The sequence below is a fragment of the Mytilus trossulus genome, chromosome 9 (genome assembly GCF_036588685.1).
Source record: "Mytilus trossulus isolate FHL-02 chromosome 9, PNRI_Mtr1.1.1.hap1, whole genome shotgun sequence".
Lineage (NCBI taxonomy): Eukaryota > Metazoa > Mollusca > Bivalvia > Mytilida > Mytilidae > Mytilus > Mytilus trossulus.
In genome coordinates, this window is record NC_086381.1 from 33,786,732 (window position 1) to 33,858,820 (window position 72,089).

General features: G+C 33.5%; 6 protein-coding genes across 8 annotated transcripts; 3 read left to right on the plus strand and 3 right to left on the minus strand.

Moving 5' to 3' along the window:
- Positions 1-1,458: 1,458 nt before the first annotated feature.
- On the plus strand, positions 1,459-14,898 carry LOC134683834 (mitochondrial inner membrane protease subunit 1-like). Of its 3 annotated transcripts, none has more exons than XM_063543141.1 (6): positions 1,459-1,557; positions 2,486-2,621; positions 9,335-9,423; positions 11,253-11,364; positions 11,836-11,946; positions 13,432-14,898. In XM_063543141.1, the coding sequence occupies exons 2-6, from the start codon at positions 2,520-2,522 to the stop codon at positions 13,480-13,482; spliced, it is 465 nt and encodes a 154-aa protein (XP_063399211.1). In that variant the 5' UTR covers positions 1,459-1,557; positions 2,486-2,519; the 3' UTR covers positions 13,483-14,898. The 3 variants fall into 3 exon arrangements, with proteins under 3 accessions (XP_063399211.1, XP_063399213.1, XP_063399212.1); XM_063543143.1 differs by having other exon boundaries at positions 1,515-1,591; XM_063543142.1 differs by having other exon boundaries at positions 1,518-1,610.
- Positions 14,899-16,771: 1,873 nt separating this feature from the next.
- On the plus strand, positions 16,772-23,190 carry LOC134685611 (uncharacterized). Its single transcript, XM_063545519.1, has 4 exons — positions 16,772-16,904; positions 18,444-19,091; positions 21,934-22,096; positions 22,603-23,190. The coding sequence occupies exons 1-4, from the start codon at positions 16,865-16,867 to the stop codon at positions 22,892-22,894; spliced, it is 1,143 nt and encodes a 380-aa protein (XP_063401589.1). The 5' UTR covers positions 16,772-16,864; the 3' UTR covers positions 22,895-23,190.
- Positions 23,030-26,622, minus strand: LOC134685610 (uncharacterized). The gene has a single exon (XM_063545518.1). It carries the CDS (start codon positions 26,512-26,514, stop codon positions 24,343-24,345), a length of 2,172 nt encoding a protein of 723 aa, XP_063401588.1. The 5' UTR covers positions 26,515-26,622; the 3' UTR covers positions 23,030-24,342.
- Positions 26,623-30,880: 4,258 nt separating this feature from the next.
- Positions 30,881-38,325, plus strand: LOC134685612 (uncharacterized). The gene is made up of 3 exons (XM_063545520.1): positions 30,881-31,264; positions 34,844-34,978; positions 38,138-38,325. The coding sequence occupies exons 1-3, from the start codon at positions 31,141-31,143 to the stop codon at positions 38,197-38,199; spliced, it is 321 nt and encodes a 106-aa protein (XP_063401590.1). The 5' UTR covers positions 30,881-31,140; the 3' UTR covers positions 38,200-38,325.
- A 14,670-nt stretch (positions 38,326-52,995) lies between these two features.
- LOC134685614 (RNA-binding protein RO60-like) lies at positions 52,996-56,718 on the minus strand. Its single transcript, XM_063545521.1, has 2 exons — positions 56,371-56,718; positions 52,996-54,950 (listed from the first exon to the last, which is right to left on the minus strand). The coding sequence occupies exons 1-2, from the start codon at positions 56,619-56,621 to the stop codon at positions 53,516-53,518; spliced, it is 1,686 nt and encodes a 561-aa protein (XP_063401591.1). The 5' UTR covers positions 56,622-56,718; the 3' UTR covers positions 52,996-53,515.
- Positions 56,719-63,677: 6,959 nt separating this feature from the next.
- LOC134683835 (RNA-binding protein RO60-like) lies at positions 63,678-66,394 on the minus strand. The gene is made up of 2 exons (XM_063543144.1): positions 66,238-66,394; positions 63,678-65,360 (listed from the first exon to the last, which is right to left on the minus strand). Exons 1-2 carry the CDS (start codon positions 66,366-66,368, stop codon positions 63,860-63,862), a joined length of 1,632 nt encoding a protein of 543 aa, XP_063399214.1. The 5' UTR covers positions 66,369-66,394; the 3' UTR covers positions 63,678-63,859.
- Between the last annotated feature and the right edge of the window lie 5,695 nt (positions 66,395-72,089).

A 72,089-nucleotide genomic window follows, 5' to 3' on the forward strand; every position in this document is an offset into this window, starting at 1 on the left:
CTTTCTAACACTGCAAAAAAAAATCTACATTCACAGTTAACTGAAGTACTTTCATTTTACCATTCAGAAATGAATTTGAATATGTATCATGACCGTTTACTTTTTTTGCTCTTTTTAAAATCCTAAGGCCACTAGTACTTTTAGGTCTTTTATGGTGCAGTTAATGCAAAATTTAAAAAAATTCTCAAAAACTTCATTTTCATCTGTATGTAAAATTATTTTATATTTTTCTACACCTGATTCATCACTCAGTGTGGGAAAGTATGTTCAGTTGATACTGTATTTTTTGTCCAATCACACTGTTTAGATACATTTGCCTAAGGGTACACAAAAGAGCAACCTAAATTCTGGAAAGCAAATACTACCGTGCCACCTATAGCGTCATCATGCTCATATTTTAATTAGATTGCATTAGCAAAGCCATAGAATGTCATTCAAAAATTTATAAAAATATGAAAAGCGCACTTAGCTTTAATTATGTATACTATTGTGCTGAAAAGAGGAAAATATGACCATGAGTACAGAACATTGAAATTGGAAGATTCAACACTGTATCTCGTACTGAAAGACTAGACTAGTCTATCATGTTATGTTGCAATTTGAAAACTATTGAAAATAATTATCATTTTGTAATGATCTGTAGACATTTACGTCTAAGCCGATTTTTGCCGAAATATTTTTGTTCTTTGCCTAATATGTATCACTTATTCAAACATGTTTAAGAACTTTGGTTTAAAAACTTTGTTCTTTGATAAATGAAAACTATTTTTGTATTTGTACTTTTTTGCATTCTTTTTCTGTTTCTGTTTTCGTTTGTATTTATATTTGTACTATATTAAAGTTGTAGCATTTTTTTATATATATATATATGATGATTGCATTTACAATTATTACAATTACAATTTAGAACACTGTGATGGACTCAGTTTTATGCTTATAATCTTTTAGACTGAGAAGACACTTCTCATTTATAAAAACAAACAAAACTTGAGATGAACAGTGGTGGATCCAGAACTTATTATTAGGGGCCCACTGACTGACCTAACTGAGACACATGGGAAGGCACGAAAAGGGGGGACAACGCATGATTGACACTGACATGTATATATGTAAAGCAAAATTATATCCGGATGAAATTTGATCCGGTGGAAAAAATGTCACAGTAGCTGTTGTTAATTTTTTATTCGGAGGAAAATATTTCCCTGGGATTTTATTTTCCTTTGCCGTGAAATTCTATCTGGGCAAGGATTTGTATAGTTCTTACAGTATACTGTTCACGGATCTGGGTAGTCAAACTATTGATTGTTATTAAAATTAAAGGATTCTTACAAATACTATGAAATAATAATAGTGTATTTGAATTAAAGCTTAATTATTACCTCATTTTAAATGGGTGTGGGTATTTTGATTTTTAACAGGTGTGCATAGTCTTCAACACGATACCCTAGTGTGGTGCTCCACTATTAATGGAGGAAAATATATGAAACTGAACTGAAGTTTCTTTCCCCAACCCATTAAAAGCCCTTGATAGCTGACGAAATCTAAGAAAAGAACAGGGTATGGATTTAGGTTTGACGCAGAGATATTCAAAGTAAACCAAACTTTATGATGTATGGACATTTTTTTTTTATCATACCTCGTTGGAAATAAAAAATTCGGACAAATTATGAAAAAAATAAATAATCCATCACCAACCCTTATTTTCTTAGGACTATAAATGTTAATACCAATTGGTTAGATATTTGACAAAGAAACTTTGACTTTGTGTACTCCCCCTCCTTTCAGGTTACAATTCTGTCCGATGACACGATGACACCCTAGTACCTATTTCAAATTGCAAAACAGTCTCTGAAAAAACGAGTGTAGAAGGTCATGATGGCCCAGTCAATCTAGAATAACTAGCCTTTTATAGCTGACTATGCGGTATGGGCTTTGCTCACTGTTGAAGGCTGTACGGTGACCTATAGTTGTTAATGTCTGTGTCATTTTGGTCTTTTGTGGATAGTTGTCTCATTGGCAATCATATCACATCTTCTTTTTTATAGAGTTCATTTCAAGTTTTCTTATCCATGTACATGTAGTATTAACATTTTCATGTGCTGATATGCATGTTATCAATACAATAGGACATTTCCCATCAAGTTGCCAACATTGAGAGCCTTTGTTCGGCTCCTTGAGACTCAGATTTGTATAGAAATACAAATCCTTGTGAGGACAGAAAACAAAACTTGTGGTAAAAAGACACTTTACTATAATTGAATGATATTGAATTGTAAAACTATTTTTTATCATGTATGTAACGAAGCATGACATATGATAATACTCCAATGTTGTCTAATATGCCCTTTTATAAAAGATTAATTATACAAATAAATGCATGGTACAAATGTAAATGCTCTTATAAAGTCTTCATCTCTAAAATTTCATAAAAGTTTATAAGACTGGTCATTCATTGCGATTTAAATGAAAAATTTTCTGTTTACAGAAATGGAATGAGGACAATTTAAACAGAACCATGTATGATAATGTTTCTGCAGAAGATTGGTAGAGTTACTGTCAGACTGGTACAGTTTGGTTGTGCTGTACATTGTATAGACAGATATGTGGGTTCTTTTGTGATGGTAAGTACATGCTAAATGTCATTGGTGTAGTTAGGTACAATTCTGACAGTTGTGGTGTACATTGTATAGACAGATATGTGGGTTCTTTTGTGATGGTAAGTACATGCTAAATGTCATTGGTGTAGTTAGGTACAATTCTGACAGTTGTGGTGTACATTGTATAGACAGATATATGTGGGTTCTTTTGTGATGGTAAGTACATGCTAAATGTCATTGGTGTAGCTAGGTACAATTCAGTTGTGTTGTACATTGTATAGACAGATATGTGGGTTCTTTTGTGATGGTAAGTACATGCTAAATGTCATTGGTGTAGTTAGGTACAATTCTGACAGTTGTGGTGTACATTGTATAGACAGATATGTGGGTTCTTTTGTGATGGTAAGTACATGCTAAATGTCATTGGTGTAGTTAGGTACAATTCTGACAGTTGTGGTGTACATTGTATAGACAGATATGTGGGTTCTTTTGTGATGGTAAGTACATGCTAAATGTCATTGGTGTAGTTAGGTACAATTCTGACAGTTGTGGTGTACATTGTATAGACAGATATGTGGGTTCTTTTGTGATGGTAAGTACATGCTAACTGTCATTGGTGTAGTTAGGTACAATTCTGACAGTTGTGGTGTACATGAACATTGTATAGACAGATATGTGGGTTCTTTTGTGATAGTAAGTACATGCTAAATGTCATTGGTGTAGCTAGGTACAATTCAGTTGTGTTGTACATTGTATAGACAGATATGTGGGTTCTTTTGTGATGGTAAGTACATGCTAAATGTCATTGGTGTAGTTAGGTACAATTCTGACAGTTGTGGTGTACATTGTATAGACAGATATGTGGGTTCTTTTGTGATGGTAAGTACATGCTAAATGTCATTGGTGTAGTTAGGTACAATTCTGACAGTTGTGGTGTACATTGTATAGACAGATATGTGGGTTCTTTTGTGATGGTAAGTACATGCTAAATGTCATTGGTGTAGTTAGGTACAATTCTGACAGTTGTGGTGTACATTGTATAGACAGATATGTGGGTTCTTTTGTGATGGTAAGTACATGCTAAATGTCATTGGTGTAGTTAGGTACAATTCTGACAGTTGTGGTGTACATTGTATAGACAGATATGTGGGTTCTTTTGTGATGGTAAGTACATGCTAAATGTCATTGGTGTAGTTAGGTACAATTCTGACAGTTGTGGTGTACATTGTATAGACAGATATGTGGGTTCTTTTGTGATGGTAAGTACATGCTAAATGTCATTGGTGTAGTTAGGTACAATTCTGACAGTTGTGGTGTACATTGTATAGACAGATATATGTGGGTTCTTTTGTGATGGTAAGTACATGCTAAATGTCATTGGTGTAGCTTGGTACAATTCAGTTGTGTTGTACATTGTATAGACAGATATGTGGGTTCTTTTGTGATGGTAAGTACATGCTAAATGTCATTGGTGTAGTTAGGTACAATTCTGACAGTTGTGGTGTACATTGTATAGACAGATATGTGGGTTCTTTTGTGATGGTAAGTACATGCTAAATGTCATTGGTGTAGTTAGGTACAATTCAGACAGTTGTGGTGTACATTGTATAGACATATATGTGGGTTCTTTTGTGATGGTAAGTACATTCTTAATGTCATTGGTGTAGTTAGGTACAATTCTGACAGTTTTGATGTACATTGTATAGACAGATATGTGGGTTCTTTTGTGATGGTAAGTACATGCTAAATGTCATTGGTGTAGCTAGGTACAATTCAGTTGTGTTGTACATTGTATAGACAGATATGTGGGTTCTTTTGTGATGGTAAGTACATGCTAAATGTCATTGGTGTAGTTAGGTACAATTCTGACAGTTGTGGTGTACATTGTATAGACAGATATGTGGGTTCTTTTGTGATGGTAAGTACATGCTAAATGTCATTGGTGTAGTTAGGTACAATTCTGACAGTTGTGGTGTACATTGTATAGACAGATATGTGGGTTCTTTTGTGATGGTAAGTACATGCTAAATGTCATTGGTGTAGTTAGGTACAATTCTGACAGTTGTGGTGTACATGAACATTGTATAGACAGATATGTGGGTTCTTTTGTGATAGTAAGTACATGCTAAATGTCATTGGTGTAGCTAGGTACAATTCAGTTGTGGTGTACATTGTATAGACAGATATGTGGGTTCTTTTGTGATGGTAAGTACATGCTAAATGTCATTGGTGTAGTTAGGTACAATTCTGACAGTTGTGGTGTACATTGTATAGACAGATATGTGGGTTCTTTTGTGATGGTAAGTACATGCTAAATGTCATTGGTGTAGTTAGGTACAATTCTGACAGTTGTGGTGTACATTGTAAAGACAGATATGTGGGTTCTTTTGTGATGGTAAGTACATGCTAAATGTCATTGGTATAGCTAGGTACAATTCAGTTGTGTTGTACATTGTATAGACAGATATGTGGGTTCTTTTGTGATGGTAAGTACATGCTAAATGTCATTGGTGTAGTTAGGTACAATTCTGACAGTTGTGGTGTACATTGTATAGACAGATATGTGGGTTCTTTTGTGATGGTAAGTACATGCTAAATGTCATTGGTGTAGTTAGGTACAATTCTGACAGTTGTGGTGTACATTGTATAGACAGATATGTGGGTTCTTTTGTGATGGTAAGTACATGCTAAATGTCATTGGTGTAGTTAGGTACAATTCTGACAGTTGTGGTGTACATGAATGGTGTAGTTAGGTACAATTCTGACAGTTGTGGTGTACATTGTATAGACAGATATGTGGGTTCTTTTGTGATGGTAAGTACATGCTAAATGTCATTGGTGTAGTTAGGTACAATTCTGACAGTTGTGGTGTTCATTGTATAGACAGATATGTGGGTTCTTTTGTGATGGTAAGTACATGCTAAATGTCATTGGTGTAGTTAGGTACAATTCTGACAGTTGTGGTGTACATTGTATAGACAGATATGTGGGTTCTTTTTGATGGTAAGTACATGCTAAATGTCATTGGTGTAGTTAGGTACAATTCTGACAGTTGTGGTGTACATTGTATAGACAGATATGTGGGTTCTTTTGTGATGGTAAGTACATGCTAAATGTCATTGGTGTAGCTAGGTACAATTCAGTTGTGTTGTACATTGTATAGACAGATATGTGGGTTCTTTTGTGATGGTAAGTACATGCTAAATGTCATTGGTGTAGTTAGGTACAATTCTGACAGGTGTGGTGTACATTGTATAGACAGATATGTGGGTTCTTTTGTGATGGTAAGTACATGCTAAATGTCATTGGTGTAGTTAGGTACAATTCTGACAGTTGTGGTGTACATTGTATAGACAGATATGTGGGTTCTTTTGTGATGGTAAGTACATGCTAAATGTCATTGGTGTAGTTAGGTACAATTCTGACAGTTGTGGTGTACATGAACATTGTATAGACAGATATGTGGGTTCTTTTGTGATAGTAAGTACATGCTAAATGTCATTGGTGTAGCTAGGTACAATTCAGTTGTGTTGTACATTGTATAGACAGATATGTGGGTTCTTTTGTGATGGTAAGTACATGCTAAATGTCATTGGTGTAGTTAGGTACAATTCTGACAGTTGTGGTGTACATTGTATAGACAGATATGTGGGTTCTTTTGTGATGGTAAGTACATGCTAAATGTCATTGGTGTAGTTAGGTACAATTCTGACAGTTGTGGTGTACATTGTATAGACAGATATGTGGGTTCTTTTGTGATGGTAAGTACATGCTAAATGTCATTGGTGTAGTTAGGTACAATTCTGACAGTTGTGGTGTACATTGTATAGACATATATGTGGGTTCTTTTGTGATGGTAAGTACATTCTTAATGTCATTGGTGTAGTTAGGTACAATTCTGACAGTTTTGGTGTACATTGTATAGACAGATATGTGGGTTCTTTTGTGATGGTAAGTACATGCTAAATGTCATTGGTGTAGTTAGGTACAATTCTGACAGTTGTGGTGTACATTGTATAGACAGATATGTGGGTTCTTTTGTGATGGTAAGTACATGCTAAATGTCATTGGTGTAGTTAGGTACAATTCTGACAGTTGTGGTGTACATTGTATAGACAGATATGTGGGTTCTTTTGTGATGGTAAGTACATGCTAAATGTCATTGGTGTAGTTAGGTACAATTCTGACAGTTGTGGTGTACATTGTATAGACAGATATGTGGGTTCTTTTGTGATGGTAAGTACATGCTAAATGTCATTGGTGTAGTTAGGTACAATTCTGACAGTTGTGGTGTACATTGTATAGACAGATATATGTGGGTTCTTTTGTGATGGTAAGTACATGCTAAATGTCATTGGTGTAGCTTGGTACAATTCAGTTGTGTTGTACATTGTATAGACAGATATGTGGGTTCTTTTGTGATGGTAAGTACATGCTAAATGTCATTGGTGTAGTTAGGTACAATTCTGACAGTTGTGGTGTACATTGTATAGACAGATATGTGGGTTCTTTTGTGATGGTAAGTACATGCTAAATGTCATTGGTGTAGTTAGGTACAATTCAGACAGTTGTGGTGTACATTGTATTGACAGATATGTGGGTTCTTTTGTGATGGTAAGTATATATGCTAAATGGCATTGTTGTAGTTAGGAACAATTCTGACAGTTGTGGTGTACATGAACATTGTATTGGCAGATATGTGGGTTCTTTTGTGATGGTAAGTACATGCTAAATGGCATTGGTGAAGTTAGGTACAATTCTGACAGTTGTGGTGTACATGAACATTGTATTGACAGATATGTGGGTTCTTTTGTGATGGTAAGTACATGCTAAATGGCATTGGTGAAGTAAGGTACAATTCTGACAGTTGTGGTGTACATGAACATTGTATAGACAGATATGTGGGTTCTTTTGTGATGGTAAATACATGCTAAATGGCATTGGTGAAGTTAGGTACAATTCTGACAGTTGTGGTGTACATGAACATTGTATAGACAGATATGTGGGTTCTTTTGTGATGGTAAGTACATGCTAAATGGCATTGGTGTAGCTAGGTACAATTCAGTTGTGGTGTACATTGTATTGACAGATATGGGGGTTCTTTTGTGATGGTAAGTACATGCTAAATGGCATTGGTGTAGCTAGGTACAATTCAGTTGTGGTGTACATTGTATTGACAGATATGTGGGTTCTTTTGTAATGGTAAGTACAAAATGTACATGCTAAATGGCATTGGTGTATCCATACAGATCAGTTGTGGTGTACATTTGTAACATTGTATTTAGAGATTTGTGTCCTTTTGTGATGGCAAGTCCAGGTAGAATGACATTGGTGTAGTCATGGTACATTTAGATGTGTTGTACATTGAATAGAACGATATTTTAGTTCTTTATTGATGGTAAATCCTTGCAAATAACATTGGTTTAGCCTTGTACAGTATAGTTGTGTTGTACATTGAATAAACATATATCTTAGACTCTTACTTCTTTTGTGATGGTATAAAAAGGTAGGTTTATATTTATGGGCATTAGTGGAAATGGTTACAGTTTGGTTGTGTTATACATTGTATTGACAGATGTGTGGGTTATTTTCTAATGGTAAGTCTATATTTAATGGCATTGGTGTCGCCACATACAGTTAGGTTATGTGTGGGTTCTTTTGTGATTATAAATGAAAGTGTTACTGTAGTTAAATGCATGCTCCAAATCATAGAAAAGAAGGAGTTAAATTGTTACATTTTGTGATGAACTGTTCATTCTGTAAACAAGAATTTTAAAATTTAAACAACTGGCAAAAGGGAGATAACTTACGCTACTTAAAATATTTTTTACTAAAACGCAGTAGATTTGTCTCCCATTGGCAGCTGTTTTGCTAAACAAGTTAGCTTTAAATATTATATATTCAATATTTATTCAATATATATTCAACACTATAAGACTTCATTTTGTTTTTAAATCTTATCTCTACATTAAAGCTTTAAAATATTTTTGATTATGCAAACTATGACATACATGTACTTTAATGTATGTCAGGCCTCACATCATAAAACTTTCGAGCACGATTTTTGTACTCAGACTCGAAAATCAACCAATCAAATTGCTGGATTTCACGTTTCGAGCGTGATTTTTGTGCTCCAAGCACTGAGCAAAGTTTTATGCCTTCAAGGCCTGGTGTTGTGCTTTCTGGTAGTTTGTTGTTTGTCTTTCATTATAAGAAGGAAAAGAATAACAGTCTGATTCCTTTATTCTATAGCTCTAAAAAATTTATACAGACATGAGTCACTGTAAGCAGAGCAGGTTTTTATCGGTAATTTGTACATTTGTCCTTTGATGTTACCAGCTTATATTTTTTAGAATCCACAAGAATAATTTAATATTAGGCAATCATGCCATGTCTCAGTGCAGCCACATCAGATGTGCATGTCCATCTGCGTCTATTTATCAATGTCCACAACGTCATTTGAAAAATCAAACAACACTATAACAACGTTTTTCTACATGTATAATTTTGCTTACTATTTCATTTCAATTCTTAATCTCACACACACAAAAAACATATTAATGAGACATAATTGCTGATAAAAAGAAGAAATAATACTGACTTTATCAACCTGAACTCACTTGCTGTTCACAATGATAAAGTGAGTATTAAAAAAAAATGCCATTAATCTACGGGTATATGTATTTTTAGAAACATTCATTGTACATTTTTTCTAATCTACTGTCTTTTACTTACAGTGTTGTGGAGATTCCATGGTACCTACCTTATTTAACAATGATATTGTACTAGCAGAAAATATATCTGTGGCTTACAAAAAACTACAAAAGTAAGTTTTTTATGTTCTTTTGTGAAAATGGAAATAAGAATTAAGCTTACTTGGGTCATACAGCCACAGGTAGGTAGTTAATGAACTTAGCACTTATCTTTTGATAGGTTCTCCATCAAATAGTGTAGCTTTAATCTGTTGGAAAAAATGGACAAGGGTAAATCTGGATTAATAAATATCAACTTACAAATTTCTTTTCCCCTGAAACTACATAGCCTAGTCTTTAAACAATGAGCAAATCTCATACCATATAGTACGGTAAGATATAGAAGACCCTGTGGTGACAAAATTTGAAAATATTAACAGCCCACAGCAGACAAAGACATTAAATGGATAAGAACACACTACAACAACAAACTGTAAAGATTGGTTGGAAAGGGTTGTGAAAAAAATCAGATTTTCACCTTTACTCTGAAACTTTGGCAATATGTACTATGAGTCTTTGCTATTATATTTGAGTCTTTGTGATCTACTTTTTTGTGTTCTCACATTCTGCTAATGTTCTGTATTATTCTCTTAATTCTGTTCTTTAATATGATTCTGTTAAATATGATAAAAGGGAGATAATCAATGTTATAATGGAATATTGTTATATATTAGTAGGTTGCAGTCTTGTAATTGACTGTTCCATAGGCTTACATGCAAACATAGAAAACAAATTTCATGTTCATATCATGTATGTACTAATGTGAAATTGTAATTTAATCGGGAAAAAAAGGGGGTGTTGCCACGAAGAATAAAAAGTTACGCAATCCTGAAGTCAAAACATTTTTTTTCTACTTTCTGTTTGCTATTTTTACCAGGCCACACCACTTCCAGTAAACATGATATCCTTCCACTTTCCTGGATTGATATCCCCAAAAGATGCAAGATTAAGTCTATATATATGTTTTAATTCAGCATTAACCTATAATCAAACGGAAAAAATTCAGTTCAAAAAAAAATTCAGAAAAAAATGCATTATTTTGTTTCCCCCATGTTTTGACATGCACCGGAAACTGGAGTTGTAATACAAGACTGGTACCAGTACATGTTGATAAGGACTCGTTTAATATATGTCCTTGATGTAGCCCTAAAATTAAATGTAGCAAAAAAATAAAATTATTAAAGCAAATATATAAATTGTTGCAAATATATAAAACTTGGATTTTCTGTTATTTAACTAGATCAAGTAAATTTGAAATTGGTTGGTTTTACAGTACAAAGAAAATGTATTTTACGATATGCATTTATTAATCATGACATGCAGCAACTTTTGATAAAAGCTTTTAATAGTATTTTTAGATAGTTCAAAGAGGGTGGTAAAGGGTTATTTTCGTGCAACGTGATTGCTATTTTTTATTTCATGTTCAGTTGTGCAAGACAGGTGCCTTGTTCAACTTGTTCTGCTTATTTAATTTTACATGCATCGTGATTTTCAAAGTCATATTTTGCATGCTCAGTATTTTTCAAATAAAATTGAAACACTTGGCAGGGATCTTCAAGAAATACTTTTTTAAAAGCTGTAAACCAATTATATCATAAATTTGTATACTAAATCGGGAATATGAAGTAAAACAGAGTTATTATATACAAGAAGACAGCGACTCAGTCACAAAAGGTTCACATAAAAGTAACTATTTTTCGTGCAACGTTCATTACAGAAATTATTTCAAGTTCAACGTGAAATTATGTCTTATTTTACGTTATTTTCGTGCAAGCACCCCCCCCCCCCCCTTTACTACCCTCATAAAATCAAATGATCTTTACAGGGGTGATATTGTGATGTTAAAATTAAATGATCTTTACAGGGGTGATATTGTGATGTTAAAATTAAATGATCTTTACAGGGGTGATATTGTGATAGCCAGATCACCAGCTGATCCTTACCAGTTTATTTGTAAACGATTGGTTGCCATGGAAGGTGACAGTGTTATTGATGACAATTCAGAAAGACAATATGTAAATATTATACAATATTTTAATTTCAATTTACATGAATACAATCAGATGTTTTATTATGAAATATACTCTAAATAAAATTAAAATCAAAATTAACATGATTAAATCCATATTCTTCAAAAACTTTATTATTTTATTATGATTTTGATTTAAAATTTTAATTTGATATTTTATCAATTTAATTGAAAAAAATTATCTGATATTTTAGACTGATGTAGGTGGTACAATTTACTTGATTTGTAATCCAATATATTATTATGAGATAAACACTAAAGGAATGAAAAGCAAAATCAACATGCTTACACCATTATTTTTTAAAATTTAATAAATTTAATGAACATTACCGGTATATATTTTGATGTAGATTAATACTTTAGAGGGAAATAGTCTTTCATTGTGAAAAGATTGTAACTATTGGAAAAAATAGTTTTAAAAAAAAAAAAATCTTTGAAATGCTTGTTTGCATTGCAGGTTCCAAAAGGCCATGTGTGGTTAGAGGGAGATAATCATGGGAATTCCAATGATTCCCGCCATTATGGACCAGTGCCTGCTGGACTTCTTAATCGACGTGTGTTCTTTAGAGTAAGATATATAGTTTAATTTTTAATAAATTTGGTCAAAACTTTCAACAAATTTTTTCATCCATCTCCAAAAAGTCTCCTGTTTTAACCAATATTTTCTGTTCCCAAAATAAGTCTATCCTTGCATAAAAAACCTAAGTGTTCCGACACCCTGCTTAACATGACATTTTCCATGGTTCCCTAGTGTGTCAGTCTGTCAGATAACTCAGGTTACAATGTATTTCTTAAATAAATCATTTGGACTAACTTAGAATTATGTTGTTACATTTTAGTTTTGTTCAGAGTAAGTCAAATAAGTATCAATCATAAGTTTTCTGTTTATTTATTTTGTAAAATGTTACATAGAAGTCATTGTTTGAGTTTTTAAGCAACTAAGCACAATTAACTAATAATTAATAGATTCTAAGTTCTGCAGCTGACATTAATAGATTATAGTGTAAGATACATAAATAGAAGAATTCAAAGATAGAAAAAAAAAACCAATTAGTGACCAAACAACACATTAATTTCATGAAAGTAAGTAGTGCGTAGCTAATTATCAGTGTTTTCGGCCAAAAGTTCAAGTTTTTCAAGATTTGAATTCTTTGATTTATAGTTATTCTAATAATTACATTTATCATGGGCTTTTCAATAGAAATAAAGTATAATATGAGGACGGATATCTCTTTCTACCTCTCTGAATTCATTTTAATGCATTGTTGTTCACAATTTCTTGACAACATCCATTGTTGTTTCATGTAAGAGGTGTGAAATTATTGGATTATTTCACATGGGAAGTTCTTTCTTTTTATTTCACATTAAAATCATGGTCTTTCATTGCAACCAATTTAATAACTCACAATATATACAAGTATTAATATTTGGTTTAAAGATTTTTTCAGAATTGCTCATCCTAATATAAATGATAGTGTATCTATGTTTTGAGTTTGATGTGATAAGTTTGGGTCAAATTATTAAGAAAAGATAAATAAAATAAATAGGATAAAGTTTATAGGTCCAATGTAAATTGATATTTAATAGTTTTTCATATAATTTGTAGTAGACCTTTCCAAATATTTATATTTACATACAATTTTTTTTTATTTATTTTTTATTTGGTCGGGTTGTTGTCTCTTTGACACATTCCCCATTTCCATTCTCAATTTTAAACATATAACAGTGAACCATAGCCTGCTAAATCTTCATTTATTACAATAGAATCCTTAAAGTGGATATTTATATTGTTTTATTGAGTATAATAAAGGAAATAGTGTAAAAAAAAGAAGATATGTAAAAATAAAATAAAATAAAATAAACATGGACATAACATATTTCAGCCTTTATTTGCTTTGATGACAAACGTGAGACTGAAATTATTTTGGTTGTCTTTTTTTTTTTTTTTGCTTTGATAACTTGCCAATGAAGCTTGAATATGATTTATTTCAGGAAATAGGAAACAAAATATGTTTATAAATAATCAGTTCTTACCAAATTTCGTATTTTTTAGGTATGGCCATTTTCTTACATGGGATATTTGAAACACCCAGCGGAGAGATGACACGTATTGTAGTTAACTTCTCAGGGACGGTATGAACCATACTGATGTGTTGAACAATGATGACTGGCAATGAATGTTTTGTCTTTTATAAAACAGACTTTTAGAGATTTTATAGATCTATTTTTTACATAGGTTTTTGAAATAATGATTAAAATTTTATATGATGCTATTTTTTTGCTTACTATCAAACTCAAGATCACTGTGTATCATCAGTACACCGGATATAGGTACTAACCAAGCGGGCATGATCGATTTTGACCTTACACAGTAATGAAAATCTTTGTTTTGCTTTATCAATATTCAATGTAAATTTCTCAACATTTGAAATGCCTGCTCCCAAATAGTTTTCACATCGATTTTTTCCTATTCATAAAACAACTTTGATATTCGAATAAGAACAATTAACTTGTACATGCGCAAATAGTTGTGAATGTCAACACCAACTTTCAATTTCAATACAGTTGTTGAGACATTTACATGTTTTATCTGAAAGAAACCTAATACAGGGCAAAAGTAATAGTTACCAATCATAAATCTACCTGTGATTACTTATTCATTAAAATTTTTTGGGTGATAAATGAGTATGAAAATAAAGTTGTTGTGTACGGTGTACAACAACTTTACTATGCACCGTACATAGGGATTTATGTGGTCAGCTAAACACCGTACACAATGCTTCTTTAGGGACAAAATGTCGAAAAATAACATAGGTATAAATGATTTCAATGCTTATTATTGAAACAGCTATACTTATTACACACACACACATTGATCTTCTATCAGAAAAAGAGTTGCAATGAATATAGAATTATATCGGATGAGACGAGGGCCAACTTCTTTGGCAGGTATTTGCACATGCTTGTCGATGTTTTAGTAGTCCCTCTTGTTTTAGGAAATTAATAAGACATCTCTTATCATCAACCCACGACCAAATCATTTCTTAAAACAGCAATTATGTTTAGATTGAGTACACATTGATATTATGTGAACAATCAAAGATTTTTGTTACTGTGTAAGATCAAAATTGCTCACGTCTGCTTGGTTAGTACCTATATCCGCTGTACAATGATACACGGTGAAGATATCTCTAGATATATTTCCTAATATTATTAATTCGTATATTTTACCAAATTTGATTTGTTTAGAGATAGTCACATGTTAAACTATATTTTCGAAGGTAGAGAGAAAACCGCGGATAGCAAAAAGCATATTGACCGGCAAAAAGCATATCACACGGTTATTTATAGAATATTTAAAAACCAATATACTTTGTGACGTCATGTAATGAATTTCAAGATATTGTTTAACGTTTTATAACACATGATTTTTGTCATCGATTATTTGACAAAAAAATCTTTAAATACATAAGATGTAAAAAAAAAAAAAAAAAAAAGTAAATGAAATAACAACTAATATGTTGTTACTGTCAAGGAGACAATGTAATATCTATAAAATTCCAATAATCCTAAATGTTATGGTGGGCACTTTAATAAAAGCAAATTGGTGGGTGACAACATGTTTTATGGACACCAGACTTATACAGGCTAAGGATTTGTATTCTTACTATACAAATCATTTATATAGGCTATGGTGTTTACTTCCTTTCAGAGCATCTCTGGACTCCTCTACAGTGTAGGTCGAGCATGTTTTAGTTGAAAATTGATTCCAATCCCTGATGTTTTTTGGGGAGAATGACTGTCCTTAGGTGTCAGTTTTTGTTCTTTCTTTCTTGGTAAAAGGGGCCTTATACCTCTGGTCCGGCTGTTGTTGTGGATTAGATATTTTCTGTTTATATTTATCAGCCCATGCCAGATTTAAAATTGCAAACATGGTCTGTTAGTTTTTCTGCGATCTTTCAGACTTTCTTATTGTAGTTGTTTAACCATGTATGTTACACAGCTATATGTTCGGTCTGATGTCCGGTAGTTCATCAATAGTGTAACTGCGGAATCCATGCTGTGCATTAGTTAGGATGTTATGGGTGTCAAAATTTGGAAGCTTAATGTCTTTCTTGAAAAGAGGTACCACATTAGCATCTCTCCAATCTTGTGGGACTTCATCAGTGTTGAGTGATTTTTGGTACAGATCTGTAAGAAAAGGAGCGAATTTTCAGTATGAAGGATGGTATAAAATCTGGACCAGTAGCTTTGTGGATTAAGGCTTATTAATAGATCCTGTATTCCATTAGTTTTGATTTTGATGGATAATGCTGTGTAATCATTAAAAGAATATGCAATCAGGAGAATTATACAGGATGGCAAACCAGTCAGAAAAATAACAGCCTGTTATTAAACATTTTGACAGTTTCGAAAAGTTTGAAAGACAGATACCAGGGGCGGATCCAGCCATTTTAAAAAGGGGGGTTCCTAACCCAGGACAAAAGGGGTGTTCCAATTACATGTCCCTATTCAAATGCATTGATCGTAAAAAAAAATGGGACCCCCCTCTGGATCCGCGCCTGGATACGTGCATAACCATGTTTAAAGGAATAATTATCTTCTTTAAATATTAAGTTACTTTTCGAACTTTAATTTATTATTTCAGCTCCGGTCAGCTTACTCTTTAATAAATGTATGGTACTTCCATTTTACTCCCTTCTCCTTGTTTTAGGAGATGACAACTTAAGAGAAAAGCTTTGTAAACAATATGGTTTTTCTTCAGGTCAAAAGTTTTTAGAACTGTTTACCGTTTGACTAACGGTTGCCTGGTTTGCGTATTTGTTTTAAGTGCCATTTTATGTTTAACTACATGCTCAGCAGGGATGTCCTTAGTACGTGCGTAAATAGAAGAATATGATTGTATACCTTAATGAATTGATCAATGCAGCACACCTGTAATTAAACAGGTAAACACGGTTTCTGTTAATTGATTATTAGGTGCTTTCCAGTGCTATGAGTATTGACACCAAAACCATTTTTTCGTGTATAATTATTTTCAACTATTTAAGCGCAAGTGGAACTACTGACTCCCATTTATGAATATAAACTACGAAGATCACCAATATGATTATCGATTCGGATATAGCATAGTTATTTTCAATTAGAAACATATGAAGAATCTGTCAAACTTATTATATTATTTAGGAATATAGATTTCTTTTAGTTAAAGAGGGATATTCAAAAACTAAAGATGTGATTGTTAGATTACTATTTTCCTGAAGTTAATAAACATTTGGATAGAATCGGCTACATTAATTTTTATTCTATTATATTTCGAGTCACAGAATTTAGAAAAAAATCGGATAGCAAATCTAATAGAGAGGTTTGTTTTTATGTAATAATAAAACATGTCTACTTCAACAATAACAAACATCAGTCCGAGTATAGCCGAAGGCAAAGTAGCAACGCTATCTTCACGCCCGGCACCTACAACGCTGGAAATCATGTTACCATCCATGCTACTCATATTAGCTTGTGGAATTGGTAAGTTTTTCTTTTAAAGAGATTTAAAAAATATTTATCACTTTGGCACAAATGTTGATAAGAAACCTTTCGGAATGTATACAGAAAACTGAATATGGAAACGAGAATATGTCAAGGAGACACGGAACCCGACAAAAAGCAGAAAACACCCCATGACAACCAGTGGGTCTTCAACACGGCGAGGAATGTACAAGATGTATATAGTGTTTAATTTCTTTGGTTACATCTTCTGACATCAGACTCGGACCTCTCTTGAACTGAATTTTAATGTGCGTATTGTTATGCGTTTACTTTTCTACATTGGCTAGAGGTTTGAGATCTCATAAATATGTTCAACCCCGCCGCATTTTTGCGCCCGTCCCAAGTCAGGAGCCTCTGGCCTTTGTTAGTCTTGTATTATTTTAATTTTAGTTTCTTGTGTACAATTTGGAGTTAAGAATGGCGTTCATTATCACTAAACTAGTATACATTTGTTATTGGGCCAGCTAAAGGACGCCTCTGGTTGCGGGAATTTCTCGGTACATTGAAGACCTTTTCACGGGTGACCTGCTTTTGATTTTGTTCTATGGTCGGGTTGTTGTCTCTTTGACACATTCCCCATTTCCATTCTCAGTTTTATATGTTATCCTACAGATTATTTTTCTTTGTTGTTTATATCAATTTTAATTAATAAAAAAAAGATGTGGTGGGATTATCAATGACAACTCTCCACAAGGGACCACCTGAAACAGAAATTAACAACTATAGGTCACCATATGGCCTTCAACAATGAACAAAGCCCATACCGCACAGTCACCTTTAAAAGGACCCGAAATCAAAAATGTAAAACAATTCAAACGATAAAACGAACGGCCTAAGTTATGTACAATTACCGAAAAAAAATATGTAACACAGCAACAAACGACAACCACTGAATAACAGGCTACTGTTTTGGGACAGGCACAAACATACAGAAAATTGAGACTGGTGGGGTAAAACATGTAAGCAGTACCCCAACCTCCCCTTAAGTTAGAACAGTGGAGAAACAGTACAAAATAAGAACGCACTTTAAAAATTTGATGAAATAGAAATACAGAGTGGATGTGGCCGGGTACTTGTACATCCCAGCAACAAAAATACACTAAGTATATATATGAGAGTAGTCCATATGTGCATAGCACACAAGTTCCGGGAAGTGTGACTCTCTTACCCAGGAGTCTATTCCTGTATTCGGAAGAAGAGTAATCCAGTACCTGAAAGCGGGCTTCAGCTGGCCCCTTAACAAAAATGTGTACTAGTTCATTGAAAATGAACGTCATACTAAGCTACAAAACATATACATGAACCAAAATTAAAAAATGAAAACACACAAAACTAACAAAGACCAGAGGCTACTGACTTGGGATAGGCTAAAAAATGTGGAGGATTAAACATGTTTTGTCAGATCTTAACCAACCCCTTTATCTCTATGTAGAAAACACAAACACACAGCACTACGCACAGTTAAACCCAGCTTACATATAACTGAAGATTATGTTAATAATTATGTTTTCTGTTTAGGTATCATCCTTAAAACTCTACATGACCATTACAAGTGCCTAAGTAAGTTGCGTGCAAGGAGAAAAATTCAAATCGAGGACGAGCTTCAATGGATGAGTGATGGCCCTGATATCATGTTCTACCAAGGAATCATTCAGGTCAAAAAGAACAGAAATACCAAAAAGGCATTCCTATCGCCCTTTGATCAAGAGGTCATGGAATCTATGAAAACTTTCAAACACTCGACAACAGAGTTCATTCAAATAAGTATACCAGCCTTAGCTACGATGATAATTGGTCCTTTAATGATACTTATGTACCATTCAACGACAGAATTTTTCTGGTCTTTAACAGAATTTCCGACAATGCCAAATATCAACCAATGTGTCTCTTGCTTTTTGACTCCAGCAGGGCTTGTGTATGCTTTGTCTTTCGGTTTTGCATTCCAGCAAGCTCTTGCAAAGCAAAATGATGTATTAAACAAAATGACCACCGAAATAAGTTTTTTGGATCAAATAGCAACTCTGACTTGTAAGGTTAACTTTAAGACAAACGGAATACGTGCAAACATTTACCGGGCTTTAAAATCTGAAGCTATATACATGATGACATTGGTTCAAAACAGAAAAGTAACCAGCTTCAACAGTAAACCAGATTGTGATATATCAAGTGAGTAAAGAATGTATTATCTATTTAATTTTCATAAATTTTCCTGCGATGGGTTTTTAGATCGCGTACATCATTGCAAACTTGCAGTCTTTACTTTGAAATATAGTGATATCGTTGTTCAGATATATGACAAACAAGTGGAAGAAACGCAACAACACGAACCCATACCATGGTATAGTTCTAGCGGCTTTTATTATTTACACTCCTCTCATGTGATCACACAAAGCTATATGATAATTCTAATATCAATATAGAAGAGTAAAAAGACACGATTATTGTAAACGATATTTCGGTCAACCAAATATTCGACGGAAACCCATTAGATGAAACAAATAAATAACTAATATAGCAAAATTATATTAAGAGCCTGTTAATACCAAACTGGTAAGAATCCTGTTCAACTTTTTAAGGGTTGTGTAAATTTTAACCATGCGTCAAAATGTCTGTCCCTATCCTAAGTGTATCTCGTACCTAGTGTCATGGAAAATCCTTACTATCCTTCTGGTTTATTCATTTGTTTCCGAATCCATATAATTGATTAAATGTACAAATTTGTTTTCGACCTTTATAGGAGAATTTGCGTAACTTCATACTAAACAAATAGCAATTAAACAAATTTCTATGTGAATACCTTGTCTTGTTTAGTGTGATCAGTATCATATCAATTTATTGTAAAACAAAGCTAAGCATACTATAATGTCACTTCTGAAATAAGCAGTCTTTTTTTTAAATATTGACCAACATGTTTACACAGTCAATAACCTCGGTAAAATATTCTCCATAGCTGCCAAAAATAAAGTTTGTCATCGAATAATTATCACTTGATCTCTTAATTAACAGATTTTAAATGGTCTGAATGGAATTACTATTTTTCAAATGTACAGTGAGATATATGATTTATAGAAATCTGGATTATCTACATATTTTTTGCTTAACGTCCAGTGAATTATAAAAAAATCAATCTCATATGTAAAATAGATAAAATTCATTTTCTCCAATTATACACAACACCACTTTCAAAGTTTTTAAGTCAACACATTAATAGCCTGGCTTTGAATTTACACAGCATACTACTGTTCTTATTAAAATACGACATAGAATTATTTTTTAAACAGACTTTCGCACACTAACGATTTTTTAAAATAGTTTTACAACAAAAGATTCATGCATTTCTTTCTCATTGACTTTCGAATGATTATAAACTTCATGCACATATCTTTTAAGAGTAAAGTTATCAAACTTGACAGTTATTAATACCGGAAAGTCCCCAACAACCAGTCGAAATACTTTTACAGCAAATATTGCCTTGATCTAAATCACATGCAGATAAAACAAAAGATGTCACATTCTAGAGAACATTGAATTCTTTTTTATCTATTTAACTGTGAAAAAACAAACTCAAACCAAATATAGGCCATTTTACTGCATATTCGCCAACAAAAAAGCAATATCTTGTATTAAATTATCCCACTACAGCGGTCTGAAAAAGTTTCTAATTCCACTAATAGAAAATTCAATATTGATAACCTAAGTAACACTTTCAGGGCGGGATAGTATTCATAACAACAATTCAATATAAAAAAAAGAAGATGTGGTATGATTGCCAATGAGACATCTATCCACAAAAGACCAAAATGACACAAACATTAACAATTATAGGTCACCGTACGGCCTTCAACAATGAGCAAAGCCCATACCGCATATAGTCAGCTACAAAAGGCCCCGATAAGACAATGTAAAACAATTCAAGCGAGAAAACTAACGGCCTTATTTATGTAAAAAAAATGAACGAAAAACAGATACAGTGCACATTATATTTGAAAACATGCCAGCAAAAAAAAAAAACCGCTTGAAAGTCAAAACTTACAAAGGGTTGCCGCTATATAAAGACACTTATTTCTAAGAAGTAATAAGTATCGGATAAATAAAAAATAATATAAAATAATTTTACTGTTTTAATAATAAAATATAAAAACAGATTGATTGATTGGTTGTTGGTTGTAAACGTTCAATGGCAAATATTTCATGCATGTTCAGGACCATATAAAAACAGAAGAACCAGGTATAATTTTGTGTTGAAATATTCAATTCATTTATTTCCAAAACGGTCGCTACGGTGTATTTTGACACCACACATATAAACCAAACAGACTTATTGAAAATCTGCACAGTCTTTGTGAGTCCGGAGCGTTTGGCCGCATGATACTACCACTTGTCCTCGACATGAAGTGGCTGCGTATTCATCCATCCCGCACAGTTAAATGGACCTTTGACAAGCTTAATGACCACAATAAAAATTCCCTAGCAATGTCAGACGTGGCTGCAAACGAAAACTTCCTCAGCCAGTTCAGAAGCGCGGCTGCTTATTTCTCAATTCCACACAGTATAATGGACCGTTGGTCAGAGTTATTGCCTTTAAAAATTTAAAAAAAAAAGAGAGAGAAATATGGCCATCTTGGTTTTTTTCCGACCGGACATTTTAACCGTTGCAAGAGTAAACCGTCCGTCAGTTTAATTGTGCAGGATATAAAAATTCGCAGCCACGTCTGATCCGAATAGGCAAGTTTAGTCCGATGCCTCTTGTATAGAGAGTGCCACGTTCTCTGTTATATCACCTTACAAAACATAAATAGTTAAAAGTTTCTCGTCTTGAATATGCAGGAAAAAATTGCCACTGGACGTTTGTGCAAGCAGAAACCAATCAAAGTATTATAGAGCAAATGCTAATTATATAATACAACTTGGTCTTTTCATCATAAATGTCATTAGAACTTATAAAATTGATCTAATTTCTTTTTTAAATTTAATAAATACATGTTTTGTATGTCTTTAATATTTACAGTTGATATATGGAATTTGCTAGATCTACTGAGAGAGACCAATAGAACAACCGAACATTATGTCGATAGTATTATGGTTCGATACATCATCGATTATACATCGATTCTCAATAGTGTGTGTTCCGATCAGATCGGTATATTACACTCCAAAATTAATTGGTTATTGTAAGTAATTCTTATATGACGCAATGACAGAACGATTCTGAATAATGATAAAATAGAAAAAATTTAAGACAGGAAAAATAACCCATTTTTTTGTGATGTTAGTTTTGCGCTCAAAACGATTTCTATATTTGTTTTTTTTAAATTCATTGATAACATATGTTGCTTGAATTAGCTAGATACAATTGGGAAAAAAATCATTGTTTTGCCTTGGCAGCAAATGACGTTTCTCTTAGGTATTTTTCGTTTCAGTTCATCTATTTTCTATAAATTTTATTGCGGCGATATATAGTATACATTTGTACAGGGGATATTTTCCCAAACCAACAATAACCCATATATATGATTAGAATTACGATGGTTTTTTTTTTAAATCCGTGAACATTGTAGTGTATTGCATAAATAATCGCTAGGGAAATTTATTCTCTTAGAAGCTATCAATAACTTTTCAATGTTTAGAATTCCGATATTGTTATAAAATCTATTAATAAGAGTCGTTATTTTTTCAGATGGACTTTTCTTGTAACTCTTGGATTTTTCTCACTATATGGTGTCATAATGATACAAGCCTTCTCCTATAAGATGGAGCTCATGCTGTGTACGCTGACATTGTTTTCTATTGGCATGCTGTGTTATATTGTAGCGGACTTAGATTCTCCATTTACGGGTATATTTCGTATCGATTTGTCTATTCTGATAGATGTTATTCGACGCATTGAAATAATGTGCACATTAGAGGAATCAGGGCGAACAGATCTTGTTTATTATCCAGACAGTTCTTATTTTAACAACACTGAATAAACTGTTTAACACGACTGCTTAAGATTGGTGTAAAGAATGTCCTTTGAAATAAATCTTCATGAGCTAATGTCAAGAAGCAACACATTAAACGAACATGTATGATTGTTTTGATTTCATTTGATAACGTGTACATGTATGCCCAAAGTCGGGAAAATCGCCAGTGGTTGTCTTTTGTTAGATATCTTAATGTTTTGGTGGTTATTTGGAGAAGTCAGTAAGATAAGAAATCTTTCAGTATGATGACAGATCTTTGCTGGTTTTTGTTTAAAAAGTAAAATAATAAAAAAAAAAAGAAGCCCAAGGAAAATTTGAAAATGGAAATTCCTTTATCAAATGGAAAAATCAAAAACTCAAACGAATGGAAAGCAGCTGTTTAATTCTACAGTACAGGCATTTCATTATGTAGAAAATGGTGGATTAAACCTGGTTTTTATAATTAGCTAAATCTCTCATCTGTATGATAGTCGGATACAATTCCATTAAATAGACAATACATTTAATTTATTCACGAATGTTTTTGAATCTGCAAAATGTTGATTTCACATATATATTGTATATGCTTGTCTTTTGTTGCAGATTGCATTTTACTATATTTTACTAGTTTGTAACGTTGGGTTGCTGCCTCATTGACATATACCCAATGATTATTTTATTCATAATCATAAAAGTGATAAGTTCTTATGTTCATCAATCGGAACTTGAGAAAGATAATAAATACTAGTAACTATATATATATAGGATTTCGGATGTTAGCTTTGTTCCGTTCAAAAACGTGTCCATCTAATATTATTTAACTTTGTAAAAAAGAAATATCAGGCTTTAAATTGGTAATACAAAAAGTTAAAACAACATGGGAATTTAAACAATTGTATCACAACTTTATTTGCCCTTGTATGGTTATGGTACAGTATTTGTTTTCAGCACACAAGAAGCAACACGAAGAGCTGTGAACAAAAGTCATATATATGATATAATCAATGAAGACAGACAGCCATTCTTTAAAATAGATTGTTTTACCTGAAGAGCCTAGGGGCAAATCAAATTAATAAAGAATGCGTGTTTTCTATACCTTTCCCATATACAGTGTTCAATACTTTTAAACAGTTTGCAATACCCTTTCCATTCATTTTTCACCATACACTGAGTTTTATATACCCTTTTCGATATGTATATACGCAAATCTGTCATATTAATTAGCATAGGTACCAGGATTATAATTTTTTTTAAATACGCCAGACGTGCGTTTCGTCTACATAAGACTCAGCAGTGACGCTCAAATCAAAATAGTTAAAAAGCCAAACAAGTACAAAGTTATAGAGCATTGAGGACCCAAACTCCGTTCATTGATGTTTCTTCAACATGTTAATTTGACCTCTCGCTCGGTTATTTGCTACCTGCCGACACTGAGCCGTTAGTTCATGTCATAAAAGATATAGTATCTAATTTGGCTATGTACTATTTTTCTTTTGATATTCATCATTTTTTATTTTAGGAACCAGTTCATTTTGTATATATTTTCTAACACTCTCCATTGAGTTAATCTTTTCGTGTTTGACATCTTTTCTGAATCCAGTGTCAAGTTGACGAAATTTTTTGAATGTACCCATTTTTTTACCTTGAATTCCTTGTTTCCACAATTCGTGAGAATATTTTGAACAATCCGTTCTCCAAATTTGTGACATAAAATCTGATGAGACCGAATGAAACGTTTGAACTTTATCCGATTTAAACCAACAATCAAACTGAAATTTTGTATACGTGTTAAAAGTAGGAAGGTATGTCACTTTATATCCGAGATGATATAGACACATCCCGATATAAACATCTTCTAACTGGAAAAACGGCACATCTTGCGCTATTTGTACAATATCGTTGATGACATTTCGTCGCAATATGTAAGAAGGTCCTGCACAAAAAGCTGGGAAATTAGAATATGGATAAGTTTTGGGTGATATATAATATTTACTTGCTGGGTGTCGTATAGGTTGCCCGTTGAAATGACATTCTCCTCCGACATGCTGAAAGGGGACATTAGTTTGTAGTGATTTCAACAACTCCGGTGCATTAAGCCAGACATCGTCATCTATTTTTAGAACGTATTTTGCATTTCTGCACTTTTGAGATATCCAGTTAAAGCCATTTAAAGTCTTTAAAGTCAAATTCAGATATGTATCTGAAAAATTGAATTTTAAAATATCATGAAATTGTTTATTTTCCTCCTTCATCATAGTATTTTCTCTCATATCGTTGCTGTTCCCCATAACAAACAAAAAACGCAGATGGGGATTCTGACGTCTGAATGGTTTGAGATAAGTATTCCTTATAGTTAATCTTCTATTAATGTTTGAAGGTGAAGAAAATATTAGTACAAATAGGTGAAACTTTCCAAGTTCACAAACATTGTTACTGATGGTAACGACATGTTGGAAGTTGAAACATTTGTCACATTTCGGCCTTTTAGAAAAGTCTGCAAAATTTATGTTTATCAACTGGTACTGTTGTGATAGGTCTACAAGAGATATTTCAGTAAAGTTTTGTCGTCCGTTGCACTTGTTTCTCTGTATAATATCAAAGAAAGGCAGCGGTATTTGATGGTAAGTAAACACGTCATCAGATTTGTAGTAACATTCATGTCTGTACCCCTCATTTCTATGGAATTTTGGGTTATGTGTAACGGTATAATTCAATGTCTGCATACATATACCTATAAAAACGTCTTCTATGTGTAGAAAAGGTAGATAATCCGCCACAATACTAACGTCTTCTGTTGTTTGCATAGTCATTATATAAGATGGACCGTTACAATATGGCGGGAATTTTTCACCTTGGTATTCTTGCTCGGATACAAAATGTTTGTGTTGTGTTTCTCTCACCGGTTCAGCACCGTTGTAACAAAATCCTCCTATATAATTGATGAATGAAGATGATTCAGATGCGCGTAATAAAGCATCTGTATTTATCCAAACGTCATCGTCAACTTTCAGAACAAAACGCGCATGCTCACAATTCCATACTGCCCATTTGAATGCCATTACCGATTTGATCGTTAAGTTCTCGTAACTGTCGAAGAAATCAAATTTCACAATGTCATTATAAAAATCACTTTCTTGCTTAATATATGCTTCCATCCTTGGATTCTCCGTTTTACCAAGCACAAACACATGTTTTAAAGGTTTCTTGTTTAGATTAGTAAGATATGTATTCCGGATAGTATTACGCTGTATTACATTTGTAGGTGTACTCATAATCAGAATTAATATCTGAAGTTTGTTGTCTGGCATGTAAAGACATCTTCCCGTATTCAACAGTGTTTTGAAATCAAACTTCTTACAGCCCATACAATCGGTGATTCCTAAAGTATTCAACACTTCCGTTTTACGAGCATTCCTTTTTTCGTTGTGTTGTAAATATTCGTCAACAATGGAAATAATGGTGTCCTTATCGTCCACTACTCGTTCTTTATTGATGTTTTCCTTGTCAAATAAGACAATCAAATTTTGATTTTCTACAATTTCATTTGGCATCCTTGTTAAAAACATAGTCGGTAAGATGACACACAGCCATTGTAACACAAGAAAGCCTAAAATCAGCCATAATAAGTGTTTTTCAGTAATGGCCATTTCTATATTTAAACATTATTTGTTTTAAGTTTTACAAATAAAGGTCCTACTTTTTAAACCATTGTATATTTGGATATTTAAATACGGTACATACAGCGAGAAATTACATCAACCGGTGAACAAAACCATTCAACTATGTATATATACCGTATTATAATGGCTATTTGTTTGTCTGTAGTATGTACTACTGTGTTCTATGATCCGAAATATAGATTTAACTTTTCAATTGGAATATTTTTAACGTATCGAGTCATTCAGAGTTCATTCGAGGATTCATCGAAGGAGATCGAAATATAACGAATGGATTAGTTGGTTTATTGGTATATCATCTCAACAAAAGGTTCATTGTCAAAGGCCACACGGCGCATCAATAAATGCTTGCGCTGGACTAATTTGCAACCATACCACACATCTATATGTATACGTGCATTGTCGAAAAGATCAAGCTGATAGATATATGAACCTTACTCTTGTGTAACGATTACCTTTTATATCGTTGATTCTTTGGATGAACCCTACTCTATTGTAACGATTACCTTTTATATCGTTGGTTCTTTGAATAAACCTACTCTATTGTAACGTTTGCCTTTTATATCGTTGGTTCTTTGGATGAACCCTACTCTATTGTAACGATTACCTTTTATATCGTTGGCCTACTATATTGTAACGATTACCTTTAATATCGTTGGTTATTTGGATTAACCCTACTCTATTGTAACGATTACCTTTTATATCGTTGGTTCTTTGCATGAACCCTACTCTATTGCAACGATTACCTTTTATATCGTTGGTTCTTTGGATGAACCTACTCTATTGTAACGATTACCTTGAATAACATTGTTCTTTGGGTTAACCTACTCTATTGTAACGATTTCCTTTAATATCGTTGGTTCTTTGGATGAACCCTACTCTATTGTAACGATTACCTTTTATATCGTTGGTTCTTTGCATGAACCCTACTCTATTGCAACGATTACCTTTTATATCGTTGGTTCTTTGGATGAACCTACTCTATTGTAACGATTACCTTGAATAACATTGTTCTTTGGGTTAACCTACTCTATTGTAACGATTTCCTTTAATATCGTTGGTTCTTTGGATGAACCCTACTCTATTGTAACGATTACCTTTTATATCGTTTATTCTTTGGATGAACCCTACTCTACTGTAACGATTACCTTTTATATCGTTGGTTCTTTGGATGAACCCTACTATATTGTAACGATTACCTTTAATATCGTTGGTTATTTGGATTAACCCTACTCTATTGTAACGATTATCTTTAATATCATTGGTTCTTTGGATAAACCCTACTTTATTGTAACGATTACCTTTTATATCGTTGGTTCTTTGGATGAATGTGCAAGATAAATATGTCACGAATATTTTATGTGAAGTTTATTTTTCTTTCTATTTGCTAAATTATTTTTTTATATTATAATGTTTTTGTCTTAATTTGAAAAATGTAGCTGTTTGTTTGGAAAAGAAAAGTTTTTAAAAAAGTTACCAAACCTGCATTAAATATATTTTGTTGAACTCCTGTATTGGAGAGGTTTTTGGCAAGATTCTTCAAGACAATCTAAACTGAATATAACAGTATTGAAATGGCCGTAATTCGACTATGGCATCTACATAAATGGAAAAAGTAACTACTTTAGAGGACTTTAAACTAAAACTGTCGAAGTTTTATGACTTATATTTCCCTATAATTCACTAATTTTTAACTACTAATATACCATCATTTTTTCCACACATTCAAATATTGAAACCTGTTATGTCATTTTCTTTAGTTTTCAAAGTTAATAGCCGTTTTTTTGGGGGGTGGGACGGGGACAAGCAAAATTTCTACAGGTCAAATAAGAAACGATTTTCTTTTGTTTGCATTCGACAAGTAAAAACACCATCAAACGCTATGTTTTATATGAAATATCGAATCTTTCTAAAAGCCCTAAGTCCAGTGTTTTGTGTTGTCAATCAATAGGCATTACTCAATACGTATGCGTAGTTGAAACACTTCTATCTAAACAACATAAGATCAAGGCGTCTCGTATAACCTCCTTGATAAGATCAAATAAAATATGTGATACACATCTTTAAAATCTTTCTTCGTATAGTGTTCCTATCTTTAATCTGAGTATTTAAGAGAGTAGTTATAAAAAGGAAACGATTTACTGTAGAGTCCGCAAAACAAGATAAATATTAGAAGGTGCTCTCTTTTCAAGAAGGAAAGTGTTTATGGACAACTACGCCCACAAGAGATGACAAAGTTCCATCCGAATTAAATATTACACTTTCCGGTTAAATTAATCTGCAAAAAAGTGTAATCAAATCATTACTATTTCTAAAGGGAATAGTTTTTAATTTTTTATTGATGTAATATAAATTTGCAAGGCAATAGAACGGATTTTGATTTTGAATATTATAAGTCATGTTTTTCTTTCTTTTAAGGCGTTCTTGTAGATTTTCCAAACCATTTTCAAAATGACATATATTATAAAACAAATCTAGCATGAATTTGCAAACCTTCTTATAGTAATACTATTCAGACAGACACGAACTTCAATTTTTGTGCAAACTGTAAAATGTAACCATTTTCATCAACCTCAGGCGGTTTACACTAGCTAACTGAGATAATGCTGAAAACTGACTGATGATCGTTTACCTAATCTGACCCAGTCAATTGATAACATGAGAGCGCTAAGAAATGGTCTTGTCTACGCTGTTATGAAAATGATTCTAAGTAGAACGGCATATCATTGTTTCTTCTATAATTTTGAAAATCCAAAGTGTTCTTTAAAACAAATCTCTGTATTCTCTGAATAGAGATTTACAAATAAGTACACAGATTGATTATACATGTATATAGTCTCACAGCAAACATCTCGGCAATGACGAACACTTTTCTCAATATTTTGCAGCATCACAACAATTGTTATAAAAGCAGATGTACCATTTATAGGTGTATATTTATGATTTTGATATAAAAAGAATTTTAAATGAATATGTGAGAAACCTGATGCTTTATCAATAAAGGTAAAAACGACGTATGACAATTTTTTTTCTCTTCCTATTTAATCATTACATCAGGTTTGGCAAACATTTTTCCTTCTTTATATCAGTTTTCAAGCATATCAAATAACATTAACTTATAGTTATTTAATTCTCTGAATAATGAAATATCAGGCTTTTTGTTTGTTTTGGTTTTGTTCATCACGTATAGTTATCATTTGATATTTAAACAAAAGTATAACAAATTTTATTTGATATTGCGTGATTCGGAACATTTTTGTGGTAACTTCAATGTTTTCGTTTTCTTGTGTTCGCAAGACTGTTAAATTCTTGTAAACTAGAATTTATTGCTAGCCGAGGTCAATTTATTTACTAACAATACCATTTCTGTAGAAAACCAAGTCAGGTGTTAAAATGACATTCAAATTTAATCTGACAATCTTCAAATATTTAATGATGTAAGTCAGTCGGTAGTTTTCCATAGTCATTTTACGATATAGTAATAAGATAAATATTATAATAGGGTATTAGCGTGCTGAAATATTTGTTATAATCATGGTTTGTTTACAAACACGAACACTGACTTCACTCTTCAAGCCCTTTAAAAAAAAATTAAGCTCATTTTCATTTTCATTTTTTTTTAAATGCACTGTTTCATGATGAAATGCATCATACAAACATGTAGACATTAAAAAAAGAAATTGCGCGAAAGGACAAGGTGCGATAAGGCCTGTTTTTGCTCCCCCCACCTATTTTCTCAATTTTCAAATTCTGTTGTGGATAGCTTTTTGTGTTAAGATATTCCCTGAGGATCAATGTTTGATCGGATGGACTTCAAAGCCACTAATTTTATCAACTGGGTGAGGTGAGGGAATATTTTAACGTGATAAGTATATTTCCAAAATCAGGGGGGGGGGGGTCTTATCGTTATTGTCCTTTCTCTCAGTAAAAGGTTTATTTTTTTGTGTGTATTAATCCCCCTCTTTATGTTTTTTAACCATAGTTTATGATAGTTTACAAGTGACCTCTGAAATCTTAAAACAAGTGAAACACTGTTTTTTTTTTTAAATGCATAGCTGTTTTCAAAAATAAATAAAGTTTTAACGTATATTTCGTGAAAAGCTTTCTACATTTGTGAATATACTTTTTATTCATATGAATATTTCAATGTCACCATTGAAAGCTGATATGACCTTTTAAAAGGATTTCTTTATTAGAATAGTGTCTTTAAATTCTTCCTGTATACAGCGGAGCATTGTATGGCTCCGTACAAATATTTGCTTTAAAAGACCTATAAATGTGAAATATAGATATACTTATATCATTCATTTGCAAATTATAATTTATAATCACAAGAGAAGTGTACTTTATGATTTTTTGTCAATTCCATGTTTATTACACACCTGCTGTTAACAGATTTATCATTTTCATCTAAAATTTGAAAGTTTTTAAACTTATAGAAAACCAGTTTGAACCTCCGTGGGCGACATGGTAACACTATATATACTGATGTGGTAACAGTCGAGTACATTTAGCTACGCAGTTGAGTATACATTTAGCTACGGCGATCTGACAAAGAAGGTTGTAACTTGAAGGTCTTCGGTAAAAAAATAAATAATGAAGCTGGCTATTATTGTAGTGGTTCTTTTTCTCGGTACAGCGACAGGGTATTCATTGAATCATGTAAGAAATCAAGAGGAACCCATGGTACACCAAAAGGAAAATGTCGCTAAAAGGGCTGGTAAGTATACTATGATTATGGAGATATCAAACTTTTTTATGTGGAGTAATATTTTTTTTAAGTAATTTGAAACTTTATTAAAGTATTGATGATCGGAGCATTTTACAAACAATTTTCATTTAATTTTGATCTGGTTACAAAATTGAACCGATTGGTTTCAAGCAGCCGATGAAATTTTAGTGGCACATTGTTGAAATAAAAACCATATAGAACTTTTCAGAAATGCATGGCAAATTTTAATCAATTTTGGTAGTAATGATGTTGGGAAAGATTTTATTTTACAAACGATATATGTTTTTTCTTCTTATTCTATTCTGTTTGAACAAACAAAATGAAAACTACAAGCAACCATTGTTTTTTTTTTCATTCAAAGTACCAACCATCTTAGAATTAAAGAGAAATGTTTTGAAATTTAGAATGAATGGTGATTGAATGACACTCGACCAGATTGAGATTTTAATATTATTCAAAGCACACAAGTTCAGTTGAAATTTTATGGAAAGTCAACGTTTCAATTTCAGTCTGAAACTATGTTTTGTTAGCATGTGTAGACCCAGGGTTACGTTCAATACCGTAGCGACTATATAGGGCTACATTGGTATTGCCAATGCTAGCAGCTAGGCTAGCTACTCGTTGACAAAATTCTACGTAGCACTACGTATATCCGTTACGATATTGAACGCAACCCTGACAGATGTTGTTATATGCTCTCTTGTACGGAGACACATTAAGGATCACTCAAAAAGATAATTCGAATCGATATCTCGAATTAAAATCTTAATCACGAAATTATAGATTTGTTTTTACGAACTAAATTCACGAATGACTGTAATTTGATATCACTTTTTTTTTTGTAATTCGAGGTTACTGATTAAAATTGTAGAACAGATCAAATTTTTTTTATAATTCGTTAACGTACTAACGAATGTAAAAACCGTTATAACTAATACCAGAAATTCTTTATCACATATTTAATCTGTTAAGGCGAACTAATTCGTTATTTTTAATTAAAATTTGTGTATAAGGACTGGGAGGTCCTAAATTGTCTTCCGTACTCTGGCATCTCTAGTTTACTTTTATATTTTTTTTATCTGAAAGAATAACTATAGTTACCTTTAATTCATGTTTATTATCCCAAATATATTTTGGACAAATTAAAATAAAACCACTGGACAAGTCTAAATAACGAGTAAGTTTGACCTCCCCCGGCCTGAATCCTAAACTTACAATCTTGATACAGAGTATGCTAGTAGGAGGACAGAAATTCATTTAATTCACAAATGTATCAGTACAAGAGTGCACACGCTGAAATGTCTCGCCTTCTTTACTAATCATTGATATTATGTTGATTGTCCTAAATATAAAGCTTTATTACAACTGTCACTTAAACTCAACATTAACCAAAATAAACCCTAAACATTGGTCAATGAACCATAAAAATGAGATCAAGGTCAGATGAACCATGCCAGACAGACATGTACAGCTAACAATTCTTCCATACAACAAATACAGTTGACCTATTGTTTATAAATTAAGACAAGAGTGCACACACTGAAATGTCTCGCCTTCTTTGCTAATCCTTGATACTATCTTGATAGACCTAAATATAAAGCTTTATTACAACTGTCACATAAACTCAACATTAACCAAGAAAATGAAACATTGATCAATGAACCATGAAAATGAGGTCGAGGTCAGATGAACCATGCCAGGCAGACATGTACAGCTGACAATTCTTCAATACAACAAATATAGTTGACTTATTGCTTATAAATAAAGAAAAACAGACCAAAACACTTAAAACTTAGCAATGGACCGTGAAAATGAGGTCAAGGTCAAATAAAACCTGCGTAACTGACATATAGATCATAAAATATTTCCATACACCAAATATGGTTGACCTAATGCATACATATAAAGTATTAGAAAAATAGACCAAAACTAAAAAAAATAACTTTGACCACTGAACCATGAAAATGAGGTCAAGGTCAGATGACACCTGTCAGCTAGACATGTACACCTTACAATCATTCCATACACCAATTATAATAGACATATTGCATATAGTATAAGAAAAACAGACCAAAACACAAAAACTTAACTATAACCACTGAACCATGAAAATGAGGTCAAGGTCAGATGTCACTTGCCAGTTGGACATGTACACCTTACGGTCCTTCCATACATCAAATATACAAGACCTATTGCTTATAGTATCTGAGATATGGACTTGACCACGAAAACTTAACCTTGTTCACTGATCCATGAAATGAGGTTGAAGTCAAGTGAAAATGGTCTGACAAGCATGGGGACCTTGCAAGGTACGCACATACCAAATATAGTTATCCAATTACTTATAAAAAGAGAGAATTTAACATTACAAAAAATTTGAACTTTTTTTCAAGTAGTCACTGAACCATGAAAATGAGGTCAAGGACATTGAGCAGTTGACTGACGGAAAGTTCGTAACATGAGGCATCTATATACAAAGTATGAAGCATCTAGGTTTTCTACCTTTTAAAATATAAATCTTTTAAGAAGTGAGCTAACACCGCCGCCGCCGCCGCCGTAGCCGTAGCCGCCGCCGGATCACTATCCCTATGTCGAGCTTTCTGCAACAAAAGTTACAGACTCGACAAAAAACAGACCAAAACACAAATATTTAACACTGAACAATAAACCGTGAAAATGAGGTCAGGGTCAAATAAAACCTGTGCAACTGACATATAGATCATAGAATATTTCCAAACACTAAATATAGTTGACCTATTGCATATAAAATTCGAAAAAGTAGACCAAAACTCAAAAACTTAACTTTAACCACTGAACCATGAAAATGAGGTCAAGGTCAGATGACACCTGTCAGCTAGACTTGTACACATTACAATCATTCCATACACAAAATATAGTAGACCTATTGCATAAAGTAAGAAAAACTGACCAAAACACAAAAACTTAAGTTTAACCACTGAACCATGAAAATGAGGTCAAGGTCAGATGACACCTGCCAGTTGGACATGTACACCTTACAGTCATTCCATACACCGAATATACCTGACCTATTGCTTATAGTCTCTGAGATATGGAATTAACAACCAAAACTTAACCTTGTTCACTGATCCATGACATGAGATTGAGGTCAAGTGAAAACTGTCTGACGGGCATAAGGACCTTGCAAGATACGCACACACCCAATATAGTTATCCTATTACTTATAATAATAGAGAATTTAACATTACAAAATATCTGAAGTATTCACTGAATCATGAAAATGAGGTCAAGGACATTGGACATGTGACTGACAGAAAGTTCGTAACATGAGGCATCTATGTACAAAGTATGAAGCATCCAGGTGTTCAAACTTCTAAGATATTAAGCTTTTAAGAAGTTAGCTAACACCGCCGCCGGATCACTATCATTATATCGAGCTTTCTGCAACAAAAGTTGCAGGCTCGACAATACTATACCTCTATCCATATAGTGTTAAAGTGTTTCCAAATATTTAAACTTGCTTAAACAAGCTTCACAATTTGTCAATGTATTTTTAGGGCGCTCTTGGTTATTTTCTTTTCGTTGTAGATTCCTGTAAGGGTAATGATGTGATGCAGCCAGTTGCCTGCCATGGTATGGATTCAACCATGAATATTTGCACTAATCCAAATCCAGTCTATTCACAACTTCGTGACATGTGCTGCAATTTCTGTGCTGGAAAAGGTAAATGATTTGATAATAATATAACCAGAGGATATGGGGTATTCATACATGACAAAAAATCGGTATATGCATAGCAGAAAAAAAACCCACACACACACTTTCACAAAAAGCAAATGAACAGCGCTTTGATTGCTGTTCTTCATCAAAAAGAGACAGCGAGCCTTTAACACGGAGCAAAAAAATATCTCGCCTCACTGCAAGGAATATTTTATAGGGAAGAATTTCAAGTACCCGTCTTTGTAAAAATTACATGAGAGGGGATTCATGACATATCACAAAATTCTTTTATTTTTATTTTTTAAGTAAGAACATGCACGTTCTGTGTAAAAGCAAATCTTTTTTTCCTTTTTGGTATTACTTTGCTAATTTTTGGTAGATATGTCTTAGTAGCTCAGCTGAACATAAGACAATGAACAAGGTTATATATTGCACAAGCAAATTTACAGATCTAACATTGTTGGGTTGATGTTTAAACGAGTTGTATATCAATTTTATTTGGCAATCGCCAATGGCAGTCAGCAGGGTTAAAGAACATCTGTTGTTCGACCTGTTAGTCAAATGCGTTTTGTTTAAATATACTTTTTCACTTTTTTGGTCTTTTGGAATATGTTGTTTGTGCTGTATTTAGACCCTTCTACAACGAAAAACTACGTTCAAACCTATGATTGCGTTGGATAAAAACCGCAATTTTTATACGTGTGCATGTTAAACAAATTTCGTTGTAGAAGGGTCTAAAACAGCACAAACAACATTTTCCAAAAGACCAAAAAAGTGAAAAAGTATATTTAAACAAAACGCATTTGACTAACAGGTTGAACAACAGATTTTCTTTAACCCTGCTGACTGCCAATAAAATTGATCACAAGATGTAACAAAATGGATCTTAAAATAAATTTAATACTAAACAGAAAAACGTTTAAACTTGTGGCCGCGTTGTTATGCCACAAACATTCGGTGTCAATATATTTTAGTACACCAGATCCGGATTTCGACAATAAAGGTCTCTTCAGTGATGTTAGGGATCGAAACGGTATTTGGAAGGCTATATAAAGAGTATCCTCATTTTTAAAAAGTACCCACATTTTTAGATAAACTCTTGAATTTAAAGAGTCTATATAGGATGAACGGATCATATAAACCGGAAGGAAAATATGAAACAAAGCCCAAACAAAAAAATATAAACGAGTCTAAATTGAAAACTACGTTCAAACCTATGATTGCGTTGGATAAAAACCGCAATTTTTATACGTGTGCATGTTAAACAAATTTCGTTGTAGAAGGGTCTAAAAACAGCACAAACAACATTTTCTAAAAGACCAAAAAAGTGAAAAAGTATATTTAAACAAAACGCATTTGACTAACAGGTCGAACAAATATATATACACCTTAATATTTTATATTTTATATTAAGGTATGTAAAGAGGGGGTGGGGTCTGAGACAAGTGCCTGTGGAAAGGAGGCTGTAGGTACCTTGGAATACAAATAGTTATAACATAGTACAAGACGGACAGACAAGGTCATATCAAAAACGGAAGCAAGGATAAGGGATGCAGTACCGAAAAACAAGAATGTATTTCCATTACATATTCATAAATACACAAAAAATGACACGACTGTAGCATATAATTAAAAAAAACAGCTGCGCCATGAGCGCATGATACGCCCGACGTCTTGTGTGGAATTTTCATGCAATAATCATCAATACTTTCTGAGAAAGTTTTAAGCAATAACCATATATTGTTTTTGAGACACGGCAGGACATGTGAAACCCCCACCCTGTTTTTTTTTTTAACAAAAAACTAAATATCACTAAGATAAAATTTTGAAAAAAACCAAAAAGGATATTGGTCTTTAGATTAATATAACAAAGAAGTGTGTAAAGTTTTAAGCAATAATCATAAATTATTTTTGAGATACGGCGCGACATGAAAAAACCCCTTCTCTGTTTAACAAAATACTCAATAACTCAAAAATAAAATTTTGAATCATCACCAAAAAGTATACAGATCTTTAGATTAATATGACAAAGAAGTGTGTATAGTTTTAAGCAATAATCATAAATTGTTTTTGAGATACGACACAACATGTAAAAATACCCTCCCCTGTTTTACAAAATACTCAAAACTCATAAATGAAATTTTTAATCATCACCAAAAAGTATACAGATCTTTAGATTAATATAAATAGACATGTGGAAAGTTTTAAGCAATAATCATAAATCATTTTTGAGATATGGCGCGACATGTAAAAAAAACCTTCCCCTTTTTTACAAAATACTCAATAACTCAAAAATTGAACTTTGAATCATCACCAAAAAGTATACAGATCTTCAGATTAATATAACAAAGAAGTGTGTATAGTTTTAAGCAATAATCATAAATTGTTTTTGAGATACGGCACAACATGTTAAAAAAAACCTCCCCCTTTTTTACAAAATACTCAAAACTCATAAATGAAATTTTTAATCATCACCAAAAAGTATACAGATCTTTAGATTAATATAAAAAGACATGTGGAAAGTTTAAAGCAATAATCATAAATCGTTTTTGAGATATGGCGCGACATGTAAAAAAAACCTCCCCCTTTTTTACAAAATACTCAATAACTCAAAAATGAAATTTTAAACATCACCAAAAAGTATACATACATTAAGATTAATATAAATAAGAAATGCTTAAAGTTTTAAGCCATAATTAAGAATTGTTTTTGAGATACGGTGCGACATGTGAAAAAAACACCCCCTGTTTTAGTTACAAAGTGCCGTAACTCAAAAAGTTAAAATCTCATTTTCTCCAAAAAGAATACAGATCATTTGACCATCATAAGAAACAACTACATTTAGTTTCATGAAATTTGGAAAAATCGTTCTCAAGTTACGGTGCGACATTTTTACGCCGGACAGACAGACGGACGGACGGACGGACAGACGGACGGACACCGGACATTTGTATATCATAATACGTCCTGTCAAAATTTTGACGGGCGTATAAAAACTCAAAATAATTCAGCTGTTCCGAAAGAATAAACAAAGTTTCTGTGCATGCATTCATTGTGGTATATTCTATGGTGTATACAGAAACACATTGATTTAATACTGGGAAAGATAAGTGGCTGTTATGTCAGTATTTGTAAAATAATGATTTTTCTTCTGTTTTTCAGAAACAAGGGAGATTGTTTCCTTGTTGAAAAAGATGTTAGCTGAGGATGAGACAAAAGAATAAATAAACACAAACTTAGAAATACTGTAAAATCAACAAACTGTTCACATGTAACCTCTAGATTTACATGTAATTGTTTTCTATATTTGACATCACCTATTTGTTTTAATATTAAATACTTTTCATTTATTTTTGTCTTTATGCACTAAGGGGCAAGTTGTGGCATAATAAATACAGTATGCACGATTATACTATATTGTGTAAGAAATCCATTCATCTGTTTTTTTGGGAGGGATAGTGGAAAATTTATATATTTTATTTCATTTCCTTTCGGTCAAACTTTAATTCATTTTTGCAATCTTAAATGTAATCAGTTATGCTACATTATAAGTCAGGAAATTCCTTTGATTTGACTCCAACTTGAGACTCCTAAATGTAGTAAGCAAATCCATGTCTCATGATTTGATTTGTTCATAAGAAACATAGACGCAAAAATGATACATAGACTTACATCAAACCATGGAAGTATTATGTTTACTCAAACCAGAGATTGAGTTATCATGAGGAAAATATCTAAATTAAAAATGCTAGAAATCAAAACAGAAAACCATGGTTAAATACATTGAGTTCGTCTTTCTAACTTCGTTCGTTTGAGAAAACTACCAGAAAGTGTTTTTTTTATAAAGGCTGTAAGCTCTTCAGAATTTGAAACACATCTTGAGAGTTCGTGGCAGTTAATATCAGATAGTTTGATTACACTGACTTTATTATGATACATACAAGTGAGAGGTTTAGCTAGATATAAAACCAGGTTTTATCCATCATTTTCTATATATATGTGGATGGAGAGTTGTCTCATTGACACTCACACCACATCTACCTATATCTTCGTAAGGAAATGCTTGTTCAATGCCAGTAATATGACAGTTGTTTTCGGTATTAGTTTGCTATGTACAATATTTTGATCTGTATTCAATGAGGAAGTTCAGTATTTTTGTTGTATTACTTTTAAGAAGTTATCGTATTGAATGAAGGCAAAAAATGTCACGGTTTTGGTCAAATTGAATTATAAACAGACGACCATATCATATTCTACCGTGTTGTACACGAAATGCATATGGAAAATGAAAAAAATACTGATGTAAGAACGTCTTATAATTTTGAATTCTCTTGAAACTGAGGTTGTCGTATACACCAAATAAATACAACAGCAGTTTATAATTATGTTTTTAATTGTTTTGCGAAATTATACCTTACATACCAAAATGCGTCTTATTGGTTTATGACTGCACAAAGGACAATGACAATATATATTTTAAATTATATATGTCATGGTAATGATAGGGAGCTAGAACAGTTCATGAGAGAAAATGAATGGTATACAGCAAAGATAAACAAATTTAAAAGGCGATATTCAATGGTGTACATGAAATGTGATAGATCAAGAAATAATGTACTGACAATTCAAAGTTTTATTTTAACCTCGAATGTTTTGTTAGATTTTGAATTTAGAGAACACATTTGTATAACAGAGACAACCTATTAAAACAGTTTTCAGTATTGAAAGATCTTCACTTTGTATTAATTCTAAACCGAATAAACAAAGTTATAAAACACGAAGTCCCTATATTTTATTCTCTATAGATATATTTAAACGAGCCAATATACATTTAAACACATTTTATGTAAACTAGAACACACCCGCGAAATCGCGGGCATATATAGCCTGTGAACTGTTATGACGGCGTGCACAAAGTTGACGGCAACTGTAAAATGCACTTTTTTAATAGCTTAAAACAGATAATTTTATATGTATTTATAAATTTTTTTGAAGAAGAATATTGTATCATGATTAAATTATGAATGCATGCCATAAGAATCCACATTACTAGTAAGGTAAATTAATATTTAATCTATAAAGCATGAAACGGACATATAGAAAACGGCAAAAAATCGGTGTAACTTGTAACATTAAATTAGTATAAAATAGAGTTTTTGACCTAAAATTTATACAAATTTAAAATTCTATTCCAAATTTTCGTATAATAGAATTGTTCAGATTCGGACTCTGACATTATATGAAATTTACCGCAAAAAAATCAAAAACGACCATGGTAGATATGCTTGGAATGATCTTAGTTATGTGTAAGAAGTAGTATTTTGGAAGGACTAATAATCAAAATGGAAGAATCGGTAAGAAAAAATATGTAATTGCTATCTTTTTATTTTAAAATAACTTGGTATTCGAAATGTGCAAAACCATAGGTTTAATAAAATCTGCAACAGAAGAATGATTCGATAGTCCATACTGAACACCTGATTTTTTTAAATGTCCAGCTATTATGTTACATTCTAAAGAAATGGCGTTTTGACGCTGTTTTCTGAAAAGGATCCACGAGATCGTCGCTACTTATTTCCATTATACTGCTCGTAGCAAATATTTATTTATATTTTCAAAATGTGCATTTGCTGCACTTTTTGTTCGAAAAAAAAGAAATATGTTGGACGTGAATGTTTAGAATTATGTGGTAAACTAAGTGTCCAGTGTTTTTGTTACGCTGACGTTTTCTGAGGGAAAATACCGACGTCGTAAATGTTTTTTGTAATTTGAAGACGTTACATTTGTAGACTCAGCTTTGTGCACGCCGTCTGTAGGAAGATTTTTTGTAGAATATATTATGTATGGAGAATTTCATAAAAGGTATCAAAAGCTCTCTCCCTTTTTCCCAAGTCCGATATTTGTTTCCTTTTTGTTAAATTCAATTACTTTCGTGTGTCTGGCCTCAGACCACAATTATTCTTCTCCTTTGCTACAATGCTTCTTTTGGTAAAAGTCAAATCAAATAAATAATTGCACCGTTTCAAACATGAATTAAATATAACTGCTGATATATAGACCATTATTAGTGTAATAAAATATGCTTCTAGGACAATTCTATCAGTGCTTTTTCTTATGAGAGCCTTATTAACATGCCAATGGTAGGATATGAATTATGTATAAATCACTAAGACCGACTAAAGCTTATTTGAGGGGTGGTCTGAGGGGTTCTGATCCCGAAATCGAAAAATATTTTCCCGGATCCTGTAAGGATCAAACCCCAATCCCGAGCTTAAAAACCCGATCCCGACGCCTCGAAAAAGGTCCTACCTGCCTCTCATCTCTACCTTACTTTCATTTTTGCCAAATCACTATTTTCCCCTTTCAATAATAAATTTGTATGTTCTATTTGTGGGCATAATGTTTTCTAGTCTAAGATTCCGTGCGTTCGGTCGTCCGTCCGTCCGTCTATCCCGCTTCAGGTTAAAGTTTTTGGTCGAGGTAGTTTTAGATAAAGTTGAGCATTTTTTACTTATTTTAATTTATCTATGCAAGTGGTATGACCTCTTAAATAGTAAACATTCAACGAAACGGAAGAGAGAATACAGAGAGTCTCTATATACTAAAGTAGTATAATCGTAGTTTACATGTAGATAGACGCGAGAAGTAATTGTCCTCTCTAATGAGGTATAATAGTTGGGATTCTTGCGATTTAAACACCATGCTAACGCTCTAAATGGCTTTTATCCATCATACGATTGGTTGTACTTGTGTCACATGTTTTACTTATTTTAATATATATATGCAACTGGTATGACTTCTTAAATAATAAAAATTCAAAGAAAACAGAAGAGAGAATACAGAGAGTCTCTATATATTAAAGTAGTACAATCGTAGTTTACATGTAGATAGACGCGAACAATAATTGTCCTCTATAAGGAGGTATAATAGTTGGGGTTCTTGCGATCTAAACACCATGATATGGAGAACGCTCTGATTGGCTTATTTATTTTTTCATTTTTATTATCTATCATACGATTGGTTGTGTTTCAAACCGGAAGTCTTGACTATGACTAAAAGTCAGTTCGATGACGGAATCATATCCGGACTCCTTTTTTGTCGTTTTTCTCCCAAAATAACTCAATCTGAATAATCATAAGAATGGATGACAAATGCAGCAATGCATGTTACCCATATGACATAGAGACATGATGATTGATTTACTGTGGAAGAAAGAGAAGCGACACCCAAAATGAGGTCTTCTCGTTTAATAGTATAGATAAGAAAATAATATTGTTAGTCCAAATGATAACCCATGATCAAAATAAGTTTCTTTTGTTTGTTTACCCTCTAGCTATCGCATTACTGAAAGATGTTACTTTAAAAAAAAAATTAAAAAAAATCACAATTCCTTCGATATTCATTGACAGTGAAAACTTTTGTCTATAACTGCAGATATTAAGACAAGAACTTTTGCTCGTTTTTACTTATTATATGACTTATTTACTATTTTCGCTTTTATAACACCTGAAACACCCATCGTGTTCTTCCTTCTTTAAGAGTAGACTTATTCTATGCGGTATGGGCTTTGCTCATTGTTGAAGGCTGTACGGTGACCTATAATTGTTAACGTTTGTTTCATTTTGGTCTTTTGTGGATAGTTGTCTCATTGGCAATCATACCACATCTTCTTTTTTATATTATCAAGCAGATAACCAATCTGTCTGTCTGTTGGACTGGCCTACTTCGAAGGAGTGTAATATTATACCTGCCCTAATATTGACTTCACGGTTCAGCTAACAAACAAGGTAACCAAAGATATTACGTTTGGCTACACACTCAATGAGATCTTCTGTAATCAATTTTCTCATGTTGCATTACACATAGAGTGAAGAAAAAAGGCAGGAATTACCGGTATATAAAAACTCATAAATACTAGTAAACTGCAAACATGTCTCCAACATTTTAATGATAGCACACGCAATGACTGCTTTGTGAAATGTTGCTATATAGCCAACACGTCTTTATCGAATTCGGACTGCCAGGAGTTCTTCCATTTTCACATTCGCACTAAAATAGATGGATAGGTTAACATATATGGCACTAACAAGTTCCCTTTCATAAAGATTTGATCATCAAGGTTTTCGTAAGCTTTCCAAATGTATGTTATCTCAATATATATCTTTCTATATAATGCCTTATAATATTTTCCCTATATCAAAATTAAATTGAACTGTGACCATTATTTATCAGAAGAAAATCTTACAAATGAAATGCCGATATGAATGATGGCCATGTATTATATAAATGTGGCATGCCTGGAGTGCTATGTAATAATGTTTTTGTTTTCACATAATCATGAGAAGGTTTGGATCCATTAAAACGTTTAATCCCGCTGCAAATGTTTGCACCTGTCCTAAGTCAGGAATTTGATGCACAGTAGTTGTCGTTTGTTCTGCAAATGTTTGCACCTGTCCTTAGTCAGGAATCTGATGCACAGTAGTTGTCGTTTGTTTATGTAATTTATACGTAATCTTGTTTCTCGTTTTTTTATATAGATTAGACCGTTGGTTTTCCTGTTGAATGGTTTTACAATTGTAATTTTGGGGCCGTATATAGCTTGTTCGGTGTGAGCCAAGGCTCCGTACATTGACCTATAATGGTTTACTTTTTTTTAATTGTTTTTTGGATGGAGAGTTGTCTCATTGGGACTCACACCACATCTTCCTATATCTACTTATAAGATTCGAGACCAAGTTTTTCACTCATATTTTTCTTTTGTCTTCTGACAAGTATTACTTTGTATAACCATGAATTAATATATGTTAACATTAAGTATATTTACAGTTTGATTATATATATTTTTTTGTTACACCATATACCATCTACATAATTAACAGTTTGATATGCAAAATCAGACGCAAAAATTACAATTTTGATTGACTTTAAAACTAGATACAAAATACTCAGATAACCATATCCATAAGGACTATCGAGAAAGAGGCAGATAATACAAATTGGACATTTAGGGAGCAACCATTAACTTTTTTGACACTCTTAATCAAATTAATTTTTTTTCTTCAAAATTAAACACTATAAGGTATGGGGAAAATCTGGATTCAGAATTAAAAAAAATTGTCATCTGCTTGACCACAAAATTGGGGATCAGAATATTTAAAAAAAAAAAAACATAATCCCTCACCCCTTGAAGTTAAATGGTAGTTTCCATGAAACTCATAGGTTGGACAAAAACTTTTAACTTCATTGCACAACAACAAAACACGAAAAACAACAAAGTGAAAAACAACTCTTCAAAATCAATTCATTTAAAACTTAGACTGGGCAACATAAACACAGGCACTTGTCTCAGAAAACAAAAAAAAATGCTACATACCCTAATATAACCGTGTGTTATATTAAGGTAATGATGATTACAAAGGGAAAATAGAGTAAATACTGAAGGGTTAAGTTGTAATTTTGCAATGGACAATAAAAATGAAAGATTGCAAATGGGCGTCAAGTTGGTTACCTATTCCCTATTCCCTATTCGTTACCTATTCCCTATTCGTTACCTATTCCCTATTCGTTACCTATTCGTTACCTATTCCCTATTCCCTATTCGTTACCTATTCCCTATTCCCTATTCGTTACCTATTCCCTATTCGTTACCTATTCCCTATTCCCTATTCGTTACCTATTCGTTACTTATTTGATTTTTAATATCCTTCCCCCTTTTTAATTATGGCATGGAAAAGTTTAATATGGCTGCCGTTACCATGGAAACGGCACAATTGTAAAAAAATCAGTTTTTGGTTTTTGGTGAATTGTTTGGATATGCTTCAACTTAGAATCATCATATTTTATAAAACATTGTAGGTGCCCACTATATACAGGTGTTGAATGATTTTGGCGATCATTGGAACTTCTATGTTGCCATGGAAACTACACCAAAATTCTCAAAATGCTCAAAACTTCATGAAACTTCACAGTAATGATGAGCAACATTGGTAGATGTGGCATTTGGAGTTGGAATTTCCAAAATAGGTCTTGTTACATGGAAACAATGCAAAAAGGTAAAAAATTTCAAAAATAAGAATTTTGAGTAAACTGGATGAAACTTTACAGGAATAGTAACTGGCAAAGGCAGAGTTGGATTTTGAAGTTAGAATTTTCAAAATGGCCGCTGTAACCATGGAAACAGCAAAAATATCTAAAATTTTAAAATTTTCAATTGTGTCCGTGTCTCTGGTGGTAAAAATGTGTTCTTAGAGAGGAAAATACCCTAATAGCGCGCATGTACCCGTTCCAGCGCTCGGTTAATACCCTGTTACATATTCGTTACCTATTCGTTACTTATTCACTTATAAAACGTTTGTTGTACGTTGCACCTTTTAGAAAGGAATTTTCAATTGTGTCCGTGTCTCTGGTGGTAAAAATATGTTTTTAGAGATGAAAATACCCTATTAGCGCGCATGTACCCGTTCCAGCGCTCGGTTAATACCCTGTTACCTATTCGTTACCTATTCACTTATAATTCGTTTGTTGTACGTTGCACCTTTTAGAAAAGGATTTTCAATTGTGTCCGTGTCTCTGGTGGTAAAAATGTGTTCTTAGAGATGAAAATACCCTATTGGCGTGCATGTACTCGTCCCAGCGCTCGCTTAATACCCTGTTATCTATTCGTTACCTATTCGTTACTTATTCACTTAAATACGTTTGTTGTACGTTGCACCTTTTAGAAAATATTTTCAATTGTGTCCGTGTCTCTTGTGGCAACAATGTGTTCTTAGAGATGAAATGACCATATAAGCGCGCATGTACCCGTTCCAAAGCTTGGTAAATATTCTGTTACCTATTCGTTACATATTCGTTACCTATTCACTTTTCATATGTTTGTTGTACGTTGCACCTTTTAGAAAAGGATTTTCAATTGTGCCCATAGGTCTGGTGGTAACAATGTGTTCTTAGAGATGAAAAGACCCTATTAGCGCACATGTACCCGTGCCAGCGCACGGTAAATTACCTGTTACCTATTCGTTACCTATTCATTTATTATACGTTTGTTGTACGTTGCACCTTTAAGAAAATGATTAATAATTAAGTTCATATCTCTGGTGGTAATAATGTGTTTATAGATGAAATATCCCTATTAGAGCGTATGTACTCGTTCTAGCGCTCGGATAATACCCTGTTACTTATTTGTTCCTTATTCGCTTTCAATGCACAGGGGTATACGCTGCACATTAAAATAAATCGTTTATTAATTGTGTTCATGTCTCTGGTGGTAACAATGTGTTCTTAGAGATGAAATGACCCTATTAGCGCGCATGTACCCGTTCCAGCGCTCGGTTAATACCCTGTTACCTATTCGTTACCTATTCGTTACCTATTCGCTTATAATACCTTTGTTGTACGTTACACCTGTTAAAAAAGAATTTTCAATGGTGTCCATGTCTCTGGTGGTAATAATGTGTTCTTAGAGATGAAATACGACTATAAGCGCATGTACCCGTTCCAGCGCTCGGATAATACCATGTTACCTATTCGTTACCTATTCACTGATAATACGTTTTTTGTACGTTGCACCTTTTAGAAACGGATTTTTAACTGTGTCCATGTCTCTGGTGTTAACAATGTGTTCTAAGAGATGAAATTACCCTATTAGCGCGCATGTACCCGTTCCAGCGCTCGGTTAATACCTTGTTACCTATTCGTTACCTATTCACTTATAATACGTTTGTTGTACGTTGCACCTTTTAGAAAAGGATTTTCAATTGAATTCGTGTTTCTGGTGGTAACAATGTGTTCTTATAGATGAAATACCCCTATTAGCGCCTATGTACTCGTTCTAGCGCTCGGATAATACCCTGTTACTTATTCGTTCCTTATTCGCTTTCAATGCACAGGGGTATACGCTGCACCTTAAAATAAATCGTTTATTAATTGTGTTCATGTCTCTGGTGGTAACAATGTGTTCTTAGAGATGAAATGACCCTATTAGCGCGCATGTACCCGTTCCAGCGCTTGGTTAATACCCTGTTACCTATTCGTTACCTATTCCCTTATAATACCTTTGTTGTACGTTACACCTGTCAAAAAAGAATTTTCAATTGTGTCCATGTCTCTGGTGGTAATAATGTGTTCTTAGAGATGAAATACGACTATAAGCGCGCATGTACCCGTTCCAGCGCTCGGATAATACCATGTTACCTATTCGTTACCTATTCACTGATAATACGTTTGTTGTACGTTGCACCTTTTAGAACGGATTTTTACCTGTGTCCATGTCGCTGGTGTTAACAATGTGTTCTAAGAGATGAAAGTACCCTATTAGCGCGCATGTAGCCGTTTCAGCGCTCGGTTAATACCATGTTACCTATTCGTTACCTATTCGTTACCTATTGACTTATAATACGTTTGTTGTACGTTGCACCTTTTAGAAAAGGATTTTTAATTAAGTTCATATCTCTGGTGGTAATAATGTGTTCTTATAGATGAAATACTCCTATTAGCGCGTATGTAATCGCTCCAGCGCTCGGATAATACCCTGTTATTTATTCGTTCCTTATTCGCTTTTAATGCGCAGGGGTATACGCTGCACCTTAAAATAAATCGTGTTTACTTGTGTTCATGTCTCTGGTGGTAACAATGTGTTTTTAGAGATGAAATGACCCTATTAGCGCACATGTCCCAGTTCCAGCGCTCGGAAAATACCCTGTTACCTATTCTTTACCTATTCGTTACCTATTCGCTTATAATACCTTTGTTGTACGTTACACCTGTTAAAAAAGAATTTTCAATGGTGTCCATGTCTCTGGTGGTAATAATGTGTTCTTAGAGAATAAATACGACTATAAGCGCGCATGTACCCGTTCCAGCGCTCGGATAATACCATGTTACCTATTCGTTACCTATTCACTGATAATACGTTTGTTGTACGTTGCACCTTTTAGAAACGGATTTTTAACTGTCCATGTCTCTGGTGTTAACAATGTGTTCTAAGAGATGAAATTACTCTATTAGCGCGCATGTACCAGTTCCAGCGCTCGGTTAATACCTTGTTACCTATTCGTTACCTATTCGTTACCTATTCACTTATAATACGTTTGTTGTACGTTGCACCTTTTAGAAAAGGATTTTCAATTGAATTCGTGTTTCTGGTGGTAACAATGTGTTCTTATAGATGAAATACCCCTATTAGCGCGTATGTACTCGTTCTAGCGCTCGGATAATACCCTGTTACTTATTCGTTCCTTATTTGCTTTCAATGCACAGGGGTATACGCTGCACCTTAAAATAAATCGTTTATTAATTGTGTTCATGTCTCTGGTGGTAACAATGTGTTCTTAGAGATGAAATGACCCTATTAGCGCGCATGTACCCGTTCCAGCGCTTGGTTAATACCCTGTTACCTATTCGTTACCTATTCGTTACCTATTCCCTTATAATACCTTTGTTGTACGTTACACCTGTTAAAAAAGAATTTTCAATTGTGTCCATGTCTCTGGTGGTAATAATGTGTTCTTAGAGATGAAATACGACTATAAGCGCGCATGAACCCGTTCCAGCGCTCGGATAATACCATGTTACCTATTCGTTACCTATTCACTGATAATACGTTTGTTGTACGTTGCACCTTTTAGAACGGATTTTTACCTGTGTCCATGTCGCTGGTGTTAACAATGTGTTCTAAGAGATGAAAGTACCCTATTAGCGCGCATGTAGCCGTTTCAGCGCTCGGTTAATACCATGTTACCTATTCGTTACCTATTCGTTACCTATTCGTTACCTATTCACTTATAATACGTTTGTTGTACGTTGCACCTTTTAGAAAAGGATTTTTAATTAAGTTCATATCTCTGGTGGTAATAATGTGTTCTTATAGATGAAATACTCATATTAGCGCGTATGTAATCGTTCCAGCGCTCGGATAATACCCTGTTATTTATTCGTTCCTTATTCGCTTTTAATGCGCAGGGGTATACGCTGCACCTTAAAATAAATCGTGTTTACTTGTGTTCATGTCTCTAGTGGTAACAATGTGTTTTTAGAGATGAAATGACCCTATTAGCGCACATGTACCAGTTCCAGCGCTCGGAAAATACCCTGTTACCTATTCTTTACCTATTCGTTACCTATTCACTTATGATACGTTTGTTGTACGTTGCACCTTTTAGAAACGGATTTTTAATTAAGTTCATGTCTCTGGTGTAATAATGTGTTCTTAGAGATGAAGTACGACTATAAGCGTGCATGTACCCGTTCCAGCGCTCGGATAATACCCTGTTACCTATTCGTTACCCATACGTTACCTATTAACTTATAATACGTTTGTTATACGTTGCACCTTTTAGAAAAGGATTTTTGATAAAGTTCATATCTCTGGTGGTAATTATGTGTTCTTATAGATGAAATATCCCTATTAGCGCTGGAACGGGTACATACGCGGTAATAGGGTTATTTCATCTCTAAGAACACATTGTTACCACCAGAGACATGAACACAATTAAAAAACGATTTATTTCAAGGCGCAACGTATACCTCGTGCATTAAAAGCAAATAAGGAACGAATAAGTAGCAGGGTATTAACTGAGCGCTGGAACGAGTACATACGCGCTAATAGGGATATTTCATCTTTAAGAACACATTATTACCACCAGAGATATGAACTTAATTAATAATCATTTTCTTAAAGGTGCAACGTACAACAAACGTATAATAAGTGAATAGGTAACGAATAGGTTACAGGTAATTTACCGTGCGCTGGCACGGGTACATGCGCGCTAATAGGGTCTTTTCATCTCTAAGAACACATTGTTACCACCAGACCTATGGGCACAATTGAAAATCCTTTTCTAAAATGTGCAACGTACAACAAACATATGAAAAGTGAAAAGGTAACGAATATGTAACGAATAGGTAACAGGTTATTTACCAAGCTTTGGAACGGGTACATGCGCGCTTATATGGTCATTTCATCTCTAAGAACACATTGTTACCACAAGAGACACGGACCACAATTGAAAATCCTTTTCTAAAAGGTGCAACGTACAACAAACGTATATAAGTGAATAAGTAACGAATAGGTAACGAATAGATAACAGGGTACATGCGCGCCAATAGGGTATTTTCATCTCTAAGAACACATTTTTACCACCAGAGACACGGACACAATTGAAAATCCTTTTCTAAAAGGTGCAACGTACAACAAACGTATTATAAGTGAATAGGTAACGAATAGGTAACAGGGTATTAACCGAGCGCTGGAACGGGTACATGCGCGCTAATAGGGTATTTTCATCTCTAAAAACATATTTTTACCACCAGAGACACGGACACAATTGAAAATTCCTTTCTAAAAGGTGCAACGTACAACAAACGTTTTATAAGTGAATAAGTAACGAATAGGTAACGAATAGGTAACAGGGTATTAACCGAGCGCTGGAACGGGTACATGCGCGCTAATAGGGTATTTTCATCTCTAAAAACATATTTTTACCACCAGAGACACGGACACAATTGAAAATTCCTTTCTAAAAGGTGCAACGTACAACAAACGTTTTATAAGTGAATAAGTAACGAATAGGTAACGAATATGTAACAGGGTATTAACCGAGCGCTGGAACGGGTACATGCGCGCTATTAGGGTATTTTCCTCTCTAAGAACACATTTTTACCACCAGAGACACGGACACAATTGAAAATTTTAAAATTTTAGATATTTTTGCTGTTTCCATGATTACGGCGGCCATTTTGAAAATTCTAACTTCAAAATCCAACTCTGCCTTTGCCAGTTACTATTCCTGTAAAGTTTCATCCAGTTTACTCAAAATTCTTATTTTTGAAATTTTTTACCTTTTTGCATTGTTTCCATGTAACAAGACCTATTTTGGAAATTCCAACTCCAAATGCCACATCTTCCAATGTTGCTCATCATTACTGTGAAGTTTCATGAAGTTTTGAGCATTTTGAGAATTTTGAAAATTTTGGTGTAGTTTCCATGGCAACATAGAAGTTCCAATGATCGCCAAAATCATCCAACACCTGTATATAGTGGGCACCTACAATGTTTTAAAATATGATGATTCTAAGTTGAAGCATATCCAAACAATTCACCAAAAACCAAAAACTGATTTTTTTCACAATTGTGCCGTTTCCATGTAACGGCAGCCATATTAAACTTTTCCATGCCATAATTAAAAACGGGGAAGGATATTAAAAATCAAATAAGTAACGAATAGGTAACGAATAGGGAATAGGGAATAGGTAACGAATAGGTAACGAATAGGGAAAAGGGAATAGGTAACGAATAGGCAACGAAAAGGGAATAGGGAATAGGTAACGAATAGGTAACGAATAGGGAATAGGGAATAGGTAACGAATAGGTAACGAATAGGGAATAGGGAATAGGTAACGAATAGGCAACGAATAGGGAATAGGGAATAGGTAACGAATAGGTAACGAATAGGGAATAGGGAATAGGTAACGAATAGGGAATAGGGAATAGGTAACCAACTTGACGCCCATAGATTGCAATGTACAAAGCATTGAAAGTCGATTCTATGAATTGAGATATTTAATAAAGGGGGATAACTCAAATTTTAAATATTACTTGAACACATATTTCAAAACCAGAAACCATATTCATACACAATGCACAATTTGTGTAATTTTCCTCATGATAAGCATTAACTGTTATACTCATTAAATATCTGAATACATATTTCGTTTGATGTGTTTCCACTTTGAATTGTCCTCGAAGTTCGTTATTTTTGTAGATTTTACTTTTGTCATTAATGATAATTTCTTGAAATTTGCCTTTGTAGGATGCATACAATGCCGTGATCAATGTACTACATGTGATGTGTATATATATATATATAAAGGTCTATAAAAAGGACCAACCAGCAAATTTACTATGTACCGGATCGTCTAGAATAGGCGATACTATGCAGATAAGGAAAAAAATATATCAGTCTAAAGATTTGCACAACGGTACTGATATAAGGTGTTATTAAACGAAAATGTTGTTATTAAATCGTGTTGACAAATATTTCGGCTCAACAAATGGCCTTCTTCTTGTCTCACAAGTTTTAACAATACTTAACAAAAACTGGCCCTTAATTCCTAAACTTTTGCCCCATAACCCTTAAAATGAATCCAAAACCGTCAACTAATGGTTTTAAACATTGCAGTATAATTTCAGAGGAATTGAAATACATAAGTCATCCTGAAACTAGAAAAATGCTTGTTTTGGGGCCCTTTTAAGGCCCCTAATTACTAAATGGTTGGGACCATCATCCCAACCTTCCTTTTGTGGTATTGAACCTTCTTAAAAACGTTATAAAGATCTATTCGCTTAAACTAAAGTTATTATCCGGAAACCAATGTGTCTTCGGACGACGACAGCATACCATTATATAACCCCAAAAAATTATTGGGGTCGTATAAAAACTCAACTATAAACACTGAACCATGAAATAAGGTCAAGGACAGATGACACCAGCAAGACATGTACACCTTACGGTCCTTCCATACACCGAATTTACTAGACCTATTGCTTCTCGTATCGGAGATATGGACCTGACCACCAACACTTAACCTTGTTCACTGATCCATGATATGAGGTCGAGGTCAAGTGAAAACTCTCTGACGAGCATGAGGACCTTGCAAGGTACGCACATACCAAATATAGTTATCCTAGTACTTATAATAAGAGAGAATTTAACATTACAAAAATCTTATCTTTTTCTTCAAGTAGTCACGTGCACCGAACCATGAAAGTGAGGTCAATGACATTTTACATGTGACTGACGGAAACTTCGTAACACGAGGCATCCGCATACAAAGAATATAACTGCAGGTCTTTCACCTATTAATTAAAATATAAAGATTTTGAGAAGTAAGCTAAAGCCGCCGCCGTCAGATCGCTATCCCTATGCGAGTCAAGCTTTCAAAAAGACGCAGGCTCAACAAAATCCAAGAATGCTACCTACCTGCGTATCCTATTTTTACTTTTCTTTGTTTTGCATAACCATTACCGGTGAACAAAATCTTTTATTTTAATAACATTTTTATTGTAACAATTTAAATAATCATTGTACATACATTTGATAAACAAACAAAAAAAAACAGTACCGAAAGAAGATATATATTTACAATCATCCTCCTTTCTCTTCCGGGTAGTTTAAGAATACAGTCCTTATTGCGTACAAAGTAATGATTTTGACATACATGTACTTTAGAAGTATGCATTAATATTGGGTATATGTTGGTCGGATATTATTGTCAAATCTAGTAAAAGATCGTTAAATGTTATTGTCAATTTGTCATGAATAAAATTACTTGGATGGAGCTATTAAATGTTTGTTTTTCTATGCCATAATATGGCTCTTTATATTAATAAGCAAAATATGATGGAAAAAATTGTGATTCAAAGTCTTCAATGTTAAATAGTATGATGCATGATAAAACAAACACATAATATGATATCGATCAGAAAATGGCACGTCTATTAACAAACAAATATAGTCTGCCAATGGACCAGAAACTTTATAAAAGTTAAAATTTACCACTGACGAAATTGTTCATAGCCTTTGGAGCTTCTGTATCAAAGCCGATGACATCCATCATTAGCGGATCTTTGGGATCGGCAATGCTAAAACCATTGCTTACCATACCGACCACTATCAACCGCGCTTCCGGATTCTTGGTATGGTTCCTGTACTGTTGTAACGCAGTTGCTGGGTGAATATTTCCGTAGTACGTTTCAGAATCTGTGTACACGACGAATACATCAAACTTCTTCTTATGTTCCATGGCCCATTTCATTGGCAAGGCACAGTCGGTACTTGAGAATGGCAGATCAGAGCATTTCTGAATAGCCGTCTCCAAGGTGTCTTCTTTTCTTATATCCATTCTTGTCAGTTCATTTGAGAAAGCAACAACTTCATAATCTTTCTCCGTTTTAGCCGTTAATAACATCATTGCTGCTGATGCATCGCGTGCTTCAATGGACGACGCACCAATGACTGGTTGTCTCATGGAGCCACTCACGTCTACTGCTAGGCAGAATTTTTTACCAGTTGGCTGTACGAAACTAAAAGCTTCGTAGAAAGCTTTCTCAAGTGCTTTAACTATGTTATCATTAACCTGCCATGAAAGTTTCCCCTTGTCCCCTCGACCTGCTTTGTACTGGTTATATGCTATCAGAATGGTGAATGGATGAATTCGAGACCTTTTCAAGATACTGGTGTCTTTGAGCTTTTCGGTCACAAGTTTTTCACCAAAGGAATCAACTTCAAGCAACTCAAGGCTTGACATTTTCCCAAGGTTCCGTATCATTGCTGTCATAGGCATCAAGCGAAGCATCGTGTCCCAAACTTCTTTGGAATCCAGCAAATCGGTAGGTACATGCTCTCGGACTAATTGATGTTCAGCAATCAAAGCGCGCAATTTCTCAATGTCGGATCTGGTGCACTTTTTAGCCTGTTCAACTGCGTCAAGAAAAGCTTTAACCGGTGCAATCTCTGGGTTTCTATCATGCTGTGTCATAGATGTTGCATCTTCCATGTTCTTGATGATATATCTGATGACCAAACCAACCGGATTATTTCTTGGTTTCACATGCCCCAGTCTTATTACATCTTTATGGCTCCACCCATGTCTTGCCTTGTACTTTGTTGTTAGTAATGCAAGCTTTTTGGGATCTTTTTCAAACTGGTTATACCACTTACCGATGGCAGATCTATGAGCTCTTCCCCATCCCGAACCAGCACTTTCCTTCTCACATAAGTTAACAAATTCAAACAGATGGGTTGGTATTCTGCAAACATCGAGCAATATGCTATAGGCAGCTGCTTTAGTTTTTGGGTCGTTGGATCTTGCACATATGGCTAAAGCGTTTAAAGTTGGTGTTTGTTTGCAGGCTCTACCATTTACGCTCACGTCTCTTATCAGTTTTACTGCCTCTGGACCTTTCCCATTCATGATCAGTCTGCAATAAATGAATGGAATTTTTGTTAACCCTTAAATTAAAAGAAGTGACAGTTATTTATTGATTCCCTTGAGATCGATATCGTGTTTTAACTATACTAATCATCTTCAGAGATCGTACAAGGGCCATACAGCCAGTCAAGGTCGTTAAAAACTTCCATTTGTTGTTGAGACAAGGTTGGTTTTTTTCTGGAAACTGTGACGTCTTAACCAATTTTTTTTTTTTATCAAAACTTGAAAATGCCAAGAGTGCAAATAAAAATAAGCAATAGCTTTTTCAAAATGTTTTTTTTTAATTTCTATTACAAATTTCCATTTCCTTTGGACACGTTTGTGATATTTTTTTAAATAAGTGCCACTGTTAATATAATATAATCATGATTGCAAACGAATCCCCTTACATTTTGTATGATACATTTAAAATTAATGGGGAATGTGTCCATGGTACACAGATTATGCCCCCACTTGCATATAAAGTTATAAAGCAAAAAACACTCCCCAATATATAATTGGTTTTAGAATGTATGCGGACACAAGAATATACACGTGAAGCAAAAATGAAAACTGTATTGCGTTGAATTGGTTTCTTTAATCGTAAATAGTGATTGAGCCATATCTATCAGTATACCAACATCGTAGACAGTGGGGAACGAGGAGCCGACCAAGCACGTCCGATAAGTTGTAAAGACCGAGACGTAACCTGGATGGATGAATGATGATGAAGTTAATCAGAACTGTATCCATTATTTTTATATTTGGAATTCCTAACCTCCAGGATAACATCTAAATCAATTATAATTTAAGAACTATATAATGTATGCAGGTTTCATTTTGCTTATTTACCATGTTTATAAATGTTTGCAGATGTCAAAAGTGCGGACGGTTTTTCCCGGGTATTGAGGACTAAATGTAAAAATACCTTTTCTCAGTAGAAAGTTTAGAAATTTCTTATAATTCTTCGTTTTCATCATTATGAACTGAGTCTCATAATGTTCTGTTCTGTCCAGGTCACGTTTACCAGGATATCTATATTTTGAGACCTGATGTAAATATTTCAAAATGATGCATCGAAAAACAACAAAAGATCCGAAGACTATCGGAAAAAAAATATAAGGTCAATTCAAAATGGGTCTCGAAAAAACTGTTATATCCACAGGCACTCGTCTCAGAAAAAAAATCATCTACACTTTTATATAACACGTTATATCATGTCTAATTAATGAGTGGTCAGGAACGAAAAGACTGCATCAATAAATTTTCAACTCTGGAAAAAAAACCATTAGAAAACATCGCATATTGGCCAAATATTATGTCATTGATATGACTCGTTTGTCACGTGTGAATTTCCGATATTGTTTTGGCTTTTACCCAACATTAGCCATTTTGGTTTTTCTACTTTCGTTTTCACAACACATTCTTACCTATCAATACACTGTATGTTTTCTCTTTTTAAAACTGGACCAGTCACATAGTAAGACCCTCCCTCTGTTCCTAAACAAAGATATCTCAGTAAACGTGTCTCGTCGTTGACCTCATATGAATATCCACCAGCCGAGTTCGGAACCATATCATATGTCAACGGCTTGGTTTGAGGAATTAAATCCTCTCCCATTGGTTGACTCTGGAAAGTTATTGAGTCCTCGTCGTCAAATTCCATATCCATGCTAGACATTTTGATTATAAATCCGGACCCAGAGTATAAACTCCTAGTCAAAATGAACGGTGTTTATTGTTTGCCTTCTGTACTAAAACTGAATCAATGCTTTAAAACCAAACTATTTATTACATTATAGTAAACGCGTAATCAACGCGTAATCAACTCGGACTTATATTTCTATTTTTAGGTTAGGGAATTTACACTGGATCGGCAATGTATACAATGAAAATAAAAACGTACAGCTTTGACTGTCTTTTGTTTAGCTTTTTATTGTTTTGTTTTTTAGAAAAGAAGTAATTCAAACAAATTATACATACATTTATTGCAAAAGGATTAAAACAGCAGATTTCAAGAGTGTTCAAATTGGAAAATGAATGTTACTAAGGAAATGACATATTTCATTGATCTTCAATCAATCACATGCATGGCGACAATTTGTTTTTCAAGGGAACGAGTTCAATTCAACCACTATAAAGACCCCCTAGTTCGTTTAAACTTTAAAATCATTCAGTAATTGTGATATAAATGTAACGCTAAATGGGTCTTTGTTCTGTGTATTTTGGACAGTCATTATTTTGGATATATGTATCTGGGATAATCCTTCTTACCCGTTTACATAAGATATTAAATATTTCACCATATATATATATAGGCTCATTACCGTCTATATACCAGTAACGAAGTCTGTTTAATGTTCACATGTTTAATCATATATTAAAAAGTACATGTATATGATATATTTAAAAGGTACACAGCCCAGGTTCGCAGTAATAAATTCAAATACAAAACGTTACTTAGTTCCAACTCTATAAAACAACATGTTACTTCACTATAATCTATCTATATTGCAACTTAATTGTTACTTCAAGCTACTATACCAATATAATTGATCAATGCAAAAAGTTTCTTACAACATCGTGCTATGAACCGCTGTCCTTAAATTAGATTAAACCTTGCTTTGATAAACGTCCAAATGATATTACAATTCTACTGTGCAACTCATGTACCGTACAAACTGTCACATTTAATAATTAAGATGAAAGATCATTCAATAAATTAAGTATAATTGACCATCAAATCTTTGATGTAGTTGACCACGCCACATCAATGTTAAATTTATGAAGTGTAAAATATTTACTCGCATATATATAATTATGTATATAATATGTAGTTTCCATTTCTCGTTTCAGCATTTTTCAAACATTGGCTATACCTTTCATGTAACTATTTATGTGTTGCTTATGTATTTAATTGTAACACTTCTTAGTAACTGGATAGGTTAAACCAATGCCTTCCTAGAACAAATGACACCAATGAACAACACCAGTCTTTTTGCTGTTCCTGCTAATAATGTTTCACTAGAAAAGGCATCAATTCTTTGGCTTTCCGGGTTCTGTATCTGTATTTCCCACTTGTGTAATTAGGATGGGTACGTCACAGATTCCTTTCGGCTATTATGTGACGAATAGGGTTGAAAGATTTGTTTTTACAACTCCAGTGTATACATAATTGTTACCATAGTATATAGTTGGTTGACCGTTATGGAATAACCGATTCACAGATGATATCGGATATGTTTCTCACGTCATAACTACAATCCCCTTCCCTTTTCATGAATTTGACTTACTGTATAAAGCTAGTTATCGGGTTTGTAAAAAAATGAGCAACTCGACGGTGCCACTGTTGGACACCTGGAGCAGTATCTGCTCACCCTTCTGGAGCACCTGAGATCATCCCCATTTTTGGTTAGGGTTCGTGTTGCTCAGACTTTGTTTGTTTTCTATGCTGTTTCTTGTGTACTTTAATTTGTATATTTCATGTCATGGTGTTTATTTTCGATTTATGAGTTTGACTGTTCCTCTGGTACCTTTCGTCCCTCTTGAATAAAATTGAGAATGGAAATGGGGAATGTGTCAAAGAGACAACAACCCGACCACATAAAAAAACAACAGCAGAAGGTCACCAACAGGTCTTCAATGTAGCGAGAAATTCCCGCACCCGGAGTCTATAACTTAGAGAATGATGAAAAATGATAGTTTTGCGATTCAAAATATGAATACAATATAAGGCTGGTTAGAATGCAAACCATTCAGCTTGCTTAATATCTAATAAGTGTCATCAAATATGCAGACATTATAAAGACTGAGGGCAAACCATACACAATAACAAAAGCTTTATACTGAACACCTGCTTGGTTTGACAATACTAGAATGTTTGTAAAACTGCAATTCAATGAAACATAGATTGGTATACAAGCAATTAAAGCTTGTATGTATCCATGCAAGAAAAATAAGTTTTCACCGTACATCAGTGGTGTATGCAAGAATACCGTGAACTGAAAATGTCAAACAAATATGCAAACTTTTATGTTCCAAGTGATATAGGATTATATGTTGGTATGCCGACAATCAAACCCATGCATTCCATTGTTTTACAAGGGTTTATTGAAAAGCGGGTTGGTATACGGGAATAAACCCCTGAGTGTTGCAGTTAAGAATTAAGAGCTTTCTATCAAATTCAAATGAAGTTGAAGGCTATATATAAGTAATTCCTTACATCCATGTAATTCGACCTTTTCATTTCACAATCATACACATCTCCTTATTTTCTAAGGGAGGTTTGCAAACATAATTGAATAAGAAATGTTACTACTCAGTAAATACTTAGCATTCAGGCATACTGACTTGCCAATACAAACATGAATCCAGAATTAAATTTTAGAATCCATGCAGGCATACAAGTACCTAGCAGAAAAAAAGCCAAAATAAATTAAAAAAATCGGTTTACATATCCAAGGTGCGTATACAGGCATACAGACCTTAACTTTGTCAAAATAAATATATTAAAGGTTCTAAATACACCAGATTTGTATGCAGGAATACAGACCTGACAAATACTTATATACGCAGAAAGTGAGAGTTTTTACATACACCAGGTGGGTATGCTAGCATACATACCTGACAAATACTAGTATATATGCTCAGAGTGAGAGTTCAACATACACCAGGTCGGTATGCTAGCATACAGACCTGAAAAATGATAGTATATGCATAGAGTGAGAGTTTAGCATTAACCAGGTCGGTATGCTAGCATACAGACCTGAAATATACTTGTATATGCATAGAGTGATAGTTTAGCATTAAGCAGGTCGGTATGCTGGCATACAGACCTGACAAATTCTAGTATACATATACAGTGAGGTTTTAGCATACACCAGGGTGGTATGCAGGCATACAGACCTGACAAATACAAGTAAGAGAAAAAAGACTTGATTTAGCATTCTTTTCATTGAAACATCTGAAATAAAGATGGGTAAATGCTATGTTATGTACATATTTCAAAAATGACATAAAAGTATAACAAAAATGCAGAATGAGTATCTTTTTAAGGTTTATTTACTTGAACTATTTCCTTGGTGTTAAAATAGTTCATTCTAGCATCCTATGAACAAGGTTTATGATAAAATAATAGAAATTTTGGTTCGCATTTACAAAGAAAGGTCACAAATCTTGGCAAAAGATGACAAACAAATAGTGTTAATGCTATACAGTGAGTTTTTTACGCGAAATATATCAATAATCCCAAATGTTGTAGCCTTTTCACACAAAAATAACTTAAGTGGCATATGAGAATTTCTAATTTTAGATGAGAACGTGTTCCATTCAATACACTAGTACTGATAATAAAAACGTCATTTTTATTATTAAAAATACACATTAATTTTAGTGATTTAAATTCTTTATTAAGATAATATGAACTAATAGTAATAGTACTTAAGTTATAGTATTCCGAGTAGTATTCTCACAAATCATATGATAATTCCCAAAACAACGTTTCAAAGTTTTTTCGTGTTAATAGATAATATGAGGCAGGCATAACCTGTGAATGGGGACGAAGTCTGTATGTATTATGTTTTTAATTCAAAATGTTGATAAAAGAAAACGAAATACCGTGCGTAACGTTCCCGATTTTGGTTCTGTTTTTAGGGAATTAGCTGTGACGTTCTTTAAGTTATGACGTCATATTCGATGTAAACAAAAGAAACGCTTTCATCAGGAAACGTAACGGTCTTTTTTCATATCAAACAATTATTAAAATTGAATTTGTATTGAGATCCAATCTTATGTTTTACTAGACTGGTAAATATAAAAAATATTCAAACAAGACAGATTTCTGCGCAAATGCGGGAAAACCGGAACAGGAACTAGATCTGGAATTTTCTACCGTAATTGGGGACTTCGTCCCCATATAAACAATTCACCAAAATTTCAGGAAAACTGTTGAGTTATCCGAAAATGGGGAAATCACACCCTTTTTGTAATGAATAAACTTTGATCCCATAACTCGGAAACGTAAAATATCAAATTCATAAAAATCGAAATGTCAATATATTTAACTTGATAATTCACCAAAGTTTCTAGCTAATCAATGAAAGCGTTTTTGAGTTATTGTTCGAGAACTGGAAAATCCGCCTTTTTGTAATGAATACTGCCCCAAACTCGGTAAAAACGAAAATGAGCTCATGTCAATTCACGGATATATAAACTATTCACTAAAGTTTCATGTAAATTAGTTAAACCGTTTTTTTTAAATTTCCAACCGGACGGACGGACAACGGTATATACCATAATACGTCCCTTAAACGGGCGTATACAAATAATTATGCAAATCTTTCAAATTTAAATTATGACGGATTGAAAAAAATGTTTGCCTTATATGATCCAAATCTTTATTTTTCACAAGATATACAAAAAATGTACTCCATTTGAATGCAGAATTTCCCCCAAAAAGTTCTTTCTTGGAATTATGAGTTTATATTATATCTACCAATGCTATATTTAAACAATGAGCACCGATTATACGTAGTTTCATTTTACTTTTAATTTTATTAGTAAGATTTGTTCAAGTTGAAGATAGATTTGAGCTATAAGAAATTAGGAAACGTCAAAAAGTCTCCCAAGTCATGTTTTAGATCTTGAACATAGTTTATTTTTTAAATTTATTCATTCATATCTTGTCTAAAGACTTAAATTGGAAGAATCAGTTTGTCATATTTGACAGGTATAGATACTTGTCTATTGTTAAAAACTACTAACGAGGAAAATTTTGTGTATTTTAAGGTTATTTTTATTATAGGCCTTTTTGTTCAGAGGTCAATTTTCAATAGAGTACATATAAAAAAAAAGATGTGGTATGATTGCTAATAAGACAACTATCTACAAAAGACCAAAATGACACAGACATTAACAACTATAGGTCACCGTACGGCCTTCAACAATGAGCAAAGCCCATACCGCACAGTCAGCTATAAAAGGCCCCGATTAGACAATGTAAAACAATTCAAACGAGAAAACTAACGGCCTAATTTATGTTTAATTACCTGTTTTTGTTTTTAAATCTACACTCAAGAGTTATAAATATATCCCTATACTATAATTATTATATTGTCAGTGCTATACAGACGGCTGTTGAAGACGTTTTTGTATATTTCTCATGTTCTTTTTTTTCTAAGGACTCAGTTCACCAAAATGAATTCATTTTTTTTTATCAGGAACCTTTGTATGATATGCATCAAACAGATAAAAAAATAATATATTGAAGGTCTTCCATTAAAAAAAATCATCCCGATCAGGAACAAAAATCCTGGCTGATGGAAACCTTTCATCTCTTCAATTTTCATTTCGTCTCTTTGAAAAATACATAACCAAATGTCTTTTAATTTTTAGACTTTACAGATGTTTTGTTTGCAGGATAAACGCTCTCAGTTTAAAAACCTCACGTTCTACTGATCAGTTGTCGAACTTGGGCGGCAATGATGCCTCATCACTGAACCCTACGAGAAATAACATATTCACCTGTTTTCTCTATCCTAAATGGTTGATCTGTAAGAAACGTATTCATTGATTATGTATAATGTATGAAAGCTAGTTCTTCTCTGAAGAAACTATCAGACCAAGGGTCAAATGATATTTTGGGAGAACTCTTGTTAACATTTTCCATTTAGTGCATCAATATATATAATAACCTTTTGAACCTCATATATGTTTTAATGATGACAGAGTTTTGAGAAATTTCACAAAAAATAAAACAACCACAAACAGAATTTAACTGTAGACACAAAATTAGCTATTTTACAAAGGTTACTGGTCCACATATTTTGGGCCAACATGCTGAGCTGATGCATGTTGGCATGATACGGGGTTTGTTCTTCTCATATATTTTATGATGGTATGATACTAAACCCCTAACGGAAGGGATTGTGTTTGATTTTCATATGATTAGGACATAATCTTTCACTCAGTTTGATTGCGGTCCTGGATCTAGCATGTCAGTAACTGCTAGTAGTCCCTTGTTAATTCATGTATCATTATCATTGTCATTTTGAAGTTAGTTTCTTTTGTTACCTGTTGACATCGTACTCGGACCTCTTTAAAACTGATTTTTACTTTGCGTATTGTTGTGTATCTTTATTCTACATTAGCTAGAGATAAAGGGGAGGGTTTATACCTCACAAAACAAGTTTAACCCCGCCACACTTTTTTGCAACTTCCCTTAGTCTAGAGCCTATGGTCTCTGTTGATTTGTATGTTTGTTTTTTTTTAATTTAGGTGATTTTCACTGAACTTTATATAGAACACAACTTTATTTAGGGGCCAGTAGAGGCCCGCCTCCCGAGTGTCGTGTTGAAGACCTATTGGTGACCTTCGACTGTTTTCTGCTCGATGGTTGGTATGTGGACATATTCCCCATTTCCATTTTATCGTAATAAAACAAGAAATGTGTCCATAGTACACGGATTCCCTACTTGCACTATCGATTTTAGTTGTTCGGTAGACCGTGAAATTGGGCGTCAAAACTAATTTGACATTAATTAGAAAGATCATATTATAGGGAACATGTGTACTAAGTTTAAAATTAATTGAACTTCAACTGCATCAGAATCCACCTTGACCAAAAACTTTTTAACCTGAAGCTGGACGGATGAACGGACGCACGCGCACACGACCGAAAAACATAATGCCTCTAGATGAGTAGATGGGGCATAAAAATATATCACTATATTATCGCAATTAAAATTTTATCTCTGAACATACAAAATAATTCCATATATACATATTGATAATTGATTTATCCCACAATTTCTTAAAATACTTGAACGGAATGGACATCGACCACTTAAAACAATTTCCTGCCGATTCCGGAGATATTGGAAGAACTGAAGTAGTGGAAACCTACATGTAAAGTGGATAATTCTAATATACTTCTACTCCGTCCATTGAGACATTGTCGAAATTAAATCCATTGATGAAACTGTTTATGATTTGAGGTGTGGTTGGATCGAATCCTATCACGTTAAGTGTCTGGACATCGCATGGTTCCACAGCATCCACGTGATCATTTGGCTTACCGGTCATGGCGATAATAACCCGGGCATGGTTTGGTGCCCCAACTTCATGAGATTGACAGAAGTGGTCAAAGGGCTCCGCAACCCGACTGTCTCCCTCTCTTTTAAGAGTGTCGGTAAAAATTATAATCACGTCGAAGTCATTGTTGTCTCTTGCCCAAGTACTAAAGGTTACTTGATGTCCTCCTGAAGAGGAAAGTAGCTCTAGCTTTCTTTTGATTGAATTAAGGTTGTCATCTGGGTCAATCGTCGAAATATAAGGCCTTTCGAGATTGTTTTTGAAAAGTAAAGTTTTTACACAATCTTCTTGCTTTACGATTGTATGGACCATTGCACCAGCCGCTTCACTTGCTGTTAGTGGAGAGCCAACCAATTTCTTTTTCATTTCACCACTAGCAGATACAGCTAAGAGGTAGCGTTTGCCAGTTCTTGACTGAAGGCGCACGGAATCCTCAAAAGCTTTTTCCAAAATCGTTGTAATGGCATGGTTTGGGCGCCAATCTAGTCTACATTGATCTCCCTTACCTTCATTGTATTGTTTCAAGGCAAACAAAATCTTCATGGGATGAATTTTGGACTTCTGTAGCGCTTCACTTTTCATTTTTTGCCTTACAAGATTCACGTAAAAAGAAGCCTGTTCATCTTCAAATATTCCCAGCTTTGTCATTTTTCCCATGTTTCTTATCATTGCCGTAAGAGGCATTGTTCGGAGAAGAACACCCCACACCTCTTTATCAGACAAAAACCTATTTGGTACATGCTCTCGTGCTAGTTCTTGATCTGCTATTATGTCCATAATCTGCTCCTTGTCGTCACATTCTTTAGCGTCAATGACGGCTTTTAGAAATAATTTCACTTTTTTGTGATCTTTGTCAAGGGATTCATGCAGAGTCACCACGTCGTCCATTTCTTTGTTAACAATAAATTTTAATATTGTTCTGATTCTTTCATTCGTAGGTTTTACATGAGCAAGACGAACAATATCTCTATGGTTCCATTTACAGCGTTTCTTGTACTTGGTGACTAAGTATGCCAATTTTGGCGCTTTGTCTGCAAAATTGTTGTACCATTTACTAATGCTCATTCGATGTCTTCTTCCCCAACCTGATTTATTATTTTTCTGCATATTTAATTCTTCACAGTAGTTTTGGAACTGAAATAAATGAGTCGGAATTCGACAAATATTGCTCAACATTTTGTACCCATAGTTCTTCACAACATCATCGCCATGCACCATGCAAAAGGCATAAGCAAACATAGTAGGTTCTTGTCTGCATGCTTTATTATTAACGCTTACATCCTTGATACAATCCAGTACCTCTATGCCTCTAACGTTATCTGCTATCAGTCTGAAATTGACATAACACATTATTATTATTTATGAAGAACACTTGAAGATCTTTGTCCAGGCTTGTCTTTACTTTTTTAAATCTGCTTTTCGGCGTGTTTAGTTTTTAAATATTTGACCTCGATCCTCACTGAAGAGATTTGTTAAAATGAGCACTTGGTGCCACATGCACTTGTCTCAGAAAAAAATCTCCTGCATACCTTAATATTCAAAGTTGTGTTTAGTTCCATAGTTATGTTTCTATAATTCAGAATTTAAATGATTAAGCCCGAAATCAACACTTTAATATCTCAGTGACGTTTTGTTCTACTCGTAGATGTAATAGGATGGTTATTACATCTATGTTCTACTAAACCTGTCACCCTTCTGTTAAAAATACTTATATATGATTTTAAAAAACTTTCGCAGAGGCACAGGTGCTTACTGACCCAAGGAGGGGATTCCCAATATAATCAACGAAATCGTCCCCCCCCCCCCCGTCACGGTTTGGGTCCGCCTATGGTAGCAAAGAGCAACCCGGAGATTGATGTTGGCTATGGCTTTCTGCATGAGGAAATTTCAGTATCAAGTCAGGAATATGACAGACTCAGTTGTTTTAATACCATTCATTTAATGTGTTTCAGATTTTGGTTTGCCCGCATTAGTTATGGATTTTACGGTTGGAGTCCGGTATTTTTGTTATTTTATTTTTTACACTTAATAGTATCGGACAGTGAAGCATTTCGAGTTATCCTTATTATTTGCCTGTGTTTTGTACATGTATTGAATCATGCACATGCGATTCTGATTGTATCAGAACAATACCCATACTGGCATAGTTCAGAAAAAAAACTTCCTGTTTTATTTGTAATATTTTTTATATCATATGATGTGCTTACCTTTCGATAAACGGTACATCATTGCGCGAAAATTTAGAATGTTGAGCATTTGATCTATAAACATTGTCTTTACTACCTAAACATAGAAACCGTCGCACAAAATACTCGTCTTTGTTAATATTTTGATCCATTTCGATTCTATACTTTCGTTTTGTTCACAAACTTAAACATGTTAAACCTAAAACATGGATCTATCCCGTTCCGGTTTCAATCTATGGTGAACAGAATTTCATCGCGAAAAAGGTTAACTTGTTATTATAAATCAGAAATCATGCGTGATTAATTCAACGCGGAATCACCAAGTCCATAGAATAAGATAATTTAATATGTGTGTGTGTGTTTTTTTCTCTCTTTACTAAGTCACATGTTAATTTATGATGACACCAATACAGATTATCAATAATATAACAACGGCTTGTCTAACCTATTATCGACGAAGCAGTGATTTTAGTACTAGTATTTGATTATTTTCGGTATTAGTTGAGAAAACAGGGTATCTGCGATTTCTGAGACGCTTAAATAATTGAGGTCTGAAGCTGGCATGTCAGTAACTGCTAGTAGTCTGTTATTCAAGTATTATTGTTATTTTGTTTATTTTCTTTTGTTTCATATTCTGACATCGGACTGGGAGGTATAGGGAGAGGGTTGAGATTTCGAAAAACAAGTTTAATCCCGCCGATATTTTGCGCCTGTCCCAAGTCAGGACGGCCTCTGGCCTTTGTTAGTCTTGTATGATTTTTATTTTAGTTTTTTTGTGTATAATTCGGAGTTTAGTTTGACGTCCATTATCACTGAACTAGTAAACATATTTGTTTAGGAGCCAGCTGACGGATGCAGGAGTTTCTCGTTACATTGAAGACTCAGTGGTGGCCTTCGGCGGTTGTCTGCTCTATGGTCGGGTTGTTGTCGCTTTGACACATATTGTGTTGAAGATGAAATCCATTTTTTAACTAACTGTGAAAATTTTAAATCAGATAGAGATGCTCTCTTTGACTTTGTTTGCCAAAGAATATCAATTTTTTCTATACTTGATAATCAGCATAACTTTTATTTATTAATTAAACTGTGAAGACAATCAGGTCCTTACTGTTGTTGGTAAATTTATTAAAGTGAATATGAGTTAGTAATTGTATTGTAACTGACTGTATGTAAAAAATTGTTTGTATCTATGTATCTATGCAAATCAAAATTCTTTTTCCTTATTCATGTATGCTCTGTATGCCCCTTGTGGGACCTTAATTGGAAATAAAATATGTTCTGTTCTATTCTGTTCATTCACATTTTTTTTCTTTCATTTTTTCAATTTTACAAATGTTCCACAAAGTAACAAATAACGAAATTGCAATACCATCTCAGGATATTCTCATAAATTACAACCTGAAATTGCAAACAAAACTTCTACAGACAACTTTAAGGATGCACTTACCCATGTAGTTATACTTAAAACATTCAAATGTGCCTATTATTTTTATCTAAATAAAAAAATATAATAAAAAAAATGTAAAAAATTAAAAGTTCAATAAAAACTGTAAATTGCGTAATTTCTAGTGCCTGAAATTTTTAATAATTCCGAGTTTATTCTTTTTATTATAATGTTGAACACTTCCATACAATGTATTTTGTAAAGACAGTGTTGTGCACGTGCCACAGCACAGCACATGTTATTGAAAATGCGATATCTTCTTTGTAAAATATATCGAAAGTGTGATGTCTTCTTTGTAAAATAAAGTGGTGTGCGCGGCACTGAACATTAAAATATGGCAATTATGCTTTCAGTCTGGTCTGTGGTTCCGTTCGTTCGTCCGTCTGGTCGTCCTGCGTCAGGTTAACGTTTATGGTCGAGGTTGTTTTTGATGAAGTTAAGTCGAATCAACTTGAAACTTAGTGCACATGTTCCTTATGATATGATCTTTCTAATTTTAAAGCCAAATCAGAGTTTCTCCCCCATTTCACGGTCCATTGAACATAGAAAATGATAGTGCGGATGGGGCATCTGTGTACTATGAACACATTCTTGTTATATCTCTGCGTCAAAGTATGCCAAAAATAGTTTGTAAAAATGTGCTTTGTTTAAATAAGAGCTACCACTTTCAGGGGCCAAATGATGATTTCTTCCATGTTGACTTATTGGTAGAGCTTACTGTTATGGAAATATTTGCTGTTTAAAATTTATTATCTTTGTTTTCAGGATAATGACCGTATTATACTTTGGCAAAATTGAAATTTCAGGGGCAATAAATACCTTATCTTTTCTGTTAATTTTTCCTAAACTGTTTAAATTTTTGAGATACAATTAAACAACTTCGATTTTTTTCTAAAAAATGAACATTTATGAGACAATAATTTGATAAAAACAATTTGGTCTGAAAGGGTCTGATTTTTCTGGATTTCTTATAGGAGGTTGGTAAGTTTTCTCTAACTGTTCAAGTTTTTGTGAATTCATTTGTTTTGAAACATCGAATTTTTTGACAGTATTCCTTTGTTCAATGACAGGAAGAAATGAAGATGATTGACAGCAGGACAACCATTGGTTTCAAATATATTTATCCATCCGCTATTATTTACTAAAAATGTCCAGGCTCATTTGTTTAAAACGCTTAATAATAAAGTATTGTAAATTAATAATTCAGATTAAACTATAATAAGAGATTTTCACTGTAAATAACATTTCACTCAACTTAAGAACGGACATGATGGCTAATAGCTAGCTTTTAAAAATCTGTTTGAGCTTATTTTTACATGTATTTGTTTCAGATCTAGCAATGAACATTATCTACAGATGATTGAGTTGTTTTAGCAATATAGCAATTTCTCAATTTGTAAAGGGGCATTACTATAGAACAGCTCAAGATTCACCATCAAAATTTTATCTTGATCTGTATTTCATAGACAACATTCTGTATAAGTTTCATAACATTTGATTGAGGCTGGCTTAAGTTAGAGATAAGAACAGCATTTTTCCCCATTTGTATAAGGTCGTAACTCTGGGACAGAGAGTTGTCTCATTGGCAATTATACCACATCTATTTTGGCATGTTTTATTATATATAATTTTAAAACACAATTTAAACAAATTTTTTTTTTTATTTATTTAATTAGTTTTTGTAAAATATGTAAACAAGTTTCGGGAGTCCATTTTTTTTTAACTCTTTGTGTTGCACAATGGAAAAAATAATTGAAATATTATGAAGAACTTTCTGATTGCATAAAATTTATACAATTGAAACTTATATTAAATCCAGCATAAAAGAAGCAACTTTCCTACTGACTCATGTTTTATTGTGGATTTGTCTTTTAAAATCATAACAAGAGAGCACACGCTGAAATGTCTCGCCTTCTTTACTAATCATTGATATCATCTTGATAAACCTTAATATAAAGCTTTATTACAACTGTCACATAAACTCAACATTAACCAAGAAAACGAAACATTGATCAATGAACCATGAAAATGAGGTCAAGGTCAGATGAATCATGCCAGGCAGACATGTACAGCTAACAATTCTTCAATACAACAAATATAGTTGCCTTAATTATTGCTTATAAATTAAGAAAAACAGACCAAAACACAAACACTTAACACTTAGCAATGGATGGTGAAAATGAGGTCAAGGTAAAATAAAACCTGCATAACCGACATATAGATCATAAAATATTTCCATACACCACATATAGTTGACTTAATACATAAAGTATAAGAAAAATAGACCAAAGCTCAAAAACTTAAATTTTACCACTGAACCATGAAAATGAGGTCAAGGTAAGATGACACCTGTCAGCTAGACTTGTACACCTTACAATCATTTCATACACCAAATATAATAGACCTATTGCATATAGTTTAAGAAAAACAAACCAAAACACAAAAACTTAACTATAACCACTGAGCCATGAAAATGAGGTCAAGGTCAGATGACACCTGCCAGTTGGACATGTACACCTTACAGTCCTTCCTTACACCGAATATACGAGACCTATTGCTTATAGTATCTGAGATATGGACTTAACCACCAAAACTTAACCTTGTTCATTGATCCACGAAATGAGGTCGTGGTCAGTTGAAAACTGTCTGAGGGGCATGAGGACCTTGCAAGGTACACACATACCAAATATAGTTATCCAATTACTTATAATAAGAGAGAATTTAAAATTACAAATTTATTTTTTTCAAGTGGTCACTGAACCAGGAAAATGAGGTCAAGGACATTGGACATGTGACTGACCGATAGTTCGTAACATGAGACATCTATATACAAAGTATAAAGCATTCAGGTTTTCTACCTTCTAAAATATAAAGCTTTTAAGAAGTTAGCTAACGCCGCCACCGCCGGATCACTATCCCTATGTCGAGCTTTCTGCAACAAAAGTTGCAGGCTCAACAAAAATGGTCACTTTTATTAAAAATAATAATTTTAGAGCAACAATTCCCTAATCAAATGTTGTTTAAACTGCTATAAAACACAGAGATTTAATTTGTTTATTTAATATTTTAATCTAAATTTACATTTCGCCTTAATGCAATCCCATCTGACATTAGAATATTTTTTACTTTTTTTACCTGGAATTCAAATCTAAGGCGAAATGAGAACACACCACAGACAACAGGAAAATTCGAACTTGATCTGTATTTTGTGGTAATACACATTTATTTAAAGTTTCATACCATTTGGTTGAGGTGAACTTCAGTTAGAGAACAGAAACTAAAAATCACCATTTTTTCCATTTTTAAAGGGGCATAACTCTACAACAGTAAAAGTGATGCCACCAAAATACAAATTTGTTAGTCTTGTATGATTTTTAATTTTAGTTTCTTGTGTATAATTCGAAGTTTAGTATGATGCCCATTATCACTGTACTAGTATACATATTTTTTAAGGGGCCGGCTGAAGGACACCTCCGGGTGCGGGAGTTTCTCACTACATTGAAGACCCATTGGTGGCCTTCTGATGTGTCTGCTCTATGGTCGGGTTGTTGTCGCTGTGACACATTCCCCATTTCCATTCTCAATTTTATTGATCTGTGTTTTGTGGTAATAAGCATTGTGTTTAAGTTTCATAACATTTAGTTGAGGCAAACTAGTTAGAGATGGAAACCAATTTTGGGATGTATAGAGGTACAAGGGTAAAACTAAATGCCCCTCCTTTACGAGGAGGACATACAAATTTGAAACAGCTACTTTTCCACTAAGCACTTAACATTCAAGAGTAAGAGATCACAAGAGTAAGAGGGGACTTGGCATCTATGAGTAAGAACTAGACATCATGGAGATGGGAACAATCTCTGTGGGCCCTGCTGTAATTAACCTGTGGTAAAAAAATGTATGGATAAGCCTAGGTGAAACACTTTTTTAAGTTATTACATAGTCTCATTATGTGCTCAGAGTGATTTAATTCTATGTTTTTTTAAGTGTTACATTTGGCATAGGAAGTTGTTCTAATATTATAACACTCTTTCTAGTGTTGGTTAAAAGACATGTCAAGTATAAACTTGGAAATCATAATGGTTCTCAAGATATAGAACAGACAAGATCTGAACCATAGGACATGGGGATGCCAACTGAAACCAAAGTTTTTGACCTTGATCTTTGACCTAGGAAGTTGTATATACATAATGCACACCCTCTGGTGTTGGTTAATATACATGTCAAGTAAAGAATTTGAAATCATAAGGGTACCCAAGGTAAAGGGCTAACACAATCTTTATCATAGAACATGGGCTTGTCAACTGAAACATTTTTTTTTTACCTTGAACTTTTACCTAGGAAGTAAATATACATGTCAAGTATAAAGTATGAAATTATAACGGTTCTCTAGATATAGAGAGGACACAATTTGTAAGGGAGGGACGAACAG

Excerpts from the sequence above, each read along its gene's own strand:
- LOC134683834 (XM_063543141.1), top strand. The coding sequence starts at position 2,520 with ATGATAATGTTTCTGCAGAAGATTGGTAGAGTTACTGTCAGACTGGTA. Across the intron at positions 9,424-11,252 it reads GCTTACAAAAAACTACAAAA|GGGTGATATTGTGATAGCCA; the intron begins GTAAGTTTTTTA and ends TGATCTTTACAG. Across the intron at positions 11,365-11,835 it reads ACAATTCAGAAAGACAATAT|GTTCCAAAAGGCCATGTGTG; the intron begins GTAAATATTATA and ends TTTGCATTGCAG.
- LOC134685611 (XM_063545519.1), top strand. The coding sequence starts at position 16,865 with ATGTTACCATCCATGCTACTCATATTAGCTTGTGGAATTG. Across the intron at positions 16,905-18,443 it reads CATATTAGCTTGTGGAATTG|GTATCATCCTTAAAACTCTA; the intron begins GTAAGTTTTTCT and ends TTTTCTGTTTAG. Across the intron at positions 19,092-21,933 it reads ACCAGATTGTGATATATCAA|TTGATATATGGAATTTGCTA; the intron begins GTGAGTAAAGAA and ends TAATATTTACAG.
- LOC134685610 (XM_063545518.1), bottom strand. The coding sequence starts at position 26,514 with ATGGCCATTACTGAAAAACACTTATTATGGCTGATTTTAGGCTTTCTT.
- LOC134685612 (XM_063545520.1), top strand. The coding sequence starts at position 31,141 with ATGAAGCTGGCTATTATTGTAGTGGTTCTTTTTCTCGGTACAGCGACA. Across the intron at positions 31,265-34,843 it reads AAATGTCGCTAAAAGGGCTG|ATTCCTGTAAGGGTAATGAT; the intron begins GTAAGTATACTA and ends TTTTCGTTGTAG. Across the intron at positions 34,979-38,137 it reads CAATTTCTGTGCTGGAAAAG|AAACAAGGGAGATTGTTTCC; the intron begins GTAAATGATTTG and ends TCTGTTTTTCAG.
- LOC134685614 (XM_063545521.1), bottom strand. The coding sequence starts at position 56,621 with ATGTCTAGCATGGATATGGAATTTGACGACGAGGACTCAATAACTTTC. Across the intron at positions 54,951-56,370 it reads AACATACAGTGTATTGATAG|ACTGATCATGAATGGGAAAG; the intron begins GTAAGAATGTGT and ends CATTTATTGCAG.
- LOC134683835 (XM_063543144.1), bottom strand. The coding sequence starts at position 66,368 with ATGGATCAAAATATTAACAAAGACGAGTATTTTGTGCGACGGTTTCTA. Across the intron at positions 65,361-66,237 it reads GATGTACCGTTTATCGAAAG|ACTGATAGCAGATAACGTTA; the intron begins GTAAGCACATCA and ends TGTCAATTTCAG.